At 53.4% G+C, this 68,974-nt stretch overlaps 4 protein-coding genes across 4 annotated transcripts; all 4 read left to right on the plus strand.

The window, feature by feature from the left end:
* The first annotated feature begins 485 nt into the window (after nucleotides 1–485).
* On the plus strand, nucleotides 486–24,952 carry LOC138078451 (TRIO and F-actin-binding protein-like). The gene is made up of 14 exons (XM_068971231.1): nucleotides 486–609; nucleotides 5,500–5,556; nucleotides 8,217–8,285; nucleotides 8,410–8,499; nucleotides 8,889–8,998; nucleotides 10,624–11,149; nucleotides 11,793–11,903; nucleotides 17,441–17,588; nucleotides 19,318–19,420; nucleotides 20,219–20,378; nucleotides 20,458–20,571; nucleotides 21,567–21,653; nucleotides 22,483–22,646; nucleotides 24,291–24,952. Exons 1-13 carry the CDS (start codon nucleotides 604–606, stop codon nucleotides 22,642–22,644), a joined length of 1,743 nt encoding a protein of 580 aa, XP_068827332.1. The 5' UTR covers nucleotides 486–603; the 3' UTR covers nucleotides 22,645–22,646; nucleotides 24,291–24,952.
* Nucleotides 24,953–51,761: 26,809 nt separating this feature from the next.
* Nucleotides 51,762–53,889, plus strand: H1-0 (H1.0 linker histone). Its single transcript, XM_068970924.1, has one exon. The coding sequence runs from the start codon at nucleotides 52,013–52,015 to the stop codon at nucleotides 52,595–52,597; it is 585 nt and encodes a 194-aa protein (XP_068827025.1). The 5' UTR covers nucleotides 51,762–52,012; the 3' UTR covers nucleotides 52,598–53,889.
* A 539-nt stretch (nucleotides 53,890–54,428) lies between these two features.
* On the plus strand, nucleotides 54,429–61,088 carry GCAT (glycine C-acetyltransferase). The gene is made up of 9 exons (XM_068970925.1): nucleotides 54,429–54,672; nucleotides 56,136–56,266; nucleotides 57,773–57,874; nucleotides 58,343–58,489; nucleotides 59,091–59,245; nucleotides 59,367–59,449; nucleotides 59,624–59,795; nucleotides 60,389–60,510; nucleotides 60,791–61,088. The coding sequence occupies exons 1-9, from the start codon at nucleotides 54,477–54,479 to the stop codon at nucleotides 60,940–60,942; spliced, it is 1,260 nt and encodes a 419-aa protein (XP_068827026.1). The 5' UTR covers nucleotides 54,429–54,476; the 3' UTR covers nucleotides 60,943–61,088.
* Nucleotides 61,089–65,762: 4,674 nt separating this feature from the next.
* GALR3 (galanin receptor 3) lies at nucleotides 65,763–67,659 on the plus strand. The gene is made up of 2 exons (XM_068971540.1): nucleotides 65,763–66,261; nucleotides 66,879–67,659. The coding sequence occupies exons 1-2, from the start codon at nucleotides 65,903–65,905 to the stop codon at nucleotides 67,657–67,659; spliced, it is 1,140 nt and encodes a 379-aa protein (XP_068827641.1). The 5' UTR covers nucleotides 65,763–65,902.
* The last annotated feature ends 1,315 nt before the right edge of the window (nucleotides 67,660–68,974 follow it).

Here is a 68,974-nt window from a genome sequence, read left to right on the forward strand (position 1 = left end):
TCGTCACCAAATCGAGAGGCAGAGCCCTAATGGACCCATCGCTCCCGTCTGGCGCCGGGCGACTGGGTCGGGGGAACCGTTGCTGGGCGACGAGGGTGCCACACCCCGTTGCCCCCACCCCGCACTCCCCCGCAGCGGCCGGACGGAGTCACCTGCACGCTGGGCCCTTCCTTCCTCCCAGCGCGCCCCCGGGGCCAGGGCCCGGCCCGCCTTCCGCTCTCTCCGCCCCCTCCGCTCCCTCCGCCCCCATCAGCCCCGCCGGGGACCGCCCCCGCTCGCCCGTCCCGTCGCAAGAGGCCCCGCCTCCGGGCCTCTCCCGCCCTCCCATTGGCCCGCCCGCGGCCCCCGCCGCTGTTTGTCCCGGCTACCCCGCCGCCCATTGGCCATTCCGGATCCTCCCAGGAAGTTTGAAAAAAAAAAAAAGTTTTATGGGCGGATGGAAGGGGCCGGGGCAGCGCCGGGGCAGGGAAGGGCCGGGAGGAGCGGCGGCTGGCGGCCGAGAGGGGCGGCGGCGGCGGCGGCGGGATTCCCGCTCCGCTGAGCCCGGCCCGAGAGCCTTTTCCACCTTCCTGCCTCCTGCTCTCGCCGCCCCTGGGTGCCGACATGACGGTGAGTGCTCCCCCCCCCCACGCCGGGGGTGTAGCCCTTCTGCACCCCCAGGCCGGGAGGAGAGCGACAGCCAGAGCCGGAGCCGCGCCGCTCCCCTCTGGGCAACCCCCTCCTCACTTCCCGGAGGCGCGAAGAGGTCTCGGCCGGAAGAAGGGTGACCCCGGCTGCACGGGCCGGCTGTCCTGCCTCACCTTCTCCCGGCCTCACCTTTCCGAGCCAGGAGCCTGGGCAACCCCCACCCAGAGAAGATGGGAACTCTCGCTCTCAGGCACCACCCCCTAACTTTCGCGGGTCCAATCATGGACAGATTCGGGGTGGCCCTTTCCCCTTCTCTTCTCCAGCTCCCCTTAGTGAAAACCTGATCTGATTCCCCCAAGTTGCGCCAGGTCCTTAAGGGTCTCCCAGGGTTCTGGGTGGCGGGAGGAGCGGAGATGGGCCTGGCCTGGGTCTGGGTCTCGCTGGTGCGGGTCTGGGAAGCCTGTCCGCCCTTGTGGGCGCTGGGCGCAGGTTGGCTGGGTGAAAAGGGGCCTCTGGAGCCCATCCTGGGACTTCTGAAGTAGCAGGATACCGTGCTTCCTGGACTTGCCACTTCGCGGTGGCTCTGGGACCTTGGGTGGGGCAAGCCAGCGATTGGGAGTGAGGAACACGGTGGCAGGGATTTGTCTTTCTCTTGGGGATGAGCCATACCCAACCTCTATCAGTACTTGTACCTTAATTATCATATTGCGTCTCTTAGCTGAGTTCACCAATAGCCCCGTTCCGCAGTGTAATAAACTGAGGCTTGGGGAGGGGCGTCCGTGAGTTGCCAGAGGTTACCCTGAGTGTAAGGGAAGGAGTAGCCCTTTTCCAGGTCACTCTGGCCCCTTGACTGTGATGTTCTGGAAGGGAGGGGCAGGACTGCTTTTGGTTTCTGGCAGGCGCCTTAGGGAGTCTCTGACAGCCGCCTTAGGGAGTCTCTGACAGCCTGGTGAGGAGAGTTGGGGGGAGTTGAGCAGCGTGGGTGTGCGCGGGGCCCCTGCCTCCTAAGTGCGATGACCTGCTCACTGCCTGGACTTCCTCAGCCTCTGCACATCCTGCCACCTCTCTACTGGCCCTTCCTGTTGTCAGCAGACTCCCCTCCCCTGTCCGGGAGTAGAGAGGGATGTGGGGGGAGGAGCTGAGTCAGTGTCTTCCACCCCACCCCCCCATCCCCGCCTTAGGCTAGTGGAGAATGGTTGCATTGCCTACGGGGTGCCTGCCTGCCAGGCCTTGAAACTGGGTGCTGTCACATTACCAGCTTCGATCCCTGCAGGTTGATGGTAACTCCCGGTCTAACCGATGAGGACTCCGATGAGTTCACACTGTAGGTAGTGAACTTACGTGCCCTGGGTGACACGGCCGGCCCTGGCTGAGCCAGAATTTGTAACTTGGTCTGTCCCAGTGTTGTCTCAGGATCAGATAAATGTACATAGTTGCCTTTCCTGGGGAAGCACATGCTGAACTTGGGTAAGGCTGCCAGAAGCAACATGTGGGGGCCCATCCCTGCTGGTGGGAAGAGGCTCCCTGAGGGAAATGACCTCCTGGGACTATAGGACTTTGTCAGATGGAGAGGGATGGGAGGGAAGGTGGGGGTACAATGTGGACCAAGGCTGGTGGCCGTATTTGGGGAATGAAATGGTGAAAACATAGAAAAAGGACTTGGGAAGGAGGGCCTTAGAGGCCAGGAAGAGCAGCTTGGGCTTGTTCAGGGGCACTGGGGAGCCATGAAAGGTTATGGAGCAGAGAGGAGGTTCGTAATGACCTTTGACAGTGTTTACCGGATTCATCCTGGCTGCTCTCAGACCTGAGCCCATTCCAGGCTGGTGTCCTGCCCATTGCTTCTTCACATCCTCTTCCTCTCTCCTGGCCCCATCTCCCTGACTTCGATCTCAGAAATCTGAACGAGCAAGTGGCAAAGATACTATGAACGTGTAAATGCTTAGAGGCTTCAGGAAGCTGGGCCTGGAGTCAGGCTCTGCTCCACCTCCTTTTGCCTTAGCCGGGTGCAGCCTTGCCCCTGGAGCTTCATCCCCAGCCGCTGCCTGGCATCAAATTATATACCTGCTCGCTTGTTTATTGTCTCCAGAGTTCCACCAGGGCAGAGGCTGCATCTTTTGTTCACCACTGATTTCCTGGTGTAGAACAGGGCCTGGTTCAAAAAAATAAGAGAGAGATGAAAGAAGGGAAGAAAGAAATTTGTATGAATGTCCCCTGAGTCCTGAGATCTTGAAGAGGGGTGAACAGCGTGTGTCCCTGATGGAGTTGCTTCTGGTCTAGTCTGTGAGGGATAAGTGAGTGGCTTCAGGACGATCACAGATGCCACAGAAGCCCTGGGAAGTCTGGTGTGGTGTGTACTGGGAAAGGCGCCTCAGAGGTGGCAATGAATCCAGGTCTCAAGGCATGAGAAGTTTGCCTGGGTGAAGGAGCTGGAGGAGGCCTTGTATTTCAAGCAGAGGACATAGGTGTGTGTGGAGGGCCTCAGTCCTGGTGTGCTGGGGATCAGAGGGGAAGTGTGATGACGTAAAACATGGGGCCCCCTAAGCAGGGGTGAGGCCAGGCTGAGGCTTTCGTTCTGTCCTGAGGCAGCCTGACCTTGTTCTGAAGCCGTCCCTGAGGGTTTGAGGCAGGCCTGTGACACTAGGCCTTTTGGAGTGGGTCCCCTGCCAGAGCGTGCATACAGGGGTCTGTGTCCGTGGTCCAGGCTGGCTTGAGGCAGAGTTGACCTGTGGTCAAAGGAGGGAGGGCTGCTGTAAGGTCCTATTAGTGTTCCGGAAGGAAAAAATGGGGAAAGGGAGCTTCCTGCAGGTGGCGGGAAGGTATCTGGGGCTAAGGAGCCATGTGTGAAGTTACAGGAGGCAGAGAGTTAGGTTTTCTGACCTTTTGACCTTGGGGGCTTCCCAGGTAACTGCAGGACCGCTAGCAGGTTTAAAAACCCACACTGGTGGCCTTCTCACCCCAAGGTCACCATGCCATCTCATGCCTGATGGTGTGTGTGTGGTATGTGGGTACCAGTGTCTCTGTGTGTAGCCCATTCAGTTCTCTCATGGAACTTGGGGGAGGGCAGGAACCCCCCTCCCAATCATTTGCCACATCAAACATCCGGGCTCAGGGAGGGGATGTGACTTAGGAAGGTCACTCTGCTTCCCAGGCAGCCCTCGGGGTCCCAACCTATCATTCCTGCCCTTCCTCAGCCCCTGGAAGCCCATGCCTCTCCCAGCCCCAGCTTGGCTGTCTTGATTGGCTGGGTGGTCAGCTGATCCTTCCCGGGGAGCTCTCCCCAGGTCTGCACAGTGATGCCAGCTCTGTGGTCCATCCTAAAAAGCCTGGCTCCTCAGCTGCCAGGAGGTGGGTTGGGAACAGCCCCCAAAGCACAGGAATTTAGATCAGGGAGGTAGAGGAGGGTGGATATTTAATCAGCAGGTTTCCCCTGGGGTCACAGCATGCCAGGCCCTGACGCCACGGGAGGCCCCTGTCTGCACGTGGACCCAGATGACTTGGTGGCCCTGAGCATGGCTATTGGTCTTCAGTCTGAGCTTGGAACCACCCTGGGTAGCTTCTGGCCCACGTGGGGAACCGGGCGGGGAAGAAAAGAAAGCAGACAGGGCGTACACAGCCTGGGGTTTCCCAGGTCTGAGCAGAGCCCGTGTCCCTTCCGTCAGACAGGTCTGCGGGGAGGGGCATGATGCAGGGGTTGGGCCGCCAGCCTGCTGAGATCCAGGGGCCCTGGTCCCAAGGCCATGGCTGGGGATGGCTCAGGAGGTCCAGGCTGCTGGCCTAAGCCCCTCTCAGGCCTCTTCCTCCACCGGAGGAAGAGGAGAATGGGGCTTCCTCGGAGGAAGGCGGGTCAGGTCAGGTGGCCAGGTCAGGTGGCTCCAGTTTCCAGGTTTCCAACTGTTGTCACCGTCCACCCTGCTGAGCCATGCCACCCGCTCCCTCCACGCAACCAGACACCCTGGCCCGGTGGAGCTGTGATGCAGGTGCTGATAGGTGGGCTCAGAGCCATGGCAACAGGTGGCAGCCTCCTCCCTGCTGGCCAGCTTGGCCCACCAGTGAGCAGGAGCTGAGACGGCAGGGGGACCGGGACTTAGACGAGAGAGAGAGGTCTCCCCAGCAGGCCAGGAGGGTCTGAGGATTGGCCTGGCCAGAGAAAATGCCCAGATGAGCAGTTTTGTCCTGTAGGGGCTAGCTGCGGGGGACCTAGCTCCAGGTCCCTATGGAACATGCTACAGTTGGCAGCCCCCAGACCCCAGGGCCGTGTCCCCCTGGGCAGCACTCGGCAGGTAGGACTTGCCAGAACTGAGGTACCCTCTCTCTAGCCCTTCCAAGAGCTGGGGGGGGGGCCAGGGGGTCTCAGACCACACCCTGGGCCTGGCTCCATCTTTCAGGGTCTCCAGGAGATGAGGAAGGGCAGGACTGGTTGGACCATGGGAGGGTTAGTGGGTTGGGGTTGGGTAAGATCATTAGGGCATTATCTGCCTGGGCCTCAGTGAGAGGAACTGGACAGTTCGCTCAGCCCTGCTGTCTGGCCTGTCCTCTGAGCTCTGTAAGGGTTCCTTGTTTCAGGCAGAGTTTTCTCCCCCCCTCTTTCCCTCTCCTCCACACTCAGGTGAGGAAGCAGGCTGGCAGGAGGGGAGCTCGGAGGTCTGTGGTGGACGGGCAGTCACGCAGCCCACCTCTCAGAGGTTGCCAGATGTTCAGGAAAGGGACCAAGGCTGCTTCAGTGGCTGGGAGCCTGCCTGGATTTAGGGGGTTATCTGGGTCCTCAACCCTCCTCCCTGGCTTCCCAGGACTCTTATAGGACTTAGAGCAGGTAGGATGAGCCCCTTTGGTTCTCGCTGGGCCTGACTCACCTGCAACCCCCTCTCCCCATAGCCCGATCTGCTAAACTTCAAGAAGGGATGGATGTCTATCTTGGATGAGCCTGGAGAGGTAGGAGGGCTGCGGTGGGGTGGGGTGAGGTGAGGTGTGGGGTAGGGGGTGGGAAGTGGGGTTGCTGCAGGGCCCTGTAGGGTCCTGGGGGCTGCCCAGGTGGCTGAGCAGCTTCCCTGGCCTGTCCAGCCATTTAGAGACCCGGGCTTCTGAGTGGAGGGGTTAGAGGGTGAGGGCCGGAGTGGGAACCCTGAGGGGGATGTTTCTTGTCCTGCTGGAAAGAAGGCCTTGGGCTGTGGGGTGTGAGGCCAGAGGCTGCTAGTCATCTCAGCTTTGTGAAGCAGCCTGCAGTATGTAAAGGTCACCAGGATGGCGGCCTCTTGGCCCTTCATGCCCTGCACCCTGTTCTCTCTCCTCACTAAGAGCCCCTCGGCCCTCCCACCTCTTGATGACCATGGCTGAGTATCTGAGGGTCTGGAATGGAAGGGTTCACAGAGATCATCCAGCCTGAGATGTATACAGATTCCCAAAGGCTCAGCCATGCAGCAGCTCCCCCCAACCCTGGGTCGGGGGCTCAGAGGACATTCCTTGAAGTCTCACCAACCAGGGGCCCCATTGAGTGAGTCACAGCTTCTTCCAGCCTCAGTGGCCTCATCTGTGAAATGGGCATGCTGGGTAGTGAGAATTCTTTCCAGGCTGGATAACAGAGTCACAGAGGTCAAGCACATAAGATGTTCCACAGAGCCCTCAGTGCCCTCTTGGGCTTTAGCTAATCGCCCTTCCCTTTCTCTACTGTGTGCATCCTTAGAGCCGGAAGGGACAGTAGCTTTTCACCATTCTACCCTTCTGGCTGTCAGGCTGGAGGTGGAGCTGGCCTCCTGCCCACCCAGCCTGGGAGGGGGACATCTCCCTGCCCGGGTCCTGCATGCGCCCGCAGCTTGGGTCTGCATGCAGCCCGCATGCCATGGAGGGCTTGGAGCCAAAGGGAATCTCATTGTATTCCCTACCCACATGTTTTATTCCCTCTGGCCCACAACCTTCTGAACCCGCTGCCTGCTTGCCAGCCCCCTGGTGGCTGGGCTCCAGGCTCACACTCAAGGCCGGGCATCCCGCCAGTGACCCTTCCCAGCCTCCCCACCCAGGGTCTCTGGAGGGCAGAGATTATGAGCCCCACCCAGAACTGGCCATTACTCATTCTCTTTCACAGGGTTTTGGAATGTCCGAGCTGGAAGGGCCCTGGGAGTTCAGCCAGCCCAACCCCTTGGTGCACAGACAGGAGACAGGCCCACAAGGGCTTTGATCTCTTCCAGGCCCAGCAGCACCTTGGGCAAACCCAGGCCTAGAACTTGGGGCGCCTGAGGCCCACAGAGTTCCAGCCAGCTGCCATCCCAGGCAGTTGTAGACCAAGCCTGGAAGGGCCTAAGAGATCTTTTGGCCCTGAACCCCTGTCCCACTTTACAGAGGAACAGTTGTCCTGTGTAGCAGCTCGGGTCACTCAGAAGAGCAGTGTGGTTCTAAGAGGGCCAGTCTCTCAGAACAGTCCCCAGCGTCCTGGCCACGCCAGGTGCCATGAGAGACATTCTGGGGAGGGTTAGGAATTTCTGACCTCACCAGGAGGCTTAGGGACTACTCAGCTCTACTTTACAAGTCAGAAAACTGAAGCCCAGAGAGGCTGAGACACTTGACTAAAGACACACAGCTAGCAAGGGATAAAATAGTTGTTACCCTGGTCTCTTGGATGCTAAAGTCCTGTTTCTCATGGGAGGCCAGTGTGGAAAGAAGTAGAAAGTATCATCCTGGCATATCCTTGAAAACTTAACCATCTTCTTGAGGAAAGAAAACCAAGTACTTGAAGTATTAACAATCAGAGCTTGGTGATGCAGGGAGCTGCGGAGGACATGGGCTGACCCTGGCAGTGGGTGGATCTTGACTGGCATTCCAGTGAGTGGCCAGAAGCCCGGACGTGAGCTGAGCTTGGCACTTTCATATCAGGCTGTTCTGATGCCCCCACCCCTCTCCTATGTGTCCTGCCAACCTAACCCCATCTGCAGCAGAGAGAAGCATTGCAGAAAGGTACCCACATCATAAATGTACAGATAATGCATTCTCATAGCGGCACACATATGTAACCAGCACCTAGGTCAAGAAACAGAATATGACCAGCTCTCAGACACTTCTCCTTGGGCGCCCTTCTGGTCCTGCTCTCTGGGAGACTTGTCCTCGGCTGTTGGGGTGATCGATCCAGGAGTAGCATATGGAGGAAGACTTTTGAAGTCCTGGCCCCTGGCTTGCTAGGCAAATGGCCTTACACAGGTCACAGTCCCTTCCTGGATGGCACTGGGCAGGATTTGCATATAGGAGCCTTGATGATCTTGGCTGAAAGGATAGGAGGCCTATGGAATTATCAACAAATCAGGGATGGGCTCTCAGAAAGAAAGGGAGGGTGTGGTTAGTGAGGAGAAGGCAACCCATTTCACAGATGCTGCTCCCGAGGCTCAGGGAATGGAGGGGCTAACTCCAGATGTGGATTTTGTGACTCTGCACTGTCCTCTGACCCCCGCCCCTCAGCCCAGCTGGTGAGGGTGCCAGGCACCTGCTGCAAGCAGAACAGTTGACCTGGCAGCACCCAAGATGCCTGTGGAATGATAGGCGTGCACACACACACACACACACTCATTCCATGCCCCCGACCCTTACCCACCGCCATCTCTCCTTCGCAGTGGAAGAAGCACTGGTTTGTGCTGACCGACTCAAGCCTCAAGTACTACCGGGATTCCACTGCTGAGGAGGTGAGACAATGAAGTGGGAGGGCTCCTTCCCCCATCAGGTTCCAGGGGACCCCTGGTTGGGGGTCAGGGGATTCAGGGAGGGATTACTGGAGTCCATGGACCATCATGAGCCCTCCTGCTGCAGGCGGATGAGCTGGATGGCGAGATCGACCTGCGCTCCTGCACGGACGTCACCGAGTACGCGGTGCAGCGCAACTATGGCTTCCAGATCCACGTGAGCCTGTGGGCAGTTGGGGGCAGTATCCCTGGAGGGCCCCCCAGAGGAGGTGTAGGGGTGGAGTGTGGCTCACCAGACTGGCTCCCATCACTCATTTCCCCAGAGACCTTGTCCTCAGAGCCAGTGGGAAGCTCTGCTGCCGACACTGAGCTTGTCTGGGGCAATCCTAGGCATCACTGGCAAGCTGATTCGAATGTTGGAGAGACTGTGGAGGGGGCGGGGCTCTTCCGAGGCGAGGAGGGGGAGTGTTCATCCTCTGGTCACCTCCAGACTCAAGACCTGAGATACCAGCCCCTGGGAGGGAAGGGCACCTCCCTGGGGCCCAGAGTGGGGAGGGAGCAAGGAAGCTGGCCAGGTGGTAACCTGCCTGTGGGGTGGACTTGCAGACCAAAGACGCTGTCTATACCTTGTCGGCCATGACCTCGGGCATCCGGAGGAACTGGATCGAGGCTCTGAGGAAGACTGTGCGTCCCACCTCAGCCCCAGATGTCACCAAGTATGTGCTGGGCTGGACCGGGGCCTTTGGGGAGGTGCTTACCATCCCCCCAGCCCTGCATCCTGAGTGGGTAGCCAGTGCTCACCTGAGGGCCCTGGGCCTCAGTTTCCCTGCCAGCAAAATAGGGAGGGGGAGGAGGGGGCAGTGAGTATCTGTGGCACTCATCCAGAAATACCCTGAGGTTTGGAGGTTGACTCTCATCCCACCCTGAAAGGGTGGTGAGAGGCCTCGGCTCTTTGGAGAAGTGCCGCTGAGTCAAAGGGCCCATGAGGTGGCTGATGGTCTGTGTGCCTAGGGGGCTGTGTCTGAGCCTGTGTCAGGGAGAGGGGATGGCTGCTTAGTCTGGGTGGGGACTCACTCCCTGTGGAGGTCACTGTGGGGAGAGGGGCGAGAGGGTTCAGTGACCTGGTGGTAGAGCCCCCACACAGGATAAACCCCAGATGTGGGACTTGCCTGGCAGTCCAGTGGTTAGGACTCTCTGCTTCCACTGCAGGGGGCCATGGGTTCTATCCCTGGTGAGGGAGCTAAAAATCTCCCATGCCACGCAGCACGGCCCAAACGTAAATAAAAATAAATTTAAGTAAGCATCTTTTTAAACAAACAAACAAAAAGCCCAGATGCCTGTGAGGGTCGAAACTCTGGCTGTTGGGCAACAGAAACTGAAGCGTGGTATTGAGGGGGCACGAAGTGTGTGTCCGCCTGCCCGGCCACACCCTGGCTGGCAACCTTAGGCCAGTTGCTGTCTAGACTGAGTTTCATATTCCTCACCTGTCACACCAGGTAGTGTGAGGTATGCACAGAGGTGCTTTATAAACTCTTGCCCACTGTGCAGCTGGACTATGATTTACTGTATAGGCTTCGCTGCTGTAGCAAAGAAACCCCAACCACAGGTTCATGCAAGGGAAAGGTTTATACTCCAGCCCAGACCTGGTGGGGCCGCTATGCGGCCCCTAGCCCCCAGCCTTGCCTCTGGGCCAGAACACTGCTCACATTCTCACGGGTCCAGGCCAGGAGCCAGGCCAGGGCACGCCTGGTCCTTTGACGGGTGCTGCTTCTCACTGGCACTGGGCAGAGTAGTCACATGGCCACCTGTAGCGGCAAGGGACACTCTAGTTTCTGGCCAGGTGACCACGCACCCAGTGTTGCTATGGAAGAAGAGGGGAGCTGACGGTTGTTACGTGTCTCCACAGTTTGTGCCTGTGCAGCCAGAGGCCACTGTTCACCTCACCTGCAGTGACCCTGGGCATCTCCCCTATTCCAGTGTGAGCCTCTTGAACCCAGGGCCTTGTCTCCCACCACTCCCTTAACACTAATGCTGCCACCACCATTCCTTCCTGGTTGCTTTGAACACATTCACTCATCTAGTCCTCACGTCTCTCCTGTAAGAGGCATTGTCCCATATTACAGATGAGATGACTGAGGCTTAGAGAGGGCGGCCAGGTTCCCTAGAAGCGGCGGAGCTGGGATGATTCCCAGGATCTGTTAATGATGGAGCAGTCGTTCTCACCTGCTTCCTCCACTGGGGTCTGTCCCCAGGCCCTGACGCACGGGTCACACTCCAGAAGTGCTTGCTTTGGGACCGAACAGGCCAGGTCCCACCTGACGTGGCTCTGCTGGCCCCCTAGGCTCTCGGACTGCAACAAGGAGAACACGCTGCACAGCTACGGCACCCCAAAGGGCTCCCTGAAGGCAGGGGAGCAGCGGGTGGGCTCTGAGGTCATCAGCCGGGGTGGCCCCCGGAAGGCAGATGGGCAGCGGCAGTCGCTGGACTACGTGGAGCTTTCCCCGCTGACTCAGGGCTCCCCGCAGCGGGCCCGCACCCTGGCCCGCACCCTCGACTGCCCGGCCAAGCAGGAGGAGCTGGAGCGGGACCTGGCCCAACGCTCTGAGGAGCGACGCAAGTGGTTCGAGGCCACGGACAGCCGGGCCGCAGAGACACCGGCAGGCGAGGGTCCGCGCCGGGTCCTGGGCGCCCCCCTGACCGAGGACCAGCAGAGCCGGCTCAGCGAGGAGATTGAGAAGAAGTGGCAGGAGCTGGAGAAGCTGCCCCTTCGGGAGAACAAGCGGGTGCCTCTTACCGCCCTGCTCAACCAAGGCCGCGGGGAGCGCCGGGGGGCCCTGAGCGACAACCACGAGGCGTTGGAGAAGGAGGTAGGTGGGCACGGCTGCCCTCTGGAAGCCTCCTCACCCCACCAGCTCCCTTAACGTCCCTGCACTTATGCTAAAGCATTAGTTCTTGCATACCTACAGTGATTGGGGAGCTCACCCCTGAGCCACTGACACTTCAGATGCCTTGTAAACTGGAGACTTCTTTCCTGGACCTTGGGGATCTTTTGTTTTTGTTTTTCCCCATCTTTGTTCTATCCTCAGCAATCCCAGAGAAGGGAAGGGGGAAGAGAAGGGAGCAACCATTTACTGAACACCTTCTGCATACCAAGCCTTGTACGAGGCCCTCCTTACTTACACTGGCTCATGCAGTCCTCACCTGGTCACATGGCAGCTTCATGGTCCCATAGGGTATATCGCCTCACTGTTTCACTGATGGGAAACTGAAGCTCCAAGAAGTTTCCTCCCACCTATATAATAGGTAAATATCTGTGACCGTGGTGTTCTGCTCCCAGCCCTATTGAGCCTTCTTCTCTGGGCTAGCGCTCTCCTGGGTCGCTGACCTGGCCATCCAGGAAGTATCTGGAACATCCCCCTTGCTTGTGTGTCCACACCAGGGCCACTTTGTCCCGCCAGCTCCATTCCACCTTCAAGACCCTCACTGACCTTGCCTCCCCCATCCCCGTAGGTCCAGTCCCTTCGTGCCCAGCTGGAGGCATGGCGTCTCCAAGGGGAGGCTCCTCAGGGTGCACCCAAGTCCCAGGAGGACGGCCACATACCCCCCGGCTACATCTCACAGGTAAGGCCGTGGAGCTGTTGTGTTGGGGGGCGGGGACAGGTTTCTGGTTGCCGTGTTTTGTGAAAACAGCTGATATTCTGGGAGCCCTTCCTGTACCAGAGCAGAACCCGGGTGAGGCCTTTGATGTGCACCATCTCACTTAATCTCCCCAGAGGGTGGACATGAGGACTGTGCCCATTTTGCAGACAAGGCCACTGAGCTATGAGAGGGTATGTGACTTGCCTGAGGTCAACCGGCCTGCAGATGTCAGAGGTGGGATTTGAACTTGGGTCCAGCTGACTGCAGAGCCCATGCGTGAGCCCCCATGTGACCTTCTGTACTTAGACCCCCTTCCTCTGTACTGCTCTGGGGAAGAGGGGCCTGATGGAGCATGGGACCCCCAGTGGGCAGGCTCCTGGGAAAGTGCAAGTCGCTCAGTTGTGTCTGACTCTTTGCAACCCGCTGGACTATACAGTCCATGGAATTCTCTAGGCCAGAATACTTTAGTGGGTAGCCATTCCCTTCTCCAGGGGATCTTCCCAACCCAGGGATCGAACCCAGGTCTTCCACATTGCAGGCGGATTCTTTACCAGCTGAGCCACCAGGGAAGGCTAGGCCCCTGGGAATCGCTCCCTAAACACTGGGAAATCCTGCCAGGTGGAGGCCCTGCGCAAGGTGGTCTACAGGACATGGGTGCCTCCAGTGGCCCTCGGGGGACGCACGGCCTGCCCAGGACAGCGACTCTCAACAAGGGTTGATTTTGTTCCCCTGGGGACATTTTGGCCGTGTCCAGAGACACTTGATTGTCATGTCTGGGACAACTAGTTCTCCAGAAAAAATACGTGTGCATGTACACACTGACACACTTATATATGTTTATTGTAAATTTTACTGATATAGAGCATGTTTAGAGTGCAACTTACGAATAAAAAAATACGTCATGCTTCTATTGTGAATTCCATATTGCAGATTGATTTTTCTCAGAGTACTTTTGTTGATTTCTCCAAATGCTCGTATCCACAGCAAACTGACAAATGAGTGTCATTCTAACATGAATGTTGGTTGGCATTTTTGTGCGTGTGAATGAGTAAGACAGCCAGATACATGCCTAAACTTTACTTGGTCAATGTCATGAGCAACTTCTTTGCTGAACTGAAGGATACTTTACTGTTGAGACTATTTGAAAATATTCTTTTAAGGACATTTCTTAGGTTTTAGTTCTGTGTACAATGTGGCAGTCAGAGCTAGCGTACATTTTGAAGTTTAATCTGTACTGTGAGCGTTCATAGCTTTTTCTCATCATTTGGTTAAGTCTGGACAATGAACAAAACAGTAAATCAAGCTCTGATTTGTAATGTTTACCAGTTTCCGTGGTGTAAATATTCCTGCAATGGCTGATGTCCCTGAACAGAGTTGGGAAACTGTGTACCGACCGTCGTGTGGCATTTCCACCCTGCAGACACAGGACATGTAAATAACCTCAGAGCATAGCTAATAATAAAATGCAGTGAGATAATTAGGAGGTAATGAATCTTGCGTATCAGCTTTGTTTTTTTAACACTTATTTGTTTTTGGCTGCGTTGGGTGTTAGCTGCTGCTTTCAGTCTCTTCATTGCTGTGTGCCGGCTTCTCTCTTGTTGGAATGCACAGCTTAGCTGTCCCTCAGCATGTAGGACCAAACCCGTGTTCCCTGCATTGGAAGGCAGATTCCCTGGACTGCCAGGGAAGTCCCTCAGCCTTGTTTTACCTAATTATAAGTTTATATAATTTCTAATAACAGCTATGCTAAATAGCTGCACCACAGAATTCCTAAAAATTTGACAATTGCTGTTCCCCAGCTAGCACACCCTTGCCTGAAGCAAAAAAAAAAAAAAAAAAGACGGCTGGGGTCCCAGGCTCTGGGCAGGGAGGCCTTCTAGAGGTTCCGAGGAAGCGGGAGCAGGGGCTGAGGTAGGAGTGGGAGGGCTGCTGAGTGTTTATCAAGGAGACTCCCACTGCCAAGCTGAGAAGTTGGGATCGCAACCCACACACCTAAGGAGGTTTGGGGTCTGGGACGTGACATCAGGAAGGTGGGGTTAGTGTGCAGAGTCTGGGAGAGGTCATCACTAGCACCCGAGCTAGGATGATGCTGAAGGAGGGGGGAGTGAAGAGGTGGGAGGGGAGCTTCAGGCTGGCCCATTGCCTCAAGGAAGGCAGAGAGGAGCTGGCCGGGAGCTGGGGCCGCCATGCAAGGCCAGGGGCCATCTGGGGCTGAGTGGTTCTGGAAAATTCAGCTAAAGGGAGACCAGGGCTGAGGGGAGTTGGCGGTGTATTGTGGAGGGTGAGCTTGGGGATCACGTGGGGAGGGGGAAAGCGAGGGCCCAGTTATTGTCAGGGCTCCCTGGAGGCCAGAGGAAGGTGGGGCATCTCTAGATAGGGTGGGGGCCAGCACCACCACCTGAGGCCTCCGGGGACCTCAGAGATGTCTCCCCTACCCACTCCAGGGGGCTTCAGACTGAGCTTGGTGGACCCCTTGGACACCCCAGAGGCTGCCTGTTTTGGGTGGATGAGGGCCATCCACAGTTGTCGGTCCCAGAGCAGCACTGTCTTTGACTGTTAGAACCTGCATTAGTTTCCCTTTGCAGGAAGGTTTCTGTCACTAAAATGAAGTTGGAAAAGCACTGCTCTGACTTCTCAGGGTACAGACGGGGAAACGGAGACCCAGAGTGGAGGCGAGTCCTCCAAGCTGGCAGCAGACCTGTGTCTGCAGTCCTGGCTTCCTGGTCTCCAGGCGCCCGCTGGGCTCCCCAAGGCTGTCAGCGTTTCATCCTGTTAGATTGGGGTGGGCAGGGGTGGCAGGTAGAATGGCGGGTGAGAAGGGCATAATGGGGAAACAGCCCAAGGCAGGGGAGGGGAGCGTAACGGAAAAGAGGAGCTGAACCATCTGTGTCCCCTCAGGCCCCAGGGGAGGCAGCTGGAGAGTCAGTGGACCCTAGTGAGGTGACAGCGGGGCAGGGATTCCCAAGCCTGATATCTCAGGCCAAGGGGATGCCCCCCTTCCAGCTTGTGGGGTTTGCCACCACAGGACAGCAGCCAGGGGACCTGGGGCTTCAGTGCCTACTGCTGTAGGGGCCACGGGCACTTCTTCACCTACTTTAATCCACATCACTTGTGGCAGCCAACACACTTGGGCCCTCAGAAAGGCAGGTCAGAGGGAGCAGTGCCTGGCCTTCTTGGAGCCCCTCCTCGTGGGCTAGTGCCCACCTCCTGACATCAGCCTCTGGACACCCTATTGGCTGCCGGGTCTGCCGGCCTGATGTGGCTCTTTAAGAACAGCAGTCCCATCTCCTGTAAGGCTCCTGTCTCTACAGGTGGGTGATCTCTACAATGGATGCTGACTTAGCGAGTTGGTCTCATGGGGTCTGTTTTACAGATGAGGAGATTGAGGCTGAGAGAGGCGAACGGGCTTGTTCAGGTTCACTCCGTGGTACAGCCAGGACTAGGACCCAGTCTGTGGAACTCCCAAGGCCATGTTCTATTCCACCTGAGGGGACACACAGAGGACAGGCACAGAGGCTCAGTGAGACAGGTGTCCCCTGCCCACAGTTTGGAACACCTGGATCCCAGAGACCTGGCCCATGCAGCCCCCCAGATGTGGCTGCTGGTGAGGTGGGGGTCATCCTCTGTCCCCAGCTGTGAGGTGCCCTGTGCCTTGGGGGAGGACTCAGCCTCTTATCTGCATCGGGTCTCTTATCTGTGCCCCCCATTTCTCCCTTGGCTCTTCCCCTTCCCTTTTGAATGATCTTAACCATATATTAATCATGTAAGAAATTTGCTTACATTTTCAAAAATAATTTCAAACAAAAGGTTAGAAACAAATGTGTGAACTCTCCTTCCCCTGCCTGCTTCCACCCCCAGGGGTTACCTTGGTTACCTTCTGAGCATGTCTGTATAGTTTTCTGTTGCAGCTGTGATGAATTGCCAGAAACACAAGTAACACACATTAATCATGTCAGTTCTGTAGAAGTCTGACGTGGGTCTCCCCAGGCTATTAACAAAATCCAGGCATCCACGGGATCTCGTTCCTTTCCGTAGGCTCCGGGGAGGCTCCGTCTCCTCACCTTTTCTAGCGTCCAGCAGTCGCCTGCATTCCTTGGCTCATGGCCCCTTCCATCATCTTCAGAACTCATGCGGGAGAGTCCTGTCCTCCTCACTTCCCACTGGGCTCCTGCGTTAGTCCCCTCTCCCTCTCACTGCTCTCCTGCCTCCTCTTCCACATCCAAGGACCCTGTGATTACTTTTGGCCCAGAGGATAATCCAGGATAATCTCCCTATTTTAAGGTCAGCTGATTAGCAATCTCTAGTCTCCTGGGCTGTGTAAGGTAACACATTTGCTGGTTCTCGGAGTAGGGCGTGGACATCTTTGGAGGGTCATCCACTCTACTTTCCAGGGTAGCCTTCTACACCTTTCTCTGTGTCATTATGCACAGGTACTTAGACCTACAGCTCTTAAGCGTTTTTGGTTCGTGAATGGGGTCACATCACGTGTATCATCAGAAACCAGCTGTCATGACCTAACTTTTGAGACACCTTTCCACAGCAGTCTGCGTGGGCAGCTCTGTCTTTTAACAGCTGCCCGGATCCTTTGTAAAGTGCAATCCCATAACTTATTTAAGGGCTTCCCTGTTAGGTACTTAGCTTGTTTCCAGTTTTTGTCTGTTACCAACCTGGCCACAGGCAATACCCTTGTCTAAGAGTCTTTGTACATGCGTGACTTTCTGTGGGGTCATTCCTAGGAGTGGACCTGCCAGGTTAAAGGGTCATTAAAATTTGATGACACCACCCAACTGCCCTCCACACACCCGGTTGCAGCTGACTCTCCCAGCAGTGGGTATTATCAGTCATTTAAAAACTTGCCGGTCTTGTCTACACAGCCCCATTTTGTGCTAAGTCATCAGTTTCAGTTTGCTTACTCAGCATCTGCCACAAGTCAGGCCTGGCCTAGACCCCAGGGACTCTGAGCTGTATCAGATCTTTGTTTGGGGGGGGGCGGGGTGGAATTTATAATCTGGCAGAAGCAGAGCCTTTAAAAACAGGGGAGAGGCTGACCAGAGTCAGAACTCAGAGGATATTTAAGCCAGGCTGCAGGCCAAGTGGATTACCCGGGAAGAGAAAGTTGTAAAAGAAAGTTCCAGGCAGTGGGAATAACATGAGCTAAAGCTCAGAGGTGTGAACATGCCATGAGCTGTTTTGTTTTGTTTCTTTTTTAAGTAGCTATAATGTTCCTTGGTTGGGGAGGGCTTAGGTTGAGACCATCAGGGTTGGCAGACACTGGAGCAGGGACTTGCTCTGCGGAATGGGAAGCCCAGAAGGGTCGGAAGCAGAATGACAGGCTGGGGGGTTGTGGCTGGCGGGGAGCAGGGGCAGATACAGGCTGATGATGCCAGGGTCTTGAGGGGAAGGTGGTGAGGCCTGGACCAGGGCATGCCTGCCCCCGAGGCTTCTTGCCTCAGTCTGGGAAAGGCGCACTACCTGGGCCATGGGGGCAGCTCCGTGACGGCCTGGCCTCCCACCTGCAGGAGGCGTGCGAGCGCAGCCTGGCAGAGATGGAGTCTTCACACCAGCAGGTGATGCAGGAGCTACAGCGGCACCACGAGCGGGAGCTGCAGCGGCTGCAGCAGGAGAAGGAGTGGCTTCTGGCTGAGGAGACGGCGGCCACGGCCTCGGGTGAGGACCCCGGGCAGGAACGGCACAGCAGGGCCCGGCCCCGCGAGCCGCCAAGCTGTGGCTCCTCTTGGCTGCAGGTCTTCAAATAAGAGATGAGGGTCTGGTGCCAAACTTGGGGTGAGGGGTCAGGAGCCCCTAGATACGGCCTCTAACCCTACTTGCGAAGGGGAGACCAAGGCAGTAATTGATTTCCCCCTACACGCAGACCATGAGTTAGGGTTAGAGTCTTTTCCCTCAAGGGCCTGTGGCTGCTGGGAGGTCCACCTCAAGCCGCATACACACACACACTGAGCTGCAGTGTGTATTTGTCTTCCACAGCCAAAAATCCGTGCCCTGTGCTGGGGAGAGACTGGTCAGCCGCAGACCCTGCTCTTGTATGAGTGCCGTCTCACTGGGCCAGTGGGCTGGACCCAGGGGAGAGCAAGGAAAGGTGTCGGCATTTAACCAAACCCTGTTACACACATGAGCAACCTTAGTCCTTGCAGTGCCCCAGGGAGTGAACCCATTTCACAGATGAGGAAACTGGGGCTCAGAAGTTAGCAACTTATCCCAGATGACATAGCTTGGAGGTATCAGAAGATGAAGCTGGAGCACAGAGCACTCTGACTACAAAGCCATGCTCTAAACCCTTCCCTCTGCTCTTCCAAGTCAGAAACAGGTATACCCAAGATTCTGGCCAGCTCTCCCTCTCTGTCCCCTGCAGACCTGCTGTGTGTGTCTGGCACATCCTAGACACTTCCATGGGGTTTGCAGAATAATAGAAATGATGAAAGAGGTCATGTGATTTGGAACTTGCCACCTACCAGTGTTCAAGCACTCAAACTGAGGGCCCCTCATCCCAAACCCTGGGGTCAGTGTGTTTTGAATTTTAGGAAGATAACCCAGGATATCCTCCCCCAGCAGGATTTCACTTTGAAATCTAGCACTAAGATTTTGCAGTGAAATTTCTGTGTTGCTCTTAAGTGGGATAATATTGACCAGAAATAGCCTTGGGTCTGTTCAGGTTGGGGATTGCACCGAAAGAGTTATGAAACACTTTCAGTGTTCAGAGCTTTTGGATTTTGGAATTATGGATAAGACTATGAATGAGGACTTGTTTAATCCTCACAGCAACACCGTGTGAGTGTGGAGAGAGACTCAGTCCTTGGGGGCTTGCAGACTGAAAATAAACCAGTGGGGGCCAGTGTCTGAGTACTGCCTCTGTGCCAGACATTGTTCTGTTCTGCATGCTCTACGCTCATCTCCCAGTGACCCATGAGGAAAGGGGTTTTTTGTTATCCTTGTTTTCCAGATAAGGATTCAAGGCACAGAGGCTTTAGGTCCCTTGCACAAAGTCACACAAATTTGTACCGGCCACAGAGCCTGTGTTCTTGACTACTAGGCTGGGCCAGGCAGATGGACCTTGTTGAAGAACCTTCCAGGCTCTGCAGGGAGGACTGTGTGTAGTCTTATCCAGAAATCGTGAATAACAAGAGGTACTGGCGGTCAAGACACTGAAGTGTCTCCCCAGCAGAGTCCTTCAGACAGGTTCTGTCATCTTCCTGTGGTAGACAGGCTCAGAGAGGTTGAGCAGCTTACCCAGAGCCACTCAGTCCATGACACAGCTCAGCCCGGCACTCTTTGCTTATCACTTTCTGCTCCTGTCTCCATGCGGAGTCCCAGAGGAAGTGGAACTCGTTGCTCCTGACCCCTCCCCAATCTCCCTTCTACCTCTCCGCCCTGCTTCCAGCCATTGAAGCCATGAAGAAAGCCTACCAGGAGGAGCTGAGCCGGGAGCTGAACAAGACACGGACTCTCCAGCAGGGTCCAGATGGCCTCCGGAAGCAGCACCAGTAAGAGGGCGATGGGGCCCCGCAGCCTGGGGGCAGGGCCTCCCTCTGAGCCAGGGGGCCCAGCCGTCCACTCTGCTGGTTATGAGTGAGGGACCTGTGCTGAGACCCTTGGGCAGGGGACCATGTCAGTTTGCCCCGAGCTGAGATTCCTGTTCCAGTCATGTGGCATAGGGAACAGAAGCGGTAGGACCCCCCACGCCAATGTGCACAACTGTTCTCAGGCCCCTTCTTGTCTATCCAGCCCCAGTCTCCACCCTCTCTTCCCCTCTTTAGTGTCCCCTAGAGCTGGGCTTAGGGTCTTCCCTGGTGGCTCAGATAGTAAAGAATCTGCCTGCAATGCTGGAGACCCATGTTCAGTTCTTGGGTCAGGAAGATCCCCCTGGGGGAGGGCATGGCAGCCCACTCCAGTATTCTTGCCTGGAGAATCCCATGGACAGAGGAGCCCTGTCGCTACAGTCCATGGGGTCACAAGAGTCGCACACGACTGAGTGACTAACGCGCACACGCAGAGTGGGGCTACAGTAGAGGCCGGTAGGTGTCCTTCCCTGTCAGAGCACAGCTCTGGAATGCTGGGGCTACGGAGGCATTAAGAGATGGGCTTCTCCAGCCCACCCCCCTCACAGAGGAGGCGCCTGCAACCCAGAGAGGCTGACACACCAGTTCACAGCCCCACAGTGGGCCGAAGGCAAACCAGGGCAAGAATCAGGAGTCCTGAGCTGCTTCAAGTCTGCACGACCTGACTCAGCTTGGCCGAGGGCCAGAGAACCCGGGCCATCCTCCCTGCCTCTACCCTGGCAGGTCAGACGTGGAGGCGCTGAAGCGGGAGCTGCAGGTGCTATCAGAGCAGTACTCGCAGAAGTGCCTGGAGATCGGGGCCCTGACGCGGCAGGCCGAGGAGCGCGAACACACACTGCGGCGCTGCCAACAGGAGGGCCAGGAGCTGCTGCGCCACAACCAGGTGGGCCTTAGCCCCCCGGGGGGGCCGGGGCGTGGGCATCCTGCCCTACCCCCCACTGACCATCCCCCACCCCTCCCAGGAGCTGCACACCCGCCTGTCCGAGGAGATTGACCGGCTGCGCAGTTTCATCGCCTCTCAGGGGACGGGCAACGGCTGTGGTCGCAGCAGCGAGCGGAGCTCCTGTGAGCTGGAGGTGCGCCCACACTCCCCCAACCCTGTGCCAGGCCTCCTAGCTGGGGCGTGGGGCCTGGGCCTGGGGAGGGTACCTGGACAGGCTGGGTCTGCCCTGCAGTGGGGAGGGGACAGGGCAGCTCGGAAGGAGGCCTACTGTGCACCCAGCACTCCTGGGCGAGCTGGGTGAAAGCTCTCCACCTGAGTCCTGCCACCTACCTGCTGTGTGACCGTGGCAAGTCACCTCACCTTTCTGAGTCCTAGTGGCTCATCTGTAAAACGGAGCTAGCCCCTCCCTTACTGAGAGAAGCCTAAATGAGAAAGTGTATATGTGATCCCAGGATCACCCTTGTCTTTGGTTGTGTTTAACAAAAATCTGTACACAGCTTTACTCTCTGCCTGGCATTTCTGTAAGCCCTTATATCTGCTAAATCATTGAAGCTTCTAGCAGTTTTATGAAAAAGATGCTGTTGCTGTCCCCATTTTACAGTTGAGGAAACTGAGACACAGGAAGGTCAAGTACCTTGCCCAGGGTCACATGGCTTGTCAGTGTGGGAGCTGGGATTTGAACCAGGCAGCCTGGCTCCAGAGCCTTAAGCTTTTAAGTCTCCCTCACCCTGGCTGAACCTGTCTCTTTCTCGGTCAGGTCAAAATAGCACTACCTGCTCATCAGGGTTTGAGGAGGGGTTAATGAGGAAGCCCAGCCCTCTCTGGCTTACAGTAGGGGCATACTGTGGCTTCTTTTCATGATCTTTGCCCTCAAGTTGAGGGCCTGGTGCTGTTTGTGACCACAGCAGGGATGACCATAAGATATCCACTCACATGGTACAGATGGGCTGAGAGAGCAAGGAGAAGTCAGAGAGGCCTTCCTGGAGGAGTCTTCCCCCAGGGACCCTGGTGCAGGTTAGGAGCTGCCTTCTAGGGGCCCAAAGCAGAGAGAAGTCAGGCTTTGGGATGTGGTGGGCCAGGGTAGCTCTGGACTCTGGCTCCAGGTCAGTCTGGAACCTGTGGCCTCAGGTGCTGCTGCGAGTGAAGGAGAACGAGCTTCAGTATCTGAAGAAGGAGGTGCAGTGCCTCCGAGATGAGCTCCAGATGATGCAGAAGGTGAGTCCTGGCCAGCTGAGGTGGGGTGCCAGAGGGGTGGGGAGCCCCTGGATCCAGCTGCGCCCTCATCCTGTGCCTGTTCTGTGCCGGCCACTCCTGGCCTCATCAAGCCCTCCCTGTGCCTCCTCCATGTAGGGGTCAGTATTCCCATTTACAAACAAAGAAACTGAGGCTAAGAAAGGGTAAGTGATTTGCTCCAGCCCACCATTGTTTTTATTGGGTTGGCCCAAAAGTTCTTTTGGGTTTTCCCATAACATCTTGTGGAAGGGACCCAAATGAACTTTTTGGCCAACCCAGTATTTAATCAGAAAATATTTATTGAATACCTACTATGTGCTCGGCACTATACTGGGTGCTGGGTAACTCGCTGTGGGCCAGACCAAAATCCCTGTCCTTCCAGTGTGGAGTATGCATTCCCAGAAACCTGTGTTTCTGGGAGCTGGGGGGCTGAGATTTGGGGCCCAATCTGACTCACCCTTGGTGCCGTGTCCATGTGTCTTTGACAACCCTTTGTGTGTTGGTGGTTCTGGGAGACTCCTGGAAGGGGCCCAAGCCCTGGGCCAGGCTGACCTGCCCTCCCAGCCACTCACTTGCATGTGTGGCCTCGGACAGAAGCTTCACCACCCTGACTCTCGGCTCTCATCTTAAATGGGATGAAAATGATGCTGAAACCTGTGTCACTGGGTGGAGTGGGGGAGCCTTCTGGGGAGGCCACCTAGAGGGAGAAAACCAACCTGGGGGCTTGGAGGGGCCTGGCTGTTTGTGCCAGCAGGTGGGCAGGGCCAGGAGGGAGGGCTCCCTGCCCTTACAGTGCCTCCCCGGCCCCCAGGACAAGCGCTTCACCTCGGGAAAGTACCAGGACGTGTACGTGGAGCTGAACCACATCAAGACGCGGTCGGAGCGGGAGATTGAGCAGCTGAAAGAGCACCTGCGCCTCGCCATGGCTGCCCTGCAGGAGAAGGAGGCTGTGCGCAATAGCCTGGCCGAGTAGAGGTGGGCCCCGCAGGCTGGGCACCGCAGGGCGGGCAGGGGGAGGCCGTCACGGGCGCCGGGCCTGGAGGTGTGACCTCAAGGCTCACCTGCACCTAAAGCCTGCGCCGCCCCCTGAGCCAGGGCACTTCCTCCTCCCAGCCTCCATTTCCCTGTCTGGATTGGGGGACAGTGACGCTGGCAACTCAGGGCCATCCCAGGGATACATCAGACTCGCCCAGAGGCTGCTCTGTTAGCTGAAGCGCGTTTCCTTCAGAGGTGGGCCAGCCAGTTCAAGTCTGTGATTATCGGCCCTGTCCCTGCCATGTGACAGTGGAAGCTTCTTAACACAGAGCCACAGCTGCAGCCCTGCACCGTCCACGCCCCTCCTCAGGGCTGGCAGTGCCCTAACTGATCTGCCTGGGCTTGGGTGGCAGATCCGGTGTGGGTGTGCCTACCTCATCAGACCCAGCAGCACAGCTTGCTAGTGTGTGTGCTAATCGCCCACAGGTTCCTTCCTCTGAGCTTCACACCCTAGACATCACTGGAGGCCGTGTTCTGTCCCACTCAGTCTCACAGTCATCCCTTAGCAGGGTCTGAGACTTTTCTTTTTTTGGTTGCATTGGGTTTTAGTTATAGCATGTCGGATCTAGTTCCCTGACCAGGGATTGAACCCAGGCTCCCTCCATTGGGAGCACAGACTCTTAGCCGCTGGACCACCTGGGAGATCCCTCTGAGCTATTTTTATGATGCTTTTCCTCCTGCCCTGTCTACCTGGAGCTTCCTCTTTCTAACACGACCTTGGGGACTTCCTAAGGCACTCGGGAGAGGCCACCCTGCAGGCCAGGCATGGGGAGAGGCCCAGAGGAGCAGGTCTGGCCCAGCCTTTGGGGTCGAGAGGCTTTAGAAGGACCTGCTGGTCACACTTCCCTGGCCTTAGCCAGATTCCCTTGCTCTGTTTATTAAATTGAAATGTAGTTGATTTACAGTGTTTACAGTGTTAAAATTTACAATGTTGTTTTAGTTTCTGGTGTATAGCAGAGTGATGCAGTTATATATACTGGGTTGGCCAAAAAATTTGCATTTTTCTATACAGTGTTATGGAACAAACTTTTTGGCCAACCCAATAGAAATACAGATACGTTCTTTTTCAGAATTTTTTTCATTTTATTATAAGACACTGAATATAGTTTCCTGTGCTATACAGTAGGACTTTATTATTTACCTATTTTATGTATAGTGGTTTATACCTGCTAATCCCAAACTCCTAATTTATTCCTGCCCCACCCCCACTTTCCACTTTGGTAACCATGAGTTTGTTTTCTGTGTCTGTGAGTCTGTTTCTGTTTTGTAAATAAATTCCTTTGTATCTCTTTTAGATTCCACATACAAGTGATATCATATGATATTTGCCTTTCTCTATCTGACTTATTCCACTTAGTATGATAATCTGTAGGCACATCCTTGTTGCCGCAAATGGCATTATTTCATTCTTTTTTATGGCTGAGTAATATTCCATTGTATTAATATATGTATACTTTATCCATTCACCTGTCAATAGACACTTAGGTTGCCTCCATGTCTTGGCTGTTGTAAATAGTGCTGCTGAGAACTTTGGGGTGCATGTTTTTTTTCTAATTAGCAGATTCCCCCACTCTTGTCTTCTAGGTCCTCGTGGTCCAGCCTGCTGCAGCCCCCCCAGTCCAAGGGGACCAATTGCCTTCCTTCCCTGCTGGACGGACGTCAGAAGCCAAGCTTTCTTCCCACCCTCTGTGGGCTCACACCCACGTGCACTCACACCCACCACACACATGCACACACACACATACACACACACATACACATGTACACTTTCTGCGTATCTGAGCGCGCCCCTAGCACTGGGTCTTACCTTGCACCTTCTTCAGGATTTTATATGTGAAGAGATTTTTATATAGATTTTTTTTTTCCTTTTTTTCCCCCTGAAACACTTTATACTTTTTAAAGAGCAATTCCTGGTGGCACATGCCTCCAGCACCAGCCCCCACTCTGTCCCCAGCCACCTGCTTGGGCTTCTGGGCCTGTCTCCCCGTCTGGGGTCTAGCGGAGGCCTGGCAGTAGCTGTTGCAGGGTGGACTCGGTAGGAGAGGCAGGGAGCCGGCCACCCTCTTCCTACCCTACCTCCCACTAACTACTTCCTGCCCTGGGGGGGACCCACTCCTGGGACTCTGGACAGAGGGACAGATGGACAGAGGGAGCCGGTAGCTGTCCCCACAGCCCTGCCCCCTCCTCTGAGGGGGTGCTGGGCATGGATCTGTGGGAGCTGCCCCATGCAGGCATTTCTCTCCTGCTCCGTGAGCCTTCTTAACTTAATAAAATGTTTTGGCAGCTCTGGTGTCCTGGATGGCCTACACAGGGTGGGTGGCAGAGGTTGGGGGTTCTTTTTTTTTTTAATTAGAGGATAATTACTTTACAATATCGTGATGGTTTCTGCCATATATCATCATGAATCAGCCATAGGTACATGGGGATATATAGGTATATCTATCCTATATGTAGTCCGCCAGACTCCTCCATCCATGGGATTCTGTAGGCAAGAATACTGGAGTGGGTTGCCATGCCCTCCTCTGGGGGATCTTCTTGATCCAGGTATTGAACCCTTTGTCTCTTACATCTGCATTGGCAGGCAGGTTCTTTACTACTAGCACTATCTGGGAAACCCACGTAGGTATATATATAGAGAGAGAGAGAGAGAAAGGCATCCCATATGTCCCCTCCCTCTTGAACCCCGCTCCCACCTTCCTCCCCATCCGGTCCCTCTAGGTTGTCCCAGAGCACCACCTTAGGTTCCCTGCATCATACAGAACACTGTCTCTAAGGTCGGGGTTTCTTAGAGTGGCTTCACCACCCATGCCCTCCAGCACTCCACCATTTCTGGAGGAGCAGCATGTGGGCTTCTGAGGGTGGGGTTGAGGATCTGGTTTCTCCACCAGGCTTTGCAGCTCCATATGGGGTTTGCAGGCCAGCAGGAGCAGCTGTGATACCTGGGAGCTTGTGAGAAACCCCAAATCCAGGCTCCGCCCTGACCTCCTGAGTCAAAATCTGCACTTAAACATGCCCCCCATGCCCCGCCCAGGGATCAGGGGCATCTTACTTTGAGAAGCCCTGAGTGGGTGCTGGGCCAGCCTTGGAGGAAGGACCAGGACCTGAGGCTTTGCCCGTGACTGACCTTGGTCAAGCCATGTCCCTCTCTAAGAGCCTTAATTTGATTCTCCATCAAATGGGTATCTTTCAACCCCAGTCCCATGTTGACGCTGTGCCCAGAGGTTTTGTCCAGCCTGGCAGGCTTAGGGGCAGGGAAGTAGAAGCAGTCACCCCAGGCCACCACGCTGGGGGCCTCATCTTTGTTGGCTGTTGTGTTGATCGTGGATGGCCCCACCTGGGGCTGGGAGGAGGCCCCCTTTCTGTGATGCCGTCGGTCCAGCCTGGGCTGTCCAATTTGCAGGGCTGTGGCGAAGGTGATGAGGCAAGCCAGCCTCACCCCCTGTAGCTATTCCCATCAGCCCTTGGGGCACCTCTGTGCTGAGCACTGGGTGTGTAGAGTTGAACAAGAACTGGCCCTGCCCCCAACTGAGGCCACAAAAACAGGTCCCATAGGGTTGGGTTCTAGAAGGCTGTGGGAACCCAGGGGAGACCCCCAGCCCACAGGTGGAAGAGGGTTTTTGGGGTGGCTTTGGAATATGACTTTTCTAGATGGAAAAATGGGTCCGTGGAGTCACAAGAGTCAGATTCAACTGAGTGACTGAAAAACAAGATGAAAAAATCAGGAAGGCTTTCCAATTCCAAGGGGAAAGCATGAGCAAATGCCCTATGAACCTCCCTAGTGTGTTCAGGGAACCCTTGGGGGAGCAAGCTTGTGGGGTGTGGGGGAAATGTGCGCCATTCCCTTGTAGTGATGGGTTTAGGAATGGGCATGGGATACAGTTCCAGCCAATGAGATGGCCCAGGAAAGTCTTGATTGGGGTGGCGGGATGGAGCAGATCATCCTCAGAGGTCTTCCTTACTCTTAGAAAGGGGCACAAGGAAGGGAGGCCTCTCTCTCCTGACCTTCGGACAGTGCTGGGTGAAGTCCCCATGTTGCCACCATTTTGCCTCATTAATATGCTAAAGATGGTGGAGCAGAAAGAAAGAAGAACCAGAATCCCCGAGCCATTAAATCACCCAGGCTTGGTGCTACCTTGATTCAGGACTTCCTGTCTCATGGGGTAAGGAGCATGCCATGCGCAGCCCCGGTAACCAGATAGTTGAGTCCAGGGCCCTGCCCATCCTCACCAGGCCCTGTTGCCCCAGACCAGCCCCTCCTGGACATCACTCTAGGCCATCCCCTGCCTCTGTGACTCTCTCAGTCCAACTTGGGCTGCCCATGTGGCACTTGGGCTGTGGCAACACCCTCCCCACCAGCTCCCTGCCACCCCACCCTCTCCACAGGCAGGGCTTCCCAGGCAAACTAAAAAATCAGGCCAACCTATGAACCACAGGTGCCCCACCTCAGCTGTTGAAAAACAATGAGATATCCCTCCCCACCCCACCCCACTAGAATAGCTCAAATCAACAGAACTAACAATACCAAGTGTCTTGAGGATCCGCAAAACTGGAATTCTCACGCAAGGCTGGTGGGAGTATTCTAGGTACCAGCACTATGAGGAACTGGTGGCAGTTTCTTATAAAGTTAAACACACACCTACCTGTGACCTCGCATTTCCACTCCTGCATGTACACTCAAGAGAAATGAGTGCTGAGGTCTACAAAATAACTAGTACAATAATCTTCATGTGAACATTACTCATAGTAGCCCAAATCTGAAGACAGGACTCATGTCCGTCAACAGTAGATTGAATAAATGGTGGCATATTCATACATTAGAATACAATAGGGAAATAGGAAAGAATCACTGCTACATGCAACTGCACGATGAGTCTTCCAGACATAATGTTAAGTGAAAGAAGCCAGCCACAAAAAGGCCCAAGTTGGAACTTCCTTGGTGGTCCAGGGGCTAAGACTGCAAGCTCCCAAGCAGGGAGCCCAGGTTTGACCCCTGAAGAGGGAACTAGATCCCACATATTGCAACTTAAAAAAAAAAAGATCCCACATGCTGCAATGAAGATAGAAGATCCTGCACGCTGCACTGACTTGACACAGTCAATACTTTTTTTCAAAGAAGGTCCATGTTGTACAAGTCATTTATAGAAGTTCAAGAACAGGCAAAACTGTCACTATGGAGATAGTCATCAGAACAGTGGGTACCTCTGGGTTCCTGGTATGGTTGAGTACAGGGACTAGTGGTAGGCACAAGGGAAACTTCTGGGGTGCCAAAAATGTTCCGTATCTTGACCAGGGAGGTCACATGTAAAAACCTACCATGTTGCACGCAATGATTTGTGCATTTGACTACATGAATCGTGTCTAATTTTTTAAGAAATCCAAGTTTCTAGCAGGTGCCCAGGTGAAGCTCCTAGGAAAACTGCAATAACCTGTCACACCAGGAATTTGGCCAAAGCCACATGGTTTGGCTGCTAGGTCTGGTCTCCTCAGGCAGCCAAGCGTGTGCTGTGGAAAGCGCACAGGGCAGGGTATCAGACACACCTGTCTGGGTTCAAACCCCAACTGCTGCCTCCAGCAGGCTACGTGAACCTCACGAAGTCACATCCCTCTCTGGGTTTATTTCCCCACCTCTCTTTTTCCCCTTAGAACAGGGGTCCCCACCTCCTAGGCCATGGACCTTTTAGGAACGTGGCTGCACACCAGGAGGTGAGTGGCAGGAAAGCCAGTGAAGCTTCCATCTGTGTTTACAGCCACTCACCATCACCTGCGTTACCACCTGAGCTCCTCCTCCTGCTCAACAAATTCAGTCAGTGGAGTGCACTTGAACCAACTCCCATGTCCTTGGAAAAATTGTCTTCCGACAAAACTGATCCCTGTTGTCAAAAAACTTGAGGACCCCTGCCCTAGGCATGTAAGCCCAGTGTTTTTATTTATTTACTTAGGCAGAGTCTCTCAGCTTGTGGGATCTTAGTTCCTTGAACAGGGATCGAACCTGAGTGCCCAGCAGTGGAAGCGAAGAGTCCTAACCACTGCACCACCAGGGAAGTCCCTGTTTCCCCATCCTCTTAAGTGGAGATGATAATGCCTGCCACAGAGAGTTATTCAGGTATTGAATTACCCACTGTTTCAATGATCTATTGCTATGTAACCAACTATTATAAAGTTAATGGTTGAGAAAGTTTTATTATTACCACACTTGGTCCTGTGGATAGACTGGGCTCCGCTGGGCAGTCCTCTTGCTGTCCGTTTTGCAGTCGCTGTCAGTAGTGGCAGGGCTGGAGTTACCGAACGGTCACCTTGGTTGGCCATCGTAGATGGCTTCTTCGCTCATATCTGGGCTTCAGCTGGGATGGTGGTGATAGCAGAGGCCACTGGACATCTCTCTTTCTTTCTCCATGTGGTCACTTCATATGGCTAGCTTGGGCTTCCTCACGGCACAGCAGTCTCCGGGCAGTCTGTAGTCTGACTGCTTACATGGTGGTTTACTTCCCTAGAGAGTTTCAGATGATACTGGAAGCATCTACATGCCTCTTAGAACTTAGGCTTGGAAGTGCTGTGACACTGCTTCCATCACATTTGTCAAAAACAAGTCACAGGGCCAGCCCAGATTCAAGGGAGGGGGACAACAGCAGGGCATGAGTGCTGGGGGTTGGTCCACGGGGAGCCGGCTTTCTCCTGTGTTCCTGCTTCTCTACCTAACTCTCTAGCTCCTCTTTCTCAGTTTCCTTTGTGGAATTCTCTTCTGCTATCAGCCCTCTAATGCTGGGGTTCCCCAGCGTCTGACCCCAGCTCTCCTACACGTTCTCCTGTGACAAGCTTGCTCTCTGTCTTTGATCTCTGTTGCTACTGCTAAGTCACTTCAGTCTTGTCCAACTCTGCGACCCCATAGACGGTAGCCCACCAGGCTCCCCCATCCCTGGGATTCTCGAGGCAAGAACACTGGAGTGGGTTGCCATTTCCTTCTCCAATGCATGAAAGTGAAAAGTGAATGTGAAGTCGCTCAGTCGTGTCTGACTCTTAGCGACCCCATGGACTGCAGCCTACCAGGCTCCTCCATCCATGGGATTTTCCAGGCAAGAGTACTGGAGTAGGGTGCCATAGTCCTTGGCTTTTGTCTGTCTCCAGTCCAGACCTTTCTCAGAAACTCCAGACCTGGGCAGCCTCAATCTCAGGGCTGCTGTCAAAGTCCTGTCTTCCCTCCAACCCACTCCTCTTCAGTCAATTACAAGAACGTGCAGTCAGCACAGAGAGTGCAGCAAATCCAGCCTGGGAGGTCAAGGGAGGCTTCCTGGAGGAGGTGGCCCTGGAGCTAAGCCAGAACTAGCTAGGAGAACGTATTCCAGGTCGAATGAACACCATGTTCAAAGGCGCTAGATGGGAGAAGAAGGTCTATACATATATATGGGTCACTTTGCTATACAACAGAGATTGGTACAACATTGTAAATCAATTATACTTCAATAAAAATAAATAAACAAAAATTTAAAGGCACTTGATGGGTCTTCCCTGGTGGTCCAGTAGTTGAGAGTCTGCCTTCCAGTGCAGGGAACATGGGTTCAATCCCTGGTTGGGAAACTAAGATCCCGTGTGCTGCATGGCATGGTCAAAAAAATGAAAGATACTGGATGGAAAGAAAAGTTCATTCAGGGACAGAGCAGCTGGATGTGGATTGAGGCTGGCATGTATAGAGGGATCCAAAATGAGGCTGGAGGAACAAGCCAGACCTGGAATTCAAACTGCAAGCAGGGTGGGTAGCATGGGTCCAAGCTCTAGCTGCATTCTTACCCAGTGGGAAGCCACTGGGAAGTTTTAAGTGGGCACTGCCCTCGTTCAGGATGAGGGTCTGGGGAAAGATGGGAGTGTGCACAACCCCTTCAGCACACGGGATTGGTGAAGGCTCTGAGTTGGCCTTAGGGATAGCATGTAGTGGGGGTTGGAGGGGAGGACAGGACCCAAGGAAGAGCACTAGGTAGGTTCCCAACAGCCCCAGGGAGTGAAAGCTTTGAGAAGGGACTGGCTGACGGGCTGGGAGAAAAGGCCCACCAAGGGCCTGTTGGATTTCCTCAGGCCACGGAGGGTGGGGAGCTGTGTGGGGGACAGGGGCTATGGGGAGAGGACAAAGTTTTGTCACTTCCTTACCACCTTCACTTTTTACACCTGTCAGACTTTATTCTGCCCCTCAGCTCCAGGGACCCGCAGCTCCTCTGGGAAGAGCAGGGCAATGTTGCCTCAGAAGGCGCTGGTGATGCAGCCCTTCCCTTCCGCCTCCTCTGATGCCTGTGGGAGGCAGGATGAGGAGCGAGGAAGAGCTCAGGTTGGTGGCAGGGAGTAAGGGGCCCAGAGGGTCCTTCAACCGTATCCTAGCTCCTAGGCAAACTTGGGCAAGTTATATAAATTTTCTGTGCCTCAGTTTCCTGATATGTAAAATGGGAATAGTAGTACATCCCTCTGAGGAATGTTGTGAAGCTCAAAAATGAGCCAAAAGATGTAACACGGTGAGAAAAGTGCCTGGGATCTAGTAAAATCCAATAAAAATGTTATTATTGCCGTGATTGTTATTGTAATGGGGTGGTTATAAGGATTAAATGAAATGATGGAAGTAAAATGCATGGCATGGGGCCCACAATACAGTATTTCAGAAACCGGAACTATTATTTTTTATTTTTAGTCAGAGGTTAGCCGACTGCCCCTGCCCCTTGCCATGAACTTGGTCCAAACCCCAATTCCATGGCCTGCGAGAATCCAGGCCTCTTTATCCCATCTGGCAGGTTCCCACTTATCACTTGTCAGGGCATCCTGAGACTTCTCTTTAGGGGGGGTGTGGCAGGGATCTGTTGCCATGTCAGCCACACCCTTCAGGGGCTCTGATAAATCCTCTGGAAAAGAGTCCTGTTAGCAAGCTCTCACCATCTCATCCCCGCGCCCTCTTGATCCCAAGTAGGGGCACCTGGCATTCTGGGAGGAGCCCACTTGGCCGTGGGGAACTGGCTGCTCCTTCTGCTTATCTTTGTCTCCAAGCCCATGATTCATTCTGCGTCCTCCCCCGTCCCAACAACTGGGACCTGAGTCACCCTCTTCCCTGGTCCCCAGCCTCTGGTTTTTCCCTTCCCATCCAATCCACACACCACCAGCATGGGTTTTCTAAAACAGAGATCTCCCTTTGTGAAACCCTGCCCTGAGCCCCTGCTGTCCTTAGGATCGAGTCTCAGCACATGCACCCCTACCATGGCTTCCTCTCCCTGCCCCTTCAGGACCCCTGGGCTCTGGGTTTCCACTCCACAAAGGCACCAGCAGTTCTCAAGTGTGCCCACCCAGGCACCTGTCTGTCCTCACCCTTCTCCTCCATTTGCACCTGCCACTTCCTGCCCTTCCCTTGGTAGGCCCCTGGCAGAGTCAGGACGCAGATTAGTCATCACTTGCCACGTCCAAGAAGCCCACCCAGATTCCCTCAAATGGAGCTTGATGCCTGCTCTGGCTTCCACAGCCTTTCCACCTGACATGTTCTCTCTGCATGGCTCACTCAGTCTGGGAGCCCCCTGAAGCCAGGGGCCAGCTCTCACTCCTGTTTCCCCAGCACCCAGCATAGAACACCTAGAGTCTCAGCCGGATTCTTGTTTGTTGACTGACTCCCTGACTGACTGACTGGAAATGAATGACTACCCAGTCAGGCACCCTCCAGACAGGGCACAGACACAGCCTCAGCCTCACTCCCATGCCGAACGGCAAAAGGTGAGGTCTCCCCATAAACCAGCTGGGAAGTTCAGCAACCAGCCGGAGGCACTGGGAGCTAATGGCAGTTTCCTTTACATGAAAGGGCCCAGGTTGTAACCGTGAGTCAGCCTGTCATCCCAGCGTCCCCTTCTGGCTTTTATGAGGGCCCCTTGGGCTCTGAGGCCCAGGGAGGGAGGAGCTCACATTGAGGGAGCATCTGCTGTGAGTGGATTTTCAGACAACACCTCTTTGATGTGTTGTCCCCATTTGCAGAGCAGGAAGCTGAGGCTCAGAGAGGGGACAGGACTCACCAAGGTCAATGACTTAGTGTGTCACATTACAGCGTGTCTGGTTCTAGAGCCCAAATCTTCTTACTCAGGCTACCTGCCGAAGAGAAAAATATCTACCTTTTGTGGAGCGCTAACTGTGTGCCAGGTTCTAGAATACGCATTTGCATTCATCGTCTCTTTTAATCCCCAGAACAGCCAGTGAGGGAGGTGCATAGTCACCTCCATTTTATTTTTTGTTTGTTTTAGGTTTTTTTGTGTTTTTTTCTTAAAAAAATTTTTTTTCTGTTTTTGTTTTGTTGTTGTTGTTACCTCCACTTTATAGGTGAGGGGCAGGGACCCAGCAGTGCAGGAATCAGAGAGCTCAGGTCCAGGTCAGTGGGTCTCTTAGGACAGGGGGCTTCCCAGGCTGACCCAGGTCTTCTTACTGGAAACCACCCACAGACCACATGCTTTGGGTCTCTTGCTTGGGACATAGGTTTGCAGGGAGGTAGGGGTTCACCTCTGTTGGGCTAACTTGATGAGCCACCTCCACACTCCTGCCTCAGTTTCCCCAGTTATGCAGATCAAGAGAACTTCCTCCCAAGTGGGCTAGGAAGGCTAGGGCCCCTGGGAGGGGCAGGAAGGGGCCTGCATTGTTGTCCCTTCACCATCCCGCAGCTCCAGCATCACCCCATGTCAGTGAAAGTGAAAGGGTTCGCTGCTCAGTCGTGTCCGACTCTGCAACCCCATGGACTGTAGCCCGCCAGGCTCCTCTGTCCATAGGATTCTCCAAGCAAGAATACTGGAGTGGGTAGTCATTCCCTTCTCCAGGGGATCTTCTCAACCCAGAGATTGAACCTGAGTCTCCTGCCTTGCAGGCAGATTCTTTACCGTCTGAGCCACCAGGGAAGAGATCTGGGTCGGGGTGGCTGCCAAACACTTTCTTCTCAAAGCTCCTGAGCTGTTGCAGTGTGGCTCCCTGCCTGGACCTCCAACCCCACTCTGAACCCCCACACCAGACCCTTCCCGGCTCTGGGCATGCTGGACCCAGCTGGCCGCTCTCCAAGAGCCCTTGCATTTCCTTGAGATCATGGTTCACCGAGATCAGTGGCCGTCTCTGTGTCTCCGTCTCCACCATCAGGGCAAGGCGTGGAGCCTGTGTCCCAAAGATGCTCATATGGTGTGGCCACCCATGGGTCCTGCCACCTCAGCGAGGCATCTCTAGCTTCGAGAGATGGGGGCATCTGGCCAAGCGGGCGTGAAAGGTGACTCATGGTGGACATACCTCACCGGCAGTGAGACGTTGCTGCATTGTTGAGGAGGAGCCGAGGGGATCCTGCTGGGAGACCTTCATCTGGGACCCAGCCGGCCGGGACCCTCAGGACTCCAGGAGATTCTCATATTCTCCCATTTCCTTAGGAAGACAGGTTTGGAGGTACCTCTGATTCCACACTCAGGGTCTCCCCATAACCCAGGCCCCAACCTCAGGCATCCTCTCACCCCTTCACTGATCCATTTATTAAGTCAAAGTCTGCGCCTGTACAAGGACGTTCATTGCCACCCTGGGAATAGGAAGTGGTTAATAAATTCCCCACCACATGAGTCAAGCAGTTATAAAAAGCAGTGAGGGGACTTCCTTGGTGGTCCAGTGGTTAAGAATCAGCCTGCAAATGCAGGGGACACAGGTTCAATCCCTGGTCTGGGAAGATTCCACACGCTGTGGGTCACCTAAGCCCATGAGCCACAGCTACTGAGCCCGTGCTCTGGGACCCTCGGGCCAAAACTGCTGAAGCCCAGGTGCCCTGGAACCTGTGCTCTGCAAAAAGAGCTGCCACCTCCGTGAGAGGCCCAAGCACCGCAACGAGAGAGTGGCCCCCACTTGCTGCAACTAGAGAAAGCGCACGCAGCGACGAAGATCCAATGCAGCCAAATTAATTAATTAAAATTTTTTTATTAATTTGGTGGCACTGTGCAGCATGTGAGATCTTAGTTCCCCCACCAGGGATTGAACTCGGGCCTCTGGCATTTAGAGCACGAAGTCTTAACCCCTGGACCATCAAGCAAGTCCCCAAATTAATTAATTAATTTTTTTAAAGTAGTGAGGAAGTTCTTATATGCTGATGTAGAGAGATCTCCAAGGTGTGAAGTAAGGAAATCAACAGGCAAATCCAGGTGTGGGGTGTGCCATTGTTTATGTAAAAGAAAGATAATACAACAGGTATGATTGGCATGTGTACTTAGAGATGCTTAGAACCTCTCTGGAAGGAGACACACTCATGTGCCACATGGAGAGGGAAAACCCAGGGGGAATATGGCCCTGGCCGTGCAAAAGCCTGGAGCAGTGGTTGCCTTGGGAGGGGTCTAGAAGGGTGGGTGACAGGGAAAGGGACTCTTATTTTGAAGTTGTAGGCTGTCCTGAGTTTTCCCAGGTGCAGTGATAGCTATTCCCAAATAAATAAAAGCTTAAGTAATAAAATAAGGGACTTCCATGGTGGTCCAGTGGCTAAGACTCCGCACTCCCAAAGCAGGGGGCCTGAGTTCGATCCCTGATCAGGGAACTAGATCCCACATGCCACAACTAAAGATCCCATGTGTCGCAACTAAGACCTGGTGTATATTAAAAGATAAATAAATAAAAGAGCCCCAAAGAAGCACACTACGGGAAACACAGAGCTAAAGCCAAGCCTGGGGTTCAATTTCTGGTCTGGCCAAGTACTTACTTCCTTATCATCTGGAATGGATTGATAAACAGGATTCAGTGAGGTCATGGGGGCACCGCCCCTGAGCACACTTGGCCACAGGGCCCGTGCCCACCAAGTGGCAGCTGTCATCATTGCTGTTAATGTCCTGGTCAGGCCTGTCCCAGGACCTCGGTGACATAGATGTGAAGGACATACCCTCACCCCCAATGAAGACAGTACCAGGGAGGGTGGATGTTGCAACTGCCTCAGCGAGAGGAGTCAGCGCTGCCTGTAGGGAGAGGTGATGCCCACAATGAGTCTCTGGGGACGGACTTGGGCATCATCAGGAGACAAAGGCAGAGAAGGGCACTCCAGGCTGAGGGAGTGGGCAGGGACACCTGGAGCCACACCATGTAAACAGAGCTGTAGATGCATACTGTCGAAAACACCTGTGCCCATGGCCACCCCATCCTCTGCACTCACACGCTGCCTCACTCAGACATCCAGCCCACATAGGACCTTGCAGATGGGCCTTGCAGGTGGGGGGTGCAGGCTGGGGACAGACTGCTGAATACCTGTGTGACCACAGGCAAATCACTTAACCTCTCTGAGCCTGTTTCCTCACCTCTTACCTGGAGATAATAACAGTACTGACCTTGTAGGAATATGGTAAGGATTAAATGAGGTAGTTCCTGTAGAGTACTGAGAACACTGTTCAACAGATATCCACTGTTACGATTTCTAATAGGCATGTTAATATGAATTCTAACACACTCAATGATGCATTAATATCATTACATGATGTGTTCATATTTCATAGACTCTATTAATGTTTTACTAAATACATGCCTAGAGGATTTATATTAACATGTATTTTATGTTCAGTTCAGATCAGTTACTCAGTCGTGTCCAACTCTGCGACCCCATGAATCACAGCATGCCAGGCCTCCCTGTCCATCACCATCTCCCGGAGTTCACCCAAACTCATGTCGGTGATGCTATCCAGCCATCTCATCCTCTGTTGTCCCCTTCTCCTCCTGTCCTCAATCCTTCCAGCATCAGGGTCTTTTCCAATGAGTCAACTCTTCACATGAGGTGGCCAAAGTATTGGAGTTTCAGCTTCAGCATCAGTCCTTCCAATGAACACCCAGGACTGATCTCCTTTAGGATGGACTGGTTGGATCTCCTTGCAGTCCAAGGGACTCTCAGGAGTCTTCTCCAACACCATAGTTCAAAAGCATCAATTCTTCGGTGCTCAGCTTTCTTCACAGTCCAACTCTCACACCCATACATGACCACAGGAAAAATCATAGCCTTGACTAGACGGACCTTTGTTGGCAAGGTAATATCTCTGCTTTTTAATATGCTATCTAGGTTGTTCATAACTTTCCTTACAAGGAGTAAGTATCTTTTAATTTCATGGCTGCAATCACCATCTGCAGTGATTTTGGAGCCCCCAAAAATAGTCTGACACTGTTTCCACTGTTTCCCCATCTATTTCCCATGAAGTGATGGGACCAGATGCCATGATCTTCGTTTTCTGAATGTTGAGCTTTAAGCCAACTTTTTCATTCTCCTCTTTCACTTTCATCAAGAGGCTCTTTAGTTCTTCACTTTCTGCCATAAGGGTGGTGTCATCTGCATATCTGAGGTTATTGCTATTTCTCCCAGCAATCTTGATTCCAGCTTGTGCTTCTTCCAGCCCATCGTTTCTCATGATGTACTGTGCGTATAAGTTAAATAAGTATTTTATGTATACATACGCAAAAGCCTGTTAGCACACACCACATATCTCATGTATGCCTACAAACATGTGCATATGTATGTATATGCACACCCTCAAACACACACGTGTCTGCACACAAGCATCCTTTAAAGGTGCTCACTTCACCTCCACCCTCTCTTCCCAAGCAAAATATGCACACAGGGCCGTGAGGCAGGTCGTCTGAAAGGCTGCCCCAGCCTGAACCAAGCCAGTTCCCCAGGCCCCAGCCGCCTTCTCAGACTCACTAATAGCAGACCCAGACTGATAGGAGGCCAGAAACCACATTCCAGAGGCACTGAGTCAGAGGCTACTACTCTGAATGCAAAGAAGGCTCCAGGATCCTGATGTGTGTTCTCAGCCTGGGCCCCCTTGAGGGTTGGCGGCATCTGTGTTTTTGCACCCAGTACAGTGCCTGGTGTTGAACAGAAGGCCCATCTCTTGGCAAGAGTTGACTCTATGAACAATTGGCTGCCTATTGTATGAAACTGAGACTAGAGTTGTCCTGGGATTATCTATTTCATCTTTGTCTCCCCCTCAACCTGTGAGTGTTGAGAAGATAAAGCTCATGTCTGATTTGTCTTTGTTCCCAAAACCCAGTCCAAATTCTGGTAAAGAGAGTCATCAGTGAGTGAATTAGTTAGGACATATTCAGCTGTGTGTGACCAAACAGTAGCTTAAACAAGAAAGATATTTATTTGCCTTATCTGGAAAAGTCTGAAGGAAGGATCCCAAGCTGAGCTGAGTCACAGTGTCTGGGATCCTGCTTCCTTATATACTTATATCTAGGACCTACACCCCATCTTAAACAGTGGGTCCATTCACAAATGCACCTCATTGTCCAATATGGCTGCTCTAGCTCCAGTCAACGCATCTGCATCCCAGCCAGGAGGTAGGAGAAGTGAAGTGAAGAGGAAGGGGCAAAGGGCCTATGCCAGCTTTCTCTTAAGGAAGCCCTAGCACAACACTTCTATTTATATTCCTTTGGCCAGAACTTGGTGGTCACATGGCCATTTTTAATTGTAAAAGAGGGTGGAAAAGGCAGCCTCCACTTTGGGTGGTCATATGCCCAAGCCAAACATTGGAGACTATATGTCACTGTGCTCCAAGGGGGATGTGGATATTGACTCCACCATCATCAGTATTTACCAACCCAACTCCCTAAAATTCAGACAGTATGTTGGGAATTCTTTGCCAGGCTGGGAGCACAAAAACTGTAGTAAAAAAAAAAAAAAAAAAAAAAGAGTCAAAAAAAAAGGATTCTATGTACCCCAGCCTGTACTGCCTGTGCAGAGAAGGGCTGGCAGTGACTTCCAGCCAGAGTTCAGAGGAAGGAGAGAGGACCACTCAATCATTACAGGCAAGTGCTTTAGAGTCCAGTACGTTTGGTTTTGGCTCCAGTGCCTTTCAGCTGTGTGACCTTGGGCACGTAGCTTAACTTCTGTGACTCTCAGCTTCCTCATCTATAAAATGGGAAAAATCACTCCTGCCTCAAAGGAAGATCTTAAAGATTCGATGGTATCATGAACACAAGACGCTCAGCACAGTGCCCTGGGGAGATCCTCAGAAAACCAGCCCTGAGAGGAGAGGAATGAGATCACCTGACCGGCAAAGACCTAGGGGAACTGGGATGGGACTGGGGCTCAGCCACCAAGGGGCCTGGAGTTCTTCAGGTACAGCAGGAACCAGCTTTTTGGTCACTTTTATTTTGTCCCCTATAAGTTAAAAACATTTATTATACAAGTGAAGTCTGTGAATTTTTGAAAGTGAGCAAAACCAGATGAGCTAAAAGAATCAGCAGTAAACCTACCACTTAGAAGCAAAACTTTACGAAGTTGTTGAATATCCTGTCAGACTGTTTTGCAACCCTATGTATACACACGACCATGCACATTTGTATACTTCTTTTAATATAAAACGTATACGCTTTTCATGGAATCACACGACACATAGGCTACTCAAAAACCGCAAAATGCTAAAAATGCTCTGTTGAAATCTTTTAACCTCTTGACACATCAGCATCTTTTCATGACAACAAACTGGAGAGCTCCACCATTATTCTTACTGGCATGAGATAAGACCAAGATTTACTCCACTATTATTCTGTTTCAGAATAAAATGCTTTCCATTTTTCTAGGGTTAAAAATTATGCTACAGTGAACATCCTCATGCAGAAATATTTGTGTGAATTTAAGGGTCATCTCATTACGTTGGATTCCTCTAAGTGGCCCTCTTTCATGTTTTAAAAATTCTAGTCTCTCAAACAACCTACATTCAGAAATAGATCTCTACATTAAAAAAAAAAAATTAAGGAAAGCCATATGGAACTGCCAGTCAGAGGTTTGGATCAGCAGGAGCAAATCCACTGTTTCCACACTGAACTGACACACATCTCAGCCAAAAGGAAAGACACTTAACACATCTGTGAGTCTCTCCCGTCTTACTGTGGGTAAACACATCATTTCCGTTCAAGTGATGAAATACCAACAATGATGATAACAGCTGATGCTTAAAGTGTGCTGAGTATGTGTCAGGCACTCTTCTAAGTGATAGAGATATAATCATATCATATTATAATAATATTATAGATATTAGGTAAATGACATATAATTTACTACAAACATATTACATATGCACATAGGCGTGTGTGCTCAGTTGCTGTCTTGTCTGACTCTTGGCAACACCATGGACTATAGCCCACCAGGCTTCTCTGTCCATGGGATTCTCCAGGCAAGAACACTGGAGTGGGTTGCCATTTCTTTCTCCAGGGGATCTTCCCGACCCAGGGATGGAACTGGAGTCTTCCACACTGGCAGATAAAGTCTTTCCCACTGAGCCACCTGGGAAGCCCACACACACATTTATCTATACACATATACACACATTTAGTCTTTGTGGAAACTCTACCAGGGATGTGCCACTATTGTCCCCAGTTTACAGGGGGAGGAAATCGAGACACAGAAGTGTCCGCTTGCCCAGACCGCATACCCGTAAGTGGTAAAGCTGGGATCTGAACCCAGATAACATAAATCTATGGTGCTTGGACCTCATCACCAGGCTAGACTTTGTAGACTTCTAGTGGGTCAGTGAGGCCTTCCCAATGCTGACTTTTATAGGAGAGAGCACACGAGCCCAGAGAGGGTTAGCAAGCTATTTTAGGTCACATAGCAGATTCGGGTGTTTCTCCCACCCGTGTTGCCTCCTCAGGTGCGTTTAAACACCTTCAGTGCCCATGGGGAGAGGCCTGAACCGTTGCAGAGATGCCGCAGAGACCTGGAGTTTTTGCCCACCCCTTCCTGGGAGCAGCATTTTGCTCTCCACCCCAGCTAGCACCAAAGCATGTTTTGAACACTTGCAGGGAGTGATGCCAGATAGGTGCGGGCTCCAGTTGGGCATGGCTCTCACCAGAGACCAGCTAGACCCAGTATGTAGGCCTCCTCGCCATCCTGGGCATCCCAGCCTTGCTTCCAGGTTCCTTTAGCTGCTGGCGCTGGTCAGAGTTAGGGTATCTGAGAGTGTGGTTCATGGAGTAGAAAAATTGTATTTGCCCGTCTGTCTAATCACTTTCCAGCCATAAGAGGTTGGTGATTTATGTTGTTGGTTTTGTTTTTTGTTTTCCATGTGGCACTTGGAATCTTAGTTCTCCGACCAGGGATTGAACCCCTGTAATGGAAGTGTAGAGTCTTAACCACTGAACCTCCAGGGAAGTCCAGCTATAGGAGATTCTGAATCTAATATTTAAGAATTCCAACGAAAGTGAGGATTCTAATATGAGGACCGAATTCTTGGCTTCCATGATTTCTCTGAATTCTTTGATTCTAGAATCTTTGACCTTCACTCCCAAAAGCTAGGGCCAAGGAATGCCAACGGTCCCTCCTTTGGGCAGTCAGGGAGTGGCTGCCTGGAAAACATCAGAGCTGACAGGCAGCTGGTTTCAGTCTCTCAGAGGGAAAGGGCCACGACCTGTGTACTCTGCCATCTTTTCCCAGAAACTCTGGTTTTGTTTGTGTTGAGTGTTGTTTGCAAGACGCCCTGGTCCCCCTGCCCCTACCCAGGGACCCCACTTTATTTCCTCATCCAGGCAGGCTCTTACTCACTGGAAGGGCCCCAAGGTCAAGCTCAGCTGACCACTTCAATAGCAGAGCATGTGGCCCGAGGTTAAGGAGAACAACCGCTGCTGACGTCGGGTGTTGCTGGTTTTTGAAAAAATAAAATCAAACAGACCTTCCACATGCCCTGGGCTTCCACAGGGCCTGCACTGGGGTGGCAGAAGCAGGGCCTCAGATTTGGGATGGGGTGCTCCCAGCTTCTCCCAGGAGACCCCCACCTCTGGGGGCTTCCATGATCTTCCAGGCTGCGGCTGCCCATGCAACACTTGCCAGAAAAGACACAAGCCTCCAGTGTTAGGGAGGACGGACAGGCAAGTCCAGTGAGGAAGTGGTCCCAGGGCAGCACAGAGGGGTAGACGAGGGCAAAAGATCACAGGCAGAGGGAGAGCTGAGATTAAGGTCCCAGTTTGGCCTCATCCTGGCCGTGGGATGAGGGGTTGAGGAGAAAGGACTGGCTTGGGGTCTGGAGTGAAACCAGGGTGCAGTAGCAGCACGTGGCATGAACCCCGCAGACAGGTCTGCAAAGGGTCCCCAGCCTGGAAATGCTGAGGGCTGGGACCCAAAGGACAGAGGAGAACAGGAGCAAGCTGGGGGGTGCTGGAACCAGTGCCAGGGACAGCCCCACCAGGTTGCGCATCCTGCCTGTCACTCAGAAGCCTGAGTTGAGACTGGGCTGTGCCACTGGACTCACTTGACCTTAAACACTTCTCCTCCAACTTATTCTGTGCATTTTCAAACCTAAAGACGAGCTGCAAGAAAAGTTCAATAGGGAGACTTTCCTGGGGTATCCAGTGGTTAAGACTTCGCTTTCCAGTGCTGGGAATGTAGGTTTGATCCCCGGTCAGGGAACTAAGATCCCCATATGAAAACTAAAATCCTTGCTGGGACTTCCCTAGTGGTCCAGTGGTTAAGCCTCTGTGCTTCCAATGCAGAGAGCATGAATTCGATCCCTGGTCAGGACACTAAGATCCCTCATGCCGGGGGCATGGCCAAAAAGTAAACAAACAAACAAAAACTAAGATCTTCGTATGCCATGCTGTGCAGCCAAAAATAAATAAATAAAATTTTATCCCCAAAATAGTCCCATTAAATTCCCATGTATCCTTTGCCCAGACTCACCAACTGTCGAGATTCTGCCATCCTTGCTTTGTCTCTCATGTTCTCTGTTGACATCTCTGTCTATATATATTCTATATCTCTATCTAAATATATATATATATATATTTTGCTCAGTGATCTGAGTTGCAGACATCACAACACTCTCTCAGCCCTTCCGCATCCATCTCTTAAGTAAAAAGACATTCACTCACAAGAGCACAATCCAACGATCGTATTTAGGAAATGGAACACAGGTGCAATGTTATCTATTACAGAGCCCACATTCAAACTTCCTCAGCTGTTTCAATAATGTCTGTTAGAAGTTATTCTCTTTCAGATCCAGGGTCCATCCAGAAGCACGTACAGCATTTAGTTGCGTCTCTTTTGTCTTCTGTAATCTGGGACATGTTTCTGACTTTGTAGTTTTTCATGACTTCAATGTTTTTGGAGGTTCCAGGACATTTGTAAATGTTCCAGGGACATTTGTAAATGTCCCTTGGTTTGCGTTTGTCTGGTTCTCTTCTCATGATTAGATCCTTGAACAATTCAAGGCCCTTGAGTCCTAGCAGCAAATTGTTATCCAAACATGTTGATCTAATGTCCTCTCCCGCGAGCAGGCGAAGGGTGTGCCTGACTCACTCCCAGTCCTGTTACCATTTGTAAAAATCTTAGTGAATTCCTTCAGGGTTAACACTATGTTTTCGCTTCCAAGGTCCTGGGTTCAACCCCTGGTCAGGGAACTAAGGGGACCTAAGATCCTGCAAGCTGTGCGACCAAAAAAAAAAAAAAAATCCTAAAAGGTGGAAAATCTGACATTGCTACTGTTTAATGCCGCACATCTTAGCTTATATATGAGATCAAATGAGCTATTTGTTTTTACTTGTCTATAATTTATCTGTTTATGTACTATTTCCCACTGTGGTGTGACCATTGTTCTTCCAAGGGCTTGTAACATTCTATATGCTTTGAACATTTAAAGTTCATCATATTTACTCTGAAGCAGTTTTTTCATATTATTTTTTGCCTTTTCTTCATATGCATGTTTCTGACATTCTGAAGGTTCATTACAAAAGTAATGCATGTTTATTGTTTCAAAAATTAAAACAAAACAGAAGTATAAAATTAAAAAAAGCCTGCCATTACCTAATTCTACTCCTCAGAGAAAACTGGCAATAATAACATGGATGTACAGACACATATCCATAGCCCACTTGTCCAGCCTGGAGAATGACCTACTGGTCACAGCTCAGCATGTTTGTTTTTTTTTAAGTTTTTATTACATTTGTTACAATACTGCTTCTATTTTATGTTCATTTTGACCGCAAGGTATTTAGGATCTTGGCCCCCTGACCAGGGATCGAACCCACACTCCTTGCATTGGAAGGTAAAGTCGTAACCACTGGACTGCCAGGGAAGTCCTGTGGTTGCTTTTTTAAAAACCATCTGTCATGCACACGCATGCATTTATTGGTAAAGAGGCCCAGAGTCTCCCTCTTGAGGTCTCTTCCAGAATAGCCTGAGATTCCCAAAGCTCACTGGATTCTAAGGCCAATCCCACTTCCACAGCTTCCAGCCTGGCTGTTGCTGGCCCCAAGGTTCATATCAGGAGCTCAGTTCTTGATCCCTGAAATGGGAATGATGCCAGAAGGTGGGGGCACAGCTGGGGGAGAGCATGGCTTCCCGCCCACATGTGATGTCTGCCTTCCCACAGAGTGACTTCCCTCTTCAGGGGCATAGGTGTCTTCTTTGCCAGATGACCTTGGTCAGGACTGTTTCAATGGGTCAGATGGCAGCTAATCTCAATGACCTGTATAAGAGAGGGCTTGGTGCTTGGAGCTCTTTCCTCCTGGGGCTCCCAGGGACAGCCACAAATTTGCCCTCCTAGTCCCCAGATTAAGAGAGGGGAAGTTTGTTTGTTTGTTTAATACGCATTTGTTTTTCCTTATTCATTTCTTTGGCTGTGTCAGGTCCTAGCAGTGGCATGCAGGATCTTTTTAGTTGCAGCATGCAGGATCTTCTACTTGTGACACCCGAACGGGTGTAGTTCGGGATCTAGTTCCTCAACTAGGGGTCAAACCTGGGGCCCCCTGCATTGGGAGCACAGAATCTTAGCCACTAGACCACCAGGGAATTCCAAGGGAGGGGAAGCTTTGAGAACTGGTTAGAGCATGGAGTCAGACCCCTTAGGACAGGTTCCTTCCCCATCTGTCAGAGGAAGTGACAATAACGAAAAAGGTCCAAATGCATTGTTGTTGTTGTTCAGTTGCTAAGTTGTGTCCGACCCTTTGTGACCCCATGGACTGTAGCACTTCCAGGCTTCCCTGTCCTTCACTGTCTGCCAGAGTTTCCTCAAACTCATGTCCATTGAGTCAGTGATGCCATCCAACCATCTCAACCTCCGTCACATTACTACCTATCAACAGAGCAGATAGCCCTCAGCACAATGCTGGGCACACAGTAATAGCTCCATGTGAATTATTACTATATACCTGGATGAAGTGCCCTGTTTTACAAAAATTAGATACCCACATAAATTGTTCTCAGTCTGCTTTTCTGAATTGGTGTACTACAGACACCTCCCAAATCTGCACATACAGCCTCCTCTCCTGTGGAAGAGTCACATGTGTTCCCAAAGGATGGTGCCAATGCAGGAGATTAAACTGTTTCTAAGAATCAAAACTCTCAGTCTTTGCCTTGCTGATGTCTTTGCTGCTTTAAATCTTAGGAAACTAGTTAAAGTTTAGTTCAGCTAGATTAGTTAAAGTTTAATGGTGAAGCTATCACCTGCATTTTCATTCCTTTGTCCTGGGAGTGTGTGTTTATCTTTCTGTCCATCATTTGGCTCTGAATTCACATGGGATTTCGATCATTTTCCTAACTTGAGAGAAGTGGGTGAGAGGTCAGCTTCCAAGGCATGAGGATGTAAAGGATGAGAAGGGACCAGGATGGGGATGCCCTTGAGGACGGGTTCTGGTATCAGACTTCCAGCCATCAGCATCTCTGGTTCCACCACCATCCTTGCTTCTGCTCCAGAACTCGGGACTCTTTCTGGTTGCTCCCTCACCTCCAACAGGGAACCCTTTAGGGAGTCCTGTGGACTAGCCCTCCTTAATATTTCTCACATTTGACCCTTCTTCCCACCTCCACTGTCAGTTCTCTCCTCTAGCTCACTGAGATGGCCCCTAATGGTCTCACCACCTTCATCCTGCCGTTCGCCAAATCAGCCAAACTGTAGCCTATGAGAAGCAGTTGCCTCGACCTGGTAAAGCTGAGGCTGCACAAACAGCAACGTTATCTGGAAAGTAAGAAACTGGAACAACCTAAATATCAACCCAAACAGTATTATATTAATTTTCTAAGGCTGCTGAAACAAATGGGCTCAAATTTGGTGGCTTGAAACAACACAAATTTATTACCTTACAGTTTTAGAGGTCAGAAATCCAAATAGGGTCTCACTAAGCTAAAATCAAGCTGTCAGCAGGTGTGTGTCCTTTCTGGAGGCTGTAGGGAAGATCTGGATTCTGCCTTTTCCACCTTCAAGAGGCAGCCTGCCTCTTGGCTTGTGGGCTCTTTCCATCTTAAAAGCCCACAATGGTCAGTTCTTTCATGATGCCATCTCTATGGTTATTACTCTTCAGCCTCCCTCTTCCCCCACTTGAGGACCTTTGTGATTACACTGGAGTCCCCCTGGATAATCGAGGGTAATCTTCCATCTCAAGGTTGGCAAACTTTCCTCCATCTGCAAACTTGCCACGTGACAGAACATATGCCCGGGTTCCAGGAAAGAGGATGTGGACAGGTCTGGGAGCCATTTATCACAAGTAGCATGAAGCGAAACTGCAGCTTCTTCCTACAGTGGAACATACCACTTTCTGGGATGGATTCACTGTGAAGCTGCCTCAGTGAAAGTTCTCTCCCTTGCGCAAGCCCCTTGTATGGCCATGAGAGGGATCCTAGCAATGTGGGTCAAACAGTGCATCAGAAAAGATGTATTTCTGGATTTTATGATCTTTGTGATATTTACCAGGTTTTTTTTTTAATCTAGGATTTGTTGTGAGTTTTCTCACTCTAAATATAAATTCACTTGTTACCTAATATTCTATTACAATTTTGTATTTTTTTAAAGGACTCTCTAAAAATTGTATAAATGTCAGGTCCTACACAACCAGTATGTGCTCTGACCACTGAGCTACAGCTGCCTGCACCAATGGGATGACTCTCAAAAACACACTGAATAAAAGAAACAAGTCACAGAAGAAAATACTCATGATATGATTCTATTTGTCTATGGTCCAAAACCAGGCAAAACTAAGTTATACAGTAGTGTATGGGGTTAAGTACACATATGGGGAAACCATAAAGAAAGAAACACAAGAGAACTGCTTACAGAATTTCAGGGTAAAGGTCACGGAGACGTGATCAGGGAGAGCAATAAACAGGGTTTCCAATGGACTGATGAAGTTTCTTATGTTAACTTGAGCAAAAGAAACAGTTGTCTCCACATTGGTTTTAGAACTGAATATACGTTGCATACTCTCTTGCATGGGTGATGTATGTCATGATTTAAATTTTTTATTTTAAAATAACTGGGTTAATTAAGAAACGAAATTTTAAGCTTAAAATTCTATAGCAGCTTCTGACTGCACTCAAAGCAAAATCTACACCTGTTGCCGTGGCTTAAAGCCTCACGTGCTCCAGCTGGCACTTCAACCTGAGGACATCTCCCATCACACTCCCCATCCTGCCCCCCTCTAACCACATGGCCTCCCCTGGCGCTTGATCTGCAAAAGCCCACCTGTGACCTCCTTCTCAGGTCCTGGTTCTCAGCCTTATCTGCGCTTGACACAATCACAGTTTGCAGTGATATCAGTGGTGTCTCCCCAGTGGCCTCTGAGCCCAGTATGACCAAACCAAGTTTGTTTTGTTCCCACCTGGCCAAAGTAGAGGGTCTTTAAATGGGAGAAAAGGAAGGTAGATCTCTCTCCCTGAACTCCAGACTCAGGTTCTTCTATTTATCTGCCTCCTCAGCATTTCTACTCCACATCTGGGAGGCATTTCAAACCTAACCCAGCCAGAACTCTGAAACCCCTCAGTCTTGCCTGCCTCACTTAATGACAACTCCATCTTTGCTTGCTCAAGCCAAAATCCGCAGTGCCCTACTGGGACCTGACCACTTTCCGTCCCCTCCACTGCTGCCCTATGGACCAAATTGCCATAATCCCTCACCTAGATTACTGCAACAGACTCCCTACCCTGCTTCTGTCCTTGCCGTCTGCGGCTTCTCCACACAGCTGAAACAGGTGACTGGTTGGCTACTGCCTGGGTCCCATCATGTCCCTCCTCTGCTCAAAACTGTCCAGTGGCTCCCATCTCCCTCAGAGTAAAAGCCAAAGTCCCTACAATGGTATCCCGAGCTATGTGACCTGTGCCTCCTTTGTTCCCCAGATCTTTTTTTTTTTTTTAACCCTCATCTCCCCTTAGTGTCCTTCTTAATTCACCCACCCTGTACATTCCTGCCACAGAGCCTTTGCACTGGGTATTCCCTCTGCTTGAAAGATTCTTCCTCCAAGAATAAAAATGGCTCCCTTTCTCATCTCCTTTGAATCTGCTCACACGTGCGCTTCTTAATGAGTCCTTCTCTGACCACCCTATTTAAACCTGCAAACATTCTTCTCTCAGCACTCTTAGCTCCCCCTTACCCTGCTTTTTTTTTTTTTTTAAATTACCGCACTGGGTCTTCGTGGTGGCACATGGTCTTCTCACGTGGTGCGAGGGCTTCTCTTGTTGTGAAGCACCTGCTCCACCTCTGGGCTCAGTAGTTGCTGCACCTGGGCTTTGCTGCCCCACAGCATGTGAGACCTTAGTACCCCAACCAGGGAGAGACGGAACTTGTTTCCCCCGATTGGAAGGTGAATTGTTAACCACTGGACCACCTGGGGAGTCCCCCTGCTCTAATTTTTGTCTTTGCAATCAAGGCTTTCGGAGATACCATACAACGGACTTCTTTGCTTACCTAGTTTCTCCACTAGAAAGTAGTTCCACAAGAGCAGAGGTCTCTTGTTCATAGCCCTAGCCCAGAGCCTGGCACATATCAAATGAATACCTTAGTTTTCCAAAGACCAGAATGAGTTCACATCTGGAGCAGGAAAGTCATTGGCTTGAGAGTCTGTCACCCGTCACCCTCCTGGTTCACCCACCTTGGACAAATCATTTAGCCATCACAGACCTCCTCTCTGGAAAATGGAGATGTTAAGTATGACTTGAATGTACTCAGTCAATTTACGGGCACATTCACCCAGGCATGTTAGAAGACCCCCGCATTCTAGCTCGATTTACCCTTTTCCATACAGGATTGCATTTCACCTTCACACCAACCCCAGAGGTAGGTAGAGCCCCTTTATGATTAATGAAAACACCAAGGGCCTCTTTTGACAACTGAAAAACTGCAAGGAGGTCTGGGCCCCTCCCTACATGAATGGACAGGCGAGGTCTGACCCCCTCCACATGCTTGGGGCGGCTCCGCAGTTCTGAGGCTCGGGAGGTCCCCGGCGGGTCGCAGTGCGGGACTGCCTCCGGGGGACTACATTTCCCAGGAGGAATTGCCCGCAGCTCTGCGGCTCCCTGGTTTTTAAAGGGCTCGCGTTAAATGAGGCGGAGGGAGTTCCGCCTTCTGCCGGCCTCTAAACGACTCGAAGCTTGGTACCCTGCCAGGGTAGGCGGGTGGGGCCGGGTCGCGGTCTAGAAGACCCCCCCCCAGACTCTGCAGGGTCTGCGAGGCGAAGTGAGCCCAAGCCAATCTGGAGGCACCCTGTTCTCTTCGTGCCCACCTTGGTCTGGGACTCTATGGCTAACTCCGGGGAAACCCCTGCCAACCCCCACCCCCGCGCCCCACCTTCTTATCCAGTTCTCCCTTACAAGGGGAGGGGCAGAGAATCTCGGCGCCTGCACGGAGAAAGGATGTCCGCCGGCGGTAAAGCCCCCGAAACTCCGAGGTGACACCTCCCTCCATTTCTGGCTTCAGGACCGGGAGAGAATTTACCGGTTGCTGGGATGGGCGGGGATTCGAGATGTGAGAACTACAAAATGAAGTGCAGGCATGGGGGCGTGGGGAGCTGAGCCTCACAAAGCGCCTCCACGTCCATCCTTCCTAGTCCCGTGACCTTCACCGTAAAATGCGGGTGATGCAGGAGAGTGATCGCGTTACCTGCTTCCCTAGGCAGGAGGCGCGAAGGATCAAGAAGCAGCTGGAAAGGGCTGTGCAAATAAAATTATTTCATCATGGTGCCACTGAATTCATTCAGGCCTTATTTTTAGACACGCGGGGACCTGGGATAAGGGGATGACATGTCTATAGGATCGCTGAGTGAAACATCTCGGACCTGTGGCTGTCACGTGGATGCCTATTTTCCCATCCAGATCTTAGTGGGAACCGGAAGAACTGTCTTTGACAGTAACCAAAGCAAACCCATCAGAATGTTGTGTTTTCAAGCCAGGAGACTTCGGAGTAATTGACAATATTCAAATAAGAAAGTTGAGCTTTTGAACTAACCTGGCCCTTCCTGGTTTCTCTTCCTCATCTGTGCCACCAAGATAAGCCCCGGAGAAAGTATCCCATACCGATAGAGTCTCAAGACTCCCCCTCCCCGTTCCCAATCATCTGGATTAATCCAACCCTTGGTGTGTGTATGGGGGGGGGAACCCATTAATTTCCCTGTCCTCAGAGACTCCCAAGTCCAGTAGGAGCCTTTCCCCACATATACACACCTCCCAATTGCGACCAGTTTCCCCCCTCTTCCCCCATCTAAACCCTCCAACCCTTCCCCATCTACAGCTGGTGTCTGCAAACAGCTCCTGAACTTTACTACCCAGATGCCTTCATCACTTTGACTAGCTATAAACCCCCACCACCAGGGTATTGTTTAAGCTAAGAGTGTCGGCTTTTTTGCTTGCAGAATAAAAGCGGGTTGTTGCGGGAGGCAGCTCACAGAGGGAGCATTATAGAATCTCAACCTAGGACCCCTGCCAAGAGGGACCCTGCATGTGAATATAGGACGTCTATGGCAGATGAGGGGTCCCAGGAACGCTGAACTGAGCCTCTGACCACTAAAGGCCCTCTGAGCCTCCGAGGCTCCCCACAGACGGTGGTGCCCCTTGTTTTCCTTATCTGTACCTGCCAAGCAGCAAGGGAAAAGATACATACATTTTAACAAAGACATCGCATCTTCCCAGCAAAATGGAGGTGGTCCCGGCCGGGGCTCCCTGAACAACTCACACTTTCTGAAGATCACTCAAGACTCAAACAATATGACCCTATCCTCGACCTCCCCGCCAGAGCCCCGTTTTCCCAAACTCCCAAAGCTCTCAGGGCTTCTCCTCATCCCAGGAGTCCCCAAGACAGTCTTTGGTTTAGAGCCTTCTGAGCAGCGCCTGCATTGTGGACCTCCCCGCCCACTGTCTTCAGGGAGCTCTGGGAGGGGGACTAGACCCCCAGGCTGGGCCCTAGGAGTGGGGGCAGCAAGCTCTGTCTCTGACATCCCAAAACTCCTAGGCTGAGGAAGGACTATATATGAATTACCAGTTAGGATACATGGAGCATGGGGGGGGGGGGCGCTTTGAGGAGAGAAGGAGACCTGGGAGACCCCTCTTCATTCCCTCAGGGACCCATGCAGCATTCGGGGTTCGACCTCAGGAGAGATCCTTGATGCAGATGTCGGGGGCGCGCTGGGGAAGTGATCACAGACGAGGGGGAAGGGACAAAGTTTGAAAGTGCCCTTCCAACTCTTCCAGGGAAAGTTTACTTAGGGGTCCCATGGACTGAGAGATGGTAGAGGTGCGGGGGGCCCAGTGGCAGGATGACCCCCGAGAGGTGACCGGACCCCGGGGGAGCGACCCCTCCCCCCTGTCCCAGCTCGGCGCGGCTGGGAGTCGCCCGTCTCGGGGCCGCGTGTGTTAGTTGGGGCCGCTTTCGGGCTCCTCTGCTGGGCTGGGGGGTCCCGCCGCGGGCCGGGAGTGGGGTCTCCGGTAGCCCCAGGGGGGAGCTTTCCTACGGGGGTTTTCAAGCAGCGGGACTCCCAGGCCTCGCAGAGCCAGCCCCCCGCAAAGGGGAAATGTGCCGGCGCGCCAGCGGTCCTCAGCGCTGTTTGGGGCGCGTGGCGGGCGCGGGGGGCGGCGGCCGAGGCAGCTGGACGCCTGGCGGAGGAGCTCAGAGAGCCAGGCAGCGGCCCGGCGCGGCGGCGGGGAGCAGGAAGGCCCGGGCTGGGGGGAAAGGTCGGATTTGCTCGGCGGAAGAAACACAGATGGCGGCGGCGCGGCGCCATTCTGGGCCGGGAGCAGGCAGCCAGCAGCCCTGTCCTCACCGCGGTCCGCCCGCCGCCGCTAAATACCCGGATGCGCCGCCCGAGCGCCAGACGCGGAGCTGGGAAAAGGGAGGCAGAAGAGGAGGAGGCGGAGGCAGAGCCGGGCGCCGAGACCGACCGACAGACCGGCGGGGCTGGGCCACGCAGACACGGCCCAGTGAGTCCTCCCCGCGACCCGAGCCGGGCCCCCGAGAGCCGGCCTCTGGACTGGCCTGGGAGCCAGAGGCTCTAGAGCAGATCCCGAATCAGGCTTTCCTTGGCTTCCGACGAGGGCTGGCCCTTTGGAAGGTCCCTTCTTCAACAGCAGGACCAGGCAGGCCACCATGACCGAGAACTCCACGTCCACTCCTGCGGCCAAGCCCAAGCGGGCCAAGGCCTCCAAGAAGTCCACAGACCACCCCAAGTATTCAGACATGATCGTGGCTGCCATCCAAGCAGAGAAGAACCGTGCTGGTTCCTCGCGCCAGTCCATCCAGAAGTACATCAAGAGCCACTACAAGGTGGGTGAGAACGCGGACTCCCAGATCAAGTTGTCCATCAAGCGCTTGGTCACCACTGGAGTCCTCAAGCAGACCAAAGGGGTGGGTGCCTCGGGGTCTTTCCGCCTGGCCAAGAGCGACGAGCCCAAAAGGTCCGTGGCCTTCAAGAAGACGAAGAAAGAAGTCAAGAAGGTGGCCACGCCAAAGAAGGCAGGCAAGCCCAAGAAGGCTGCCTCCAAAACCCCAAGCAAGAAGCCCAAAGCCACCCCAGTCAAGAAGGCCAAGAAGAAGCCCGCTGCCACGCCCAAGAAAACCAAAAAACCTAAGACTGTCAAAGCCAAGCCAGTCAAGGCATCCAAGCCTAAGAAGACCAAACCAGTGAAGCCCAAAGCCAAGTCCAGTGCCAAGAGGACCGGCAAGAAGAAGTGACAATGAGGCTTTTCTTGTGGACACTCCTGCCTATTTTCTGTAAATACTTTCTCTCCTTCTCTCTTGGTCTCATCTGCCATCCTTTGCCCCTTTCCCTTCTGACTTTGTAAAGAGACAGAATTTGTATTCCTCAGAAATTAGGGAATAATTCATTTTTCCTTAACCAACCATGCAAGGACAGCAACAACAAATATCTCTGTAATGATGAGAATGTACTTATATTTTGTTTTATTTGTTATTAATCTGCTTGTGGGTTTGGGAATTTGGGTGGGTTTGTGTGTTTTCTTTAGTTGGGTGGTTGGTTCACTCTGAAGGTAAAAGTCGCGGGGTGGGTTGGGGGGAGGAATGGGCAAGGTAGTTTGTTGGGGTTAGGTGACAGGGAGCCCAGGAACTGTAAGATTTGTAGGAGTTTCTCAGAGACCATCAAGCTTTAAGTTGAGCACTCCTTGTGAGAGTTTCAGAACCTTGGTGGGGAGGAGAGAGGGATGGCAGCAGCTGGACGGCAAAGGAGGTAGATGGGGGTGGGGGGAAGCCTTTTCTTGGCTGTATGCCACCTTCCCGTGGTGAGAGTGGGACGTCCAAACCCAGTTTCCTTCTCACTTCTGTTAGTCTGTCCCTGTAGCCTCTCTATTGTCCTAGGGAATGGGAGGGAGGGTTAAAGTGACAGCTGGTCTTAGAAACTGTAGCTTCTTTCAGTCAGCTAGAAACTAGCCACTGGGGGGGTTTCTGTGGATTCAGAAAGTCTCCTGTTAAATGGGAGTGGAAACTTGAGGGGAAGGGTGAGGAGTCAGTCAGCCAAGTGCCTCAGTGTGCCCCTGGTGAAACTTGAGTTTTCCCACACAATTGTATTGTTTCCTAGGAGGACCTTTTTCCTTCCCCCCTGATTTTTGGTTCTTGTATAAGAGGTGGCTTTGCTTGGCAGTCCAGTGGGGCTTCAGCCCTACCACCCACCACTTAAAAACCTCCAGACCTCTTTACTTTTTTTATATGTAGTAGTAGACGGGGGGAGGAGGGGAGGGCGGGGAGTGGAGTGGACAGTAAGACATACTGCAGTCGACTTTGAATTGCTAAGTAGTTTTACAGAGCTAGGTCTGGTGTGTGTGTGTGTGTGTATGTGGGTATGTATGTATGTATGTATATATACATATCTAGGGGTAGTACTTAACGTTTCATACCCGGGAGCTGGGAGAAAAAAACCCTGTACAGTCTTTCCTTTTTTTTTTTTAAATAGGCGCCCTTGCGGTCTCCCCACCCCCCTCGCCCCTTTTTATTTTAAAATAAGTGTTATTTGTGCCTGGAAGAATTTGCTGTCTTTGTAATTTTCAAACTTTAAAATAAAATTTAAAAAAGAAAAAATCTGAGCGGTGTGTTTTTCCATACTTCTAAAAACTGAAGGAGAATGCGGAGCAATATGGTGGGCGAAACCTGGGGGCTTTTGCACCTAAGCACTGGGGAGAGTTCCAAGAGCAAGACAACCCAGGAAACCTTAGGGCCGGAGCATATGGAACGTGCCTCAGCCTGCTGCTAGGCGCCCGCGTCCAGAGGGCGTCCCTACCTTCCGGGAGATGTGTGTGTAGGCACGGCATGGGAATGGGGTGGGGGTCTGGTGGGTCTGGCCCTGATGTGCTTTCCAATCCCCGTCGCCTCCTCTCCCCCAACACGGACAGCTCCCGTCTCAACTTACAAGTCATTCCACTTTCGTCCTCTGCTGATCCCGCCAGGTCCCGCCCTCCTATTCCTAGGTCCGCCTCCCCTGCCCTAGAGCAGAGCCCTTCTCGCTCCGATTGGCTGCCGGGGCCCAGCCCCCGCACGTGATCACGCCGCGGCCTCGGTGCGCAAGGACCTGAGCGAGCAGTCTAGCTACGGCGAGGTGGGCAAAATGTGGGCTGGCCGCGTCCTACATGCTGCGCTGTCCCGGGCCCCCCGCGGCAGCCGGGCGCAGTCAGCGCTGGCTCAGCTGCGTGGCATTCTGGAGGAGGAGCTGGAAAGCATCCGCGGAGCTGGCACCTGGAAGAGCGAGCGAGTCATCACGTCCTGTCAGGGGCCGCACATCCACGTGGACGGCGCCCCGGGAGGTAACAACCCCCTCCTGGGAATCGCCAGACCTGGCCGGGTGTTCGGGGTGTCCTGAGGGTTTCGCCGAAGTGGAGGTCCTGGAGGCAGTGAGCGGGCCGGAGCATAGGCACACGTAGCCGCTGCTGGACCGCTTCCCATCTGTCAGGCCGACTTGCCTTTTCCCACAGTTAATTCTAACCTGATTAGATCCGTTCCTTCAGAAAGAAGGTAATTTGCCCTTTGAGCACCATTTTTATTTAGAGGCCAGGGCTCTATCCGAGATCCAGCCTGTGAGAACGTAAGGAAGAAAGAGAGACAGCCAGTTGGCTCCCACCATACGGATTCAAGAAAGGGTGATGGGGAGGCAGCAGCAAGAAATCCCGCATAGGAGCTGCTGCTTTGTTCAGATTTCTGCTAATTGCTGCGCCTGCACTCCTGCAAATCTCAAAACATGGGCATGACTGGTCCCATTTACAAACGAAGAGACGCTGATGCTCATAGATTTGAAGTGTCTTGCCTATAAACCCCCAGCTAGCTGCAGGAAGAGCTAGGCTTTTAGTGTAGTTCTTCTGGTATATTGGAGCTGGAAGGTCATGTAACTGTCCATAGAGACCAACTTTCTGGCCAAAATCACTGTTTGAGCAAGAGGCTTGAGGGCTGCCCCACAAGTCATACTGTGAACTGGCCCACCAGGCCGCCCTGGTTTCTGTCTTATCTGTGGTCACTGCTCATCTTGTCTGTGCCAGGACCCAGGGGGGTGCTGGTTACCAACAGGCCTCCAAACCTGTCTTCTGCCCAGGAAATAGGCCTGGAATACTTGGTGCTGTTGTGCTTATTTGTAAAACAGAGGTCTCTGTCCTCCTCCAGGGAACCTTGGAGCAGATCAAACTGTGGGAAATTAGGAGACCCAGGTTCCCATCCTGTTTTGCCTCTCCCAAACTGAGTAAACCTTGCCCTCTTGGAGCCTTAGTTTCCTCCCTGGGTCAGCTGTGTCCACCTTGGGCTTTAAAATGCAAGGGTCAAGTTCTCAGAGAGGCCACCCTGCTGGGCATACAGTTCTGACCAGGCACCAAAGTCAACTGTGTGGAGTTTGGAGACCATAGCAGGGCTCTGTGATGCCCTCTTCTTTTACCCAGAAAGAGCCAAGGGCCAGATTAGGGGTTACTGGTTGTCTTCAGAGGTAGGAGAAGCCAGAGAGGAAGGGCTGTGGGTGAATGTGATTCAAACCTTCTCATTCTCCAAAGTGCTGCTCTGGGAGTCCATTTCTGCCCCTCCCTCTCCTATAGCTGTTGAATTCAGCGCCTTCTAGGGGCTCCCCGCTCCCCAACCTGGCCTCTGCCCCGGAACAGATCGTACTGTGTGGTTGTTGCCTCTTCAAGGGCGATTCCAGGTTCATTTCCTCTCTTGAGTCCCCAGGGTCTGGCACCTTTACAGGCCCTGATTGTCCTGAGCTCCTGTGTCCATCCCCTGTACTCCATCTCAGGAATTATTAACTTCTGTGCCAACAACTACCTGGGCCTGAGCAGCCACCCGGAGGTCATCCAGGCAGGTCTGCAGAACCTAAAGGAGTTTGGAGCCGGCCTTAGCTCTGTCCGTTTCATCTGTGGCACCCAGGTACACCGAGGGTATGGCCCAGGCTGGGGCGGGGGAGGACAGGGTGGTCCCCAGTGTTGGGCACTGACCTCAGATGTCTGCTTCTGCAGTCAGAAGGGCTGGTTTAGGCAATTCAGCTCATCCCAGAACTCTGGGCCCATGCTTAGCCTAAGGGCTGTTCACTGGAAAAACTGGGTACAAGCTTCTGTTTTGCTGTGAAGCCTTGGGCAAGAAATTTAACCTCTCCGAGCATCCATTTCCCCACCCACAGAACAGAGCTTCTTACCTGTTCCTTTTCAAGAAAGGAAGAATAGAAGGCAGGGATTGAGATAAAGGTTTCTGGAGCTATTCTGCCTGAGTTTGGTTTCTAGTACCACCATATATTGGTTCTGTTACCATGGGCAAGTGTCTTAACTGGTCTGAGCATCAGTGCCTTCATTGGTAAAGTGGAAATAATAATTAATAAGATTATCCCAAATTAAAGAGTTAATAGTGGGTTGGCAAAAAAGTGTGTTCAAGTTTTTCCATAACTTCTTATGGAAAACCCTGAATGAACTTTCTGGCCAACCCAATACATGTAAAAATGCTTAGAACAAGGCCTGGCACACAGCAGTGCTCAATAAATGTTGCTTAATAATTTTATTTTGTAAATGTTACAAAATGAACCCTTTATACATGAAACTTACAGTGCTGACTATGTATCATGTGCTATTTTAAGAACATTGCAAATTACTCCTTAATGCAGATAATAATCCCAAGTTCTAAGTGCTATTCTTGCCCCTGTTCTAGAGATGAGGACACTGAGGCCCCGAGAAGTTAATTGTCTTGCCCAGAGCACACAGCCTGTTGTGGTGGAACTTGAACCCATATGGCCTCGCTCAAGAGTCAGTGCTTCTGAGTCCTTGTGATTATCATTACTTGTTCTCTCAGAAAGGTGAAGGGAAATGAACAGAACTTTTGACTTCCAACCAGGGCAAGTTAGGCTGGACAGCTTCCAAATCTAACAATTGGAGGCCCAAATGAACCTAGCGTACTTACATAATCCTCCTTTTTGCCATTAAACAACAGAAAAAGGCACGTAGGGATTTCTGTCATGATCCAGTGCTTAAGACTCTGTGCTTCCACTGCAGGGGGTGCAGATTTGATCTTTGATCCCTGGTCAGGGAACTAGGATCCTGCATGCTGTGTGGTGTGGCAAAAAAATAAATAAATAAAAGGAAAATAAAGAAAAAATAGAAAAAAAGGGTACTCAGTTTGATAGAGAAAATATCTTCCTCTGCCATTAGCATCATAATTCTACCATCAGACCCCCACTGTAAAATGAAAACCCAGCGAGGAAGAGGGGCACCCAGTGGACCCCTAATGCTTCAGATTCCTGTGTTAGCTCCGGGTGAACCCTTGTGCCCAGAACAGAGGGGTGCAAAAAGAAGGGGGAGGATCTGTTTGTGGCCCTCTAAGCCTCTGTCCCCAGGACTTGTCCCATGTGGCCCCAAAGGCATTAATATGTATTTCGTTCCTTTACTTCAGAGCATCCACAAAGATCTAGAAGCAAAGATAGCCCGCTTCCACCAAAGGGAGGATGCCATCCTCTATCCCAGCTGTTTTGATGCCAACGCTGGCCTCTTTGAGGTATGTGACGCCATGGGTGGGAGTTGGTGAGGCCTGCCAGGCTGAGCAGGGCTTGGGAGTGTGCAGTCCAGAGAACTTGGCAGGATGCCAGGGCCATGTAGAGAGGCTCCAGTGCCCATTTCTTTGGAGGTCAAGGTTGGGCTAGCAGGTCTCCAGGAGGAATCCTGGGGCTTACTAGGAGGCCAGCTTCCAGGGTGTTTGGGAGGTAACCTACATCAGCTGGAAGGCTGAGGGTGTTAGGGCCCGGCATTCACCAAACATGTTCTCACCTGCTTTTGCTAGAGCAGGGCCCCTGATTTAGCCCAGTCCTGGAACACCTGGGGATCAAGAGAGGCAGAGGGCTCCTTGCCTCCCTGCCCAGAAGAATTCCCTGGTTGGCAGTAAAATATTGATTCAGGGGGAGTCATGAGGGAAGGAGAACCCCATGGTGGTTGGGTGATGGCCCTGCTTCTGATTGCCTTTCACCAGGCCCTGCTGACCTCCGAGGACGCAGTCCTGTCAGATGAGCTGAACCATGCCTCCATCATTGATGGCATCCGTCTGTGCAAGGCCCACAAATACCGCTACCGCCACCTGGATATGGCTGATCTGGAGGCCAAGCTGCAGGAGGCCCAGGTGCGGCAGGGCCTCACACTTCCAGGGCCAAGGACTGGTCTTATCCTCAGCCTCCCCCGCAAACTGCCCCCTACCCTGGTGAAGGGAAAGAGGCTTGCAGAAGCCGTCTCCTCATTCACAGGCAAATAGCCTGAAAGTTCGAAACAGCCAAGATCTGAACCCAGATCCTCAGACCCAACATGACTTAGCAACTAAACAACATCAACAATCTCAGACCCAAAACTTTATCCCATGGCACAAAGCTGTTTTGAATTCCAGGAAGCACCTTATGTGTGGCAGGCCCCTGCCCAGCATCAGAGTGGGATAAGCTTATGGACAGAACTGACCCCACCCCACCCAGCCCTCTGGAGAGGAGACTGGGAGCATTCTTACTGCCCAGTGGCTAAGCATGTCTCCAGACTGCCCTGGAAGAGATGGGGAAGGCCCAGAGAGGCCCAGAGGAGGGAGAGGATGTGCCAGCCTCAGCACGAGGGTACGTGTGTGCTCCCCTCTGTTCTGGGCACTAGGCAGAGTGAGCCTTTAGAGCGCCAAGCAGCACAGAAAGGAAGTGACTTGGTCCAAATCGTGATACCAGCCACTGCCTTCCGTATCTTGCCTGCAGAAGCATCGGCTGCGCCTGGTGGCCACTGATGGGGCCTTTTCCATGGACGGTGACATCGCACCCCTGCAGAAGATCTGCCGCCTTGCCTCTCAATACGGTGCCTTGGTCTTTGTGGACGAAAGCCACGCCACTGGCTTCCTGGGGCCCACAGGACGGTGGGAGCACATGGCCCCTGAGGCCTTGGGTTGGACTCTTCAGGGTGGGTGGGAAACCACCAGGCCAGCCCCCACGCCCAACCCATGAGCCTGGGTGCTCAGGTGGCAGCTTCCCTTGCAGGGGCACAGATGAGCTGCTGGGCGTGATGGACCAAGTCACCATCATCAACTCCACACTGGGGAAGGCCCTGGGCGGAGCATCAGGTGTCTGCAGGCTTGGGTCCCTGGGCTCCCTTTATCTGCATGCACAGCCCTGGAGGGGTCTTGGGGGAGGTGGGAAGGGGAGACCTGGGGCTGCAGGGAAGAAGACAGCATGGACGGTCCTCTCAGGAGGGCCATGGGGTAAGCTCTGGCTCCTTTTCTCACCCTTGTTCACAGGGGGCTACACGACCGGGCCTGGGGCCCTGGTGTCCCTGCTACGGCAGCGTGCCCGGCCCTACCTCTTCTCCAACAGCCTGCCACCTGCTGCTGTTGGCTGTGCCTCCAAAGCCCTGGACCTGCTCATGGAGAGCAACGCCATCATCCAGTCTATGGCAGCCAAGACCCTGCGGTGCGGTCCTGGGCAGGGTGGGGCCCGCTGGGGCGAGGGAGCTGGTGAGGGCCTGCCCTGTGTGGCTGCACAGGCCCATAACTCCCTGCCTTTGCGTCCTGCCTCTGCCCACCTCCGTGTCCCCAGTGGGTTGCACTGGGACTTGGCTCTCTTAACCAGGGGCTACCTGCTTGCCCCTGCCCTGTTCTCTCTGTCTGTCTTTTCCTTCCATTTCTTGGTGCATTTCATGTATTTTTATTTTTTTATTTTTTGGCCCTACTGCCTGTGGGATCTTAGTTTCCCAAACAAGGATCGAACCCACGCCCCCTGCATTGGAAGTATGGAGTATTAATCACTGGACTCCCAGGGAAGTCTCCCCGGTGCATTTCTTTGCAAATGATCCTGCATTCCCCCTTCTTGTACAGTCCTGTCTTTCTGCCTTCCTAACTGGTCTTCCTGTTCCTCTGCCTCTTACCCCATCTGCCATCTCTGTCTTTGTTGGTTCCTCCTGCAGACTTGGCCACAAGCCTTGGGTCACATCCATGTCCATCAGGAGTGGGTGTGATTGCTCCACAGTCCCCCAACTCCCAGTGACACCCAGCTCATGCCCACAGATTCCGCAGTCAGATGGAGGCTGCTGGCTTCACCATCTCAGGAGCCAATCACCCCATCTGCCCTGTGATGCTGGGTGACGCTCGGCTGGCCTTAAACATAGCAGATGACATGCTTAAGAGAGGTAAGGAGGCGGGGCTTGAGATGTGGCTGTGGGTCCTAAAAGAAAAGGAGGGAACCCTTAGACTGTGAATATCCCCTCTTCCCCCAGCCCTACTACCCTTCTTAGATCAGATGTCTGTCCAAGCTTGAAAACCCTCGGCTGTGAGGCAGTCCCAGTTTTGAGAGACCTTTGGCAGCTCCCTTGCCCTCTGTAGCCCCCAGAAAAGTAGGAGCTATCTGTCATGCCCCCAGAACCTGCCTGGCTCTGGTGAGCCCCAGCTTGACCCTCTCTACCCTCACAGGCATCTTTGTCATTGGGTTCAGCTACCCTGTGGTCCCCAAGGGCAAGGCCCGGATCCGAGTCCAGATCTCAGCAGTGCACAGCGAGGAGGACATTGACCGCTGTGTGGAGGCCTTCGTGGAGGTGGGGCGACTGCACGGGGCACTGCCTTGAGTTCTGGGTAGTGACAAGCAGAGCCGAGGTCCCCCTCCCAACACAGTGAAAAGGAGGGCCTTTGATCAGCCCAGGCCAGAGGCTCTGAGCTCTGTCAGTCCTGGCGCCAGGCTGGGATGAGGCCTGTGCTTGTGGGTGTGAGGTTAAAGCAACAGTGTGGAAATCAGCTGTGACGTGTTAGTCTGCTTTATTCTCTCGGAGCAGCCCCAGTCCTGCAGCTGGTCAAAGGATCAGGCAGGAGATGGGGCTTTGAGGGCTTTGAGCTCTCAGAGTTAACCACCTCTCCCAAATTAAGAGGGGACCCAGGCAGGTGGGATGACAGAGGCCGGGGCCACCGTTTGGCTCAGTTGGATGCTTTCCTGATGTAGAGAGAAGCTGAGCACCAGCCCTACAGGCCCCTTCCCATGCCACCCGCCCCCCTATTCTGCAGCCTCCAGAGCCTAGCCCTGGTGAACCCCTCGTCCTCTGCTCCCCACCCCAAGGATGGCCTACAGCTGCCCAGATAAGAAGGTGCTGGACACCCAAGCCCATGTTTGGGAGAAGCAGAAGATTGTGCCCCAGAGGAAAGAATGTCTGTCACTATTGGAGAGGCCCCGAGAGTCTGGAACCCTATATTCTATCCCCACTTTACCCCTGCCTTTTGGTGGCTCAGACGGTAAAGCGTCTGTCTACAATGCGGGAGACCTGGGTTCGATCCCTGGGTTGGGAAGATCCACTGGAGAAGGAAATGGCAATCCACTCCAGTACTATTGCCTGGAAAATCCCACGGACAGAGGAGCCTGGTAGGCTACAGTCCATGGGGTCGCAAAGAGTCGGACACGACTTAGCGACGTTCCGTTCCATTTTTGTGGCCTTAGGCAGCCCCTTCCCCCATGTGTGCCTCGGTCTTCCCTGCTATACCAAGACTGGCTGTTACATTGGTATCTGGGGCCCTTCCATCTCCACATTCCCAGGGCTCACTGGCCTGGTCAGAGGAACCACCAGGGGGCACAGTGAGCTCGGGTTCTGGCTGCTATTTTCCAGCCCCCTCTAGACTTCAGGCCTTGGACAGGATGTTTTTGCAGCCCCACAGCAAGACCCCATTCTCCCTTGCCCCCCGACAACAGCTCACTGCTCCCCTGCTGGAGGTGACAGTCTCTTCCCACAGTGGCAGCCCTTCTCTCTCCATAGCCCTCCCCACTCAGCCTTATGGGCTCCTGGTAGGGTAAAGGATGGGTCTGAGTCACCAGCCTCAGCATGGTGTGGCCTTGGGAGCTGATAGTCTGCTGGCGAGGGGGCAGGGAGGATGAAAAAGCCCTTTTTCATGAAAGGTGGGGACCACAGCTCTGGTGCCCCACACCCCCAGCCCTCCCTTCAGCCTGGATGTCTAGAGAGGGACAGCCTGGTGAGCTCTGGCCCCAGCCAGCAGGGTCTTAATGCTGGGATTCTGAGAATCCTAGCCTGTGATCCTGGGCAGCTTGAAGCTAGGGGTCCAGGAGTTTGGGGTACTGGAGGATACAGCCCCAGGGAAGGGGGCTGCTGTGGCCACGTCAGGGGCACACACACGGGGTAGGGCATTCAGCACCAGGTGTACTTCAGCAGCAAGTACCCACTGTCTGGTGCCCAGCCCCTGGCCAGGCCAGCAGCTTGATGTGTGTGGTCTGCTCAGGCTGGCAGGTCATGGCAGGTGGCCATGAGCAGCCACGGGATGATGGGTCACGGTCAGCGATGCCAAGACAAGACAGCCGTAGGTGAGGTCCACCCACCAGTGGCACAGAGTGCATGCTTCTTCCTCCTACAGTTTCCCGGCACCACCAGCTGCTGACATTGTGTGCCTGGGGACAGCCCAGCACTGTGACACTGTGGGCCAGCTCGTCGCAGTAGGGCGCCAAGTTTTCAGCTAGCTCATGGCTCAGCATGTGACCTGTACTGGCGCAGGTCTTCTGCAACTGTCCCGAGGGGTCAGAGGACGTGCCAGCAGGCACGGGGCACCTCTGGGCACATATGCTTGGGCTCAGCACATACTCTGGGTCATTGCCAGAGGCCAAGACAGGCTATGGGGCTGAGGGCCAGCTACAAAGTCGCAGTTCCATGTCTTGCAGGCCCCAGATCTCCAGGGACTGCTCTCAGGGCGCACCATCTGCCCTCTGCATTGGTTCAGGGCCACAGCCGCCAGAAGAAGCAGTTGGAACAAGGGGAGGTGTGGGTGCCCGGGGCCCGCTGGGGCTCAGGCCGTGGCGAGGTGCCTGTCCTGCCTGCCTCATAGGTGGTCCCCCTCTGGTTGCCACCATCTTCCTCTCCTCTGCTGTCATATCACAGCTCAGCACTGCTGCTCCTGGGAGCTCTTTGCCCTAAAACTGCTCCAACCCATCCAGAGCCCAGACTGGGCATAGCTGGCTTGGGGTTCCCAAAGGGAGGGAGGGCAGTGTGTCAGGGACTTTCAGGGGCCAGGCCTGCCACATTTGTGAGTCCAGGCTTCTGGGCATCTCACAGTGCATTCCTTCCATACAAGATGGTTGTGGACCCCCAGGTTCTCAAATCCCACCACTCTAAGTCTAGATCCTACAGTTCTGCTCTTCAGAGATCACAAGACTCTACAATTCTAACTCCTTAATGCAGTTTTGATAGTTCTGAATTCGGCTTTGCAGAATCTAGGGATGATCCCTAATATCTTCAATTCAATGAGTTTCTGCTTCTAAAAGTTCGGGGATATTCCACATCTGGGATGGGTGGCATCAGGCTTTAGAGGAGCCTGAGCACTGGTGAGCATCCCAGGGCCTCGGGAAGCCAGTTCTGAAGAGTCTCTTCCCAGCTCCTCAGACCTTGGTTGCAAGTCCTGGCTTCGTCAGCATCCTCTCAGACTGTTTTCTTTCCCGTTGCACAGACTTCTTGACATTCACCCCACCCTCCCAGCTTCTAGAAAGACCACACAACCCCTACCACCTCTCCTCCCCATTCACTGCAGACTGCCTTCTGCCCCCACTACACTTGTCTAGTACCAACAACCACCTTGTTGTTAAATCCAATGTATCTTGTTCCACTGGCCTCTAACCCTCTGGAAGATGTGGCCATGTGGTCCTTCCAAGAGGAGCTCCAGACCAGAACCCTATGACCGAGTCACCCGTCATTCACCAAGACTGGTAACCTGTTTGCCTGGAGGAGAGGCTCTTAATGGGTCTCTCATTAAATCACTCCCCTCTCTAGCCATTCTTTTAACCCCAGGCCATAATAAGCTAATTACAAAATAAATGAGCAGGTCATGTCTCTGCCCTAGAATCTTCTGTAGTTTCCCGCTGCCCTAAGACTAAAAGTCAGACTCCAGACATGCACATAGACCCTCCAGGCTTCAGGCAGACTGAAGCCCTGGAATCAGCTTAGGGAACCTGATGGGTCTTGAAATTCTCAGGCCAGGAGGAATCCTAGTCTGCAGAAAAAAGAGACTTTTTTATCTGGTTTCCTAGTGCTGGACACTCGATTCAAGACTAGAAGTCCTGGGACTTCCTTGACCGTTCAGTGGTCAAGACTCTGCACTTCCAATGCAGACGGCTCTGGTTCGATCCCTGGTTGGGGAACTAAGATCCCACAGGCCATGTGGCAAAAAAAAAAAAAAGACTAGAAGTCCTTTCTGAACTTGGGTTGGAGCCCTTCTTGGAGCAGGGAGCAGAGAGGATGTGGAGTGGAGTGAGCAGGCAGGACCATAGGAGGTGAGAGGGCCAGGAATGGACTGGGCCTTGGGCACAGAGGGGTTAACCACAAAGCGAGAATCTCAGAGAGCGAGATCAATGGGTTACTCGCTGCAGAAAGGCAGAAGCAACGCAGAGAGGCGGAGGAGAGGAGAGCCAGGCAGAAGAGCATGCCACCCGGGGAAAATCAGGGGCTGAGGAGGCGGCGGCTACTTCTTTGGAGGGAGAGGAGAGGCCTTAAAGGAGAAGAGGGAGCAGTGGGAGGCAGAGCTGTACCTGCAGGTAGGCACCAAGAGGCAGCCACTGAGCCAGGAGGCAGCTTCAGCCTGGTCAGTTCACCCAGGGAGAGCAGGAGCCCAGTGCCCAGGGTTGAGGTCTGTGTCGCCCATCTGGGCTTGCCGGTGGGGAGGGGAGCGGGGGGGGGGTGCTCCTGCATGCTGGGATGGGGGGGGGCAAAGATACCACCTTTCTTTCCTCCTCCCTGCTTGGCCCCCTTACCGTTCATTCATCTAGCCACCCCAGAGGTCCAAGCATGCACAGAGACCCACAGGTAGCAGCCGATGTGGGCCACGGGGTGTGACGGGTCAGGTGATCACGGCTTACATAGATGTAACACACACACACACACACACACATGCAGGTTGTCAGGGGCACCGCCTGTAACAGCTCTCAGATGAGTGCTCCAGCCTGGGAGTCGGTACCAGGGTGGCAACAACCTCAGATCTACCACTCAGAGTGTGATATTAGCTTCCCAAGTCCCCTCTCTGAGCCTCAGTTTTCTCATCTGCAAAGGAGGCAGAGACCTATATGGTGCTCCCAGCTGTGCCATGTGGTGCTCTCACTAAGCTGGACTATCCAGTGACTCAGGGGTGTCACCCATGTTTGGTTGAATTTGACTAATATCCAAAAGTCTTCCCTGTATTTCAGATCCCCACTGAAAAGTGAGGAAAATACACCAGATCCTGGGGTTGGAACTGCCCCTCCCCGCACTCACTTTGCTTGTGTCTTTACCTGCATCATTGGTTGAAGGTGTCTATCAACTACCTAATCAGTCCTTCAGGCCTTGGGATGTTTCCTAGGAAACTGAGAAACCCACCTTAGACACCAATGAGATTGCCAGGAGCTTGCACAGTGGGTCTCAGGGATAACTTTTGTCTCTGCCCAGCACCCCTATCCCCCACAAGCTTCCACCCCAGGAGACTTGGCCAGGCCTATGGTGGGAGAACTAGACCCCTGAATTGAGTGACCAGAGCTGAGGACTCCAGTTTTTCTTCCTTAGGTGCCCATCTGTTGGGAAGATGGCTGATATCCAGAACATTTCGCTAGACAGCCCAGGGAGTATGGGGGCTGTGGCAGTGCCCGTGGTCTTTGCCCTCATCTTCCTGCTGGGCACTGTGGGCAACGGGCTGGTGCTGGCAGTGCTGCTGCAGCCTGGCCCAAGTGCCTGGCAGGAGCCGGGCAGCACGACGGATCTATTCATCCTCAACCTGGCGGCAGCTGACCTCTGCTTCATCCTGTGCTGCGTGCCTTTCCAGGCTGCCATCTACACGCTGGACGACTGGCTCTTCGGGGCCCTGGTTTGTAAGGCTGTGCACCTGCTCATCTACCTCACCATGTACGCCAGCAGCTTCACCCTGGCGGCTGTCTCAGTGGACAGGTGCGCTGGGCTGGGAACGCGGCCTGGTCTGGAGGAGGGGAAGGAGGGAATGGGGGGCCAAAAAGGGAGGGGGAGGGAGAAAAAGAACAGCTGTCTGGCCCCCACCACCCAGTCTCGGGGCACCTGCAGGGCATACTTGAGGGGGTCATCCTGCCCTCACCCCATCTTCACTGGGAGAATCCAGAGAACATCTCTGTGTTCCAAGTGTCAGCTCAGGGCCTGGCACTTAGTCCGTGCTCTGAAAGTGTGAAATGAATGGCAAAAGGAACACACGAATGAAATTCATCAGCTATTTTATTACCGCCCACATCTGGCCCGAGTTGTGGGTCAGACCGGCTTTCAGGGGTTGAAACCTGGGGTCAAGCCCAGGCTCACTCTCTAGTTGACTCGTTGATGACCTTGGGCCGGTTGGTCACTTCTCGCTGAGCTCCGACCGAGCCTCGCTAGGTGCCAGGCGCTACTCCAAGCGCTACTCCAAGCGCTTTGCACGCTAACTCCCTTCATCCCCACAACCTTGCGAACGAGGCCCGGCGCGCGGTCACCGCGGGGGCAGTTCAGATCCCGGCGATATCCAGGCCACCCGCCCGCCGCGGGTCTGACTCCGCGCCCGCCCGCAGGTACCTGGCCGTGCGGCACCCGTTGCGCTCGCGGGCCCTGCGCACGCCGCGCAACGCCCGCGCCGCCGTGGGCCTGGTCTGGCTGCTGGCGGCGCTCTTCTCGGCGCCCTACCTCAGCTACTACGGCACAGTGCGCTACGGCGCGCTTGAGCTCTGCGTGCCCGCCTGGGAGGACGCGCGCCGCCGCGCCCTCGACGTGGCCACCTTCGCCGCCGGCTACCTGCTGCCCGTGGCCGTGGTGAGCCTGGCCTACGGGCGCACGCTGCGCTTCCTGTGGGCCGCCGTGGGCCCCGCGGGCGCGGCGGCGGCCGAGGCCCGGCGCAGAGCCACGGGCCGCGCGGGGCGCGTCATGCTGGCAGTGGCGGCGCTCTACGCCCTCTGCTGGGTCCCGCACCACGCGCTCATCCTCTGCTTCTGGTACGGCCGCTTCGCCTTCAGCCCGGCCACCTACGCCTGCCGCCTGGCCTCGCACTGCCTCGCCTACGCCAACTCCTGCCTTAACCCGCTCGTCTACGCGCTCGCCTCCCGCCACTTCCGCGCGCGCCTCCGCCGCCTGTGGCCCTGCGGCCGCCGTCGCCCCCGCGCCCGCTGCCCCGCGGGTGGTGCCCGCCGCGCCCTCCGTCGCGTCCGCCCGGGGTCCCCGGGCCCCGACGGCTGCTCCGGGAACGCCCGGCCTCGCGGGAGGCTGCCGGCGGGCGGCGACTGGGGCGGGGAGCGAGGTCCGGAGCCCGCAGGTGGTGGAGAGGCGTGCAGGGCCCTACCTGTCAAAGGACCAGAATAAACTTTGTGTGCCTCCGCTCTGCCGGCTGTCCGTCTGTCTCTCCTTCCTCTTCCTCCAGGGCCGGACAGTACTAGGGGATGGGGCCAAAGCCAGGAGCCCTCTGAGGAGCAGTGGATACTCAGTCCACGAAGTGGACACCCCTGGACGGTGAAAATGATTCCAGGCAGCCAAGCGCAGCCCCCAGGCCAGGAATCCCCCAGACTGTGTCCATAGCAAATCTGGAAGGAAGGAGGGTAATCCTTCTGCCCATTCTGCCAACTCTGTTAGCATCTTGGAAGCCCTGCTTCCTCTACCAAGCTCCTTCTCCCTTCGAAGCGCTGTCCTGAGTAACTTAATAGTATAGTGGTAGTCTTGGTCGCTCAGTCGTGTCCGTTCTTTGCGACCCCAAGGACTGTAGTCCGTCAGGCCTCTCTGCCTTTGGGATTTCCCAGACAAGAATACTGGAGTGGATTGCCCTTCCCTTCTCCAGGGGATCTTCCCAACCCAGGGATGGAAGCTGGGTCTCCTGCATTGCAGGCAATTTCTTTACCATCTGAGCCATCAGGGAAGTCAGAGTAACTTAATACTAACAGATACAAAATAAATATAGCAAATATTAAGCACTTCATATGTATCCCATGGGGCTTCCCTGATGGCTCAGCTGGTAAAGAATCCTGCAATGCGGGAGACCTGGGTTCGTTTCCTTGGCTGGGAAGATCCCCTGGAGAAGGGAACAGCTACTGTGGTATTACATTCTTCAATCTAATTACAGTTTTGCAAGGTAGATATCATTCGTTCCTCTTTAAAAATGTAGACATCAGGAATCAGAGGGGTTTAGCGATTTGCCACACAACTAGTGTTTGGGAGAGTCTGGATTCAAACCTACTGCTGTTTACCTTTTTCTACTTAGAAGAACTGACTTCTCCACCTCTGGGACCTCTGTTCTCAAATGCCATGGTTTCCAGTGTTTTTCTTGGTTCTTCCTGATTCTGCATCAGCTCTCTTCCCCAAACCTATAGCTCCCCATACTCAACTGGCTGCCCTGGAAACCACAGAGGGCACCCAGCCCCTGCTATAGCAGAATTCTGTTTAGATATTCAGGACAGCGTGTCCTGATGGGCAGGCCCCAGGCATCAAGTCCTAGGTCCATTGCCTGACCCCAACCTCTTGCATTATTCCTCAGCCATTTAAGGCTCCTGGCTCAGGGGAGACATTGAGCTGCACTCAGACCCCAGCTGGCCTTCCAGCAGCCCTGATTACCCTGTGGCCCCCTCCCTACCTGGCCCTACACACAGCAGGCATAGTCTGTGGCTGTGGAAACCTCCTAATTAACCAA

Source organism: Capricornis sumatraensis, chromosome 4 (genome assembly GCF_032405125.1).
Source record: "Capricornis sumatraensis isolate serow.1 chromosome 4, serow.2, whole genome shotgun sequence".
NCBI lineage: Eukaryota > Metazoa > Chordata > Mammalia > Artiodactyla > Bovidae > Capricornis > Capricornis sumatraensis.

Coding starts and splice junctions, on each gene's coding strand:
- LOC138078451 (XM_068971231.1), top strand. Junction 17,589..19,317: donor GACGGCGGCCACGGCCTCGG/GTGAGGACCCCG, acceptor CCCTGCTTCCAG/CCATTGAAGCCATGAAGAAA. Junction 19,421..20,218: donor GGCCTCCGGAAGCAGCACCA/GTAAGAGGGCGA, acceptor CTACCCTGGCAG/GTCAGACGTGGAGGCGCTGA.
- H1-0 (XM_068970924.1), top strand. CDS start 52,013: ATGACCGAGAACTCCACGTCCACTCCTGCGGCCAAGCCCAAGCGGGCC.
- GCAT (XM_068970925.1), top strand. CDS start 54,477: ATGTGGGCTGGCCGCGTCCTACATGCTGCGCTGTCCCGGGCCCCCCGC. Junction 57,875..58,342: donor CCAACGCTGGCCTCTTTGAG/GTATGTGACGCC, acceptor GCCTTTCACCAG/GCCCTGCTGACCTCCGAGGA. Junction 59,796..60,388: donor ATGGCAGCCAAGACCCTGCG/GTGCGGTCCTGG, acceptor TCATGCCCACAG/ATTCCGCAGTCAGATGGAGG.
- GALR3 (XM_068971540.1), top strand. CDS start 65,903: ATGGCTGATATCCAGAACATTTCGCTAGACAGCCCAGGGAGTATGGGG. Junction 66,262..66,878: donor GCGGCTGTCTCAGTGGACAG/GTGCGCTGGGCT, acceptor GCCCGCCCGCAG/GTACCTGGCCGTGCGGCACC.